This window comes from Setaria viridis, chromosome 4 (assembly GCF_005286985.2).
Source record: "Setaria viridis chromosome 4, Setaria_viridis_v4.0, whole genome shotgun sequence".
Taxonomy (NCBI): Eukaryota; Viridiplantae; Streptophyta; class Magnoliopsida; order Poales; family Poaceae; genus Setaria; species Setaria viridis.
Genome location: NC_048266.2, coordinates 34,624,960 through 34,693,361, shown reverse-complemented (window position 1 = coordinate 34,693,361; position 68,402 = coordinate 34,624,960). Strand labels below are relative to the sequence as shown.

The 68,402-nt window shown below is 49.5% G+C and overlaps 6 protein-coding genes and 2 long non-coding RNA genes across 10 annotated transcripts in view; 5 read left to right on the top strand and 3 right to left on the bottom strand.

Moving 5' to 3' along the window:
- The first annotated feature begins 20,970 nt into the window (after positions 1–20,970).
- LOC117852920 (uncharacterized) lies at positions 20,971–24,790 on the top strand. The gene is made up of 2 exons (XR_004639975.2): positions 20,971–22,807; positions 23,841–24,790. It is a non-coding gene; the product is annotated as an uncharacterized lncRNA (long non-coding RNA).
- Positions 24,373–26,996, bottom strand: LOC117852919 (uncharacterized). Its single transcript, XM_034735223.2, has 3 exons — positions 25,799–26,996; positions 24,775–25,317; positions 24,373–24,670 (listed from the first exon to the last, which is right to left on the bottom strand). The coding sequence occupies exons 1-3, from the start codon at positions 26,939–26,941 to the stop codon at positions 24,557–24,559; spliced, it is 1,800 nt and encodes a 599-aa protein (XP_034591114.1). The 5' UTR covers positions 26,942–26,996; the 3' UTR covers positions 24,373–24,556.
- Positions 26,997–30,134: 3,138 nt separating this feature from the next.
- On the top strand, positions 30,135–33,920 carry LOC117851740 (UDP-glycosyltransferase 90A2). 2 transcript variants are annotated; one of them, XM_034733617.2, is made up of 3 exons: positions 30,137–31,346; positions 31,422–31,662; positions 31,761–33,920. In XM_034733617.2, exon 3 carries the CDS (start codon positions 31,858–31,860, stop codon positions 33,505–33,507), a length of 1,650 nt encoding a protein of 549 aa, XP_034589508.1. In that variant the 5' UTR covers positions 30,137–31,346; positions 31,422–31,662; positions 31,761–31,857; the 3' UTR covers positions 33,508–33,920. The 2 variants fall into 2 exon arrangements, with proteins under 2 accessions (XP_072149380.1, XP_034589508.1); XM_072293279.1 differs by having other exon boundaries at positions 30,135–31,662.
- Positions 33,921–35,037: 1,117 nt separating this feature from the next.
- On the top strand, positions 35,038–36,712 carry LOC117851293 (uncharacterized). Its single transcript, XR_004639515.2, has 2 exons — positions 35,038–35,169; positions 35,496–36,712. It is a non-coding gene; the product is annotated as an uncharacterized lncRNA (long non-coding RNA).
- On the bottom strand, positions 36,401–38,456 carry LOC117851292 (group 2 truncated hemoglobin 3-2). Its single transcript, XM_034733087.2, has 4 exons — positions 38,194–38,456; positions 37,951–38,081; positions 36,801–36,945; positions 36,401–36,709 (listed from the first exon to the last, which is right to left on the bottom strand). The coding sequence occupies exons 1-4, from the start codon at positions 38,334–38,336 to the stop codon at positions 36,613–36,615; spliced, it is 516 nt and encodes a 171-aa protein (XP_034588978.1). The 5' UTR covers positions 38,337–38,456; the 3' UTR covers positions 36,401–36,612.
- A 10,799-nt stretch (positions 38,457–49,255) lies between these two features.
- Positions 49,256–53,186, top strand: LOC117853311 (aldehyde dehydrogenase family 2 member C4). Its single transcript, XM_034735706.2, has 9 exons — positions 49,256–49,492; positions 50,867–51,009; positions 51,132–51,515; positions 51,621–51,710; positions 51,805–51,978; positions 52,097–52,237; positions 52,382–52,519; positions 52,636–52,697; positions 52,782–53,186. The coding sequence occupies exons 1-9, from the start codon at positions 49,354–49,356 to the stop codon at positions 53,053–53,055; spliced, it is 1,545 nt and encodes a 514-aa protein (XP_034591597.1). The 5' UTR covers positions 49,256–49,353; the 3' UTR covers positions 53,056–53,186.
- Positions 53,187–56,651: 3,465 nt separating this feature from the next.
- On the bottom strand, positions 56,652–57,562 carry LOC117852254 (multiprotein-bridging factor 1c). The gene has a single exon (XM_034734267.2). The coding sequence runs from the start codon at positions 57,552–57,554 to the stop codon at positions 56,868–56,870; it is 687 nt and encodes a 228-aa protein (XP_034590158.2). The 5' UTR covers positions 57,555–57,562; the 3' UTR covers positions 56,652–56,867.
- A 2,091-nt stretch (positions 57,563–59,653) lies between these two features.
- Positions 59,654–68,402, top strand: part of LOC117852251 (coatomer subunit beta'-2-like) — a 10,614-nt gene continuing 1,865 nt past the window's right edge. For both annotated transcript variants that reach the window (XM_072293277.1, XM_072293275.1), the window contains exons 1-22: positions 59,654–59,850; positions 60,130–60,150; positions 60,244–60,305; positions 60,397–60,451; positions 61,544–61,580; positions 61,659–61,984; positions 62,089–62,220; positions 62,293–62,441; positions 63,388–63,456; positions 63,531–63,681; positions 63,768–63,833; positions 64,276–64,464; positions 64,960–65,100; positions 65,198–65,272; positions 65,412–65,588; positions 65,676–65,767; positions 65,850–65,966; positions 66,061–66,175; positions 66,279–66,350; positions 66,592–66,788; positions 66,874–66,967; positions 67,721–67,827. In XM_072293277.1, coding sequence (XP_072149378.1) covers positions 59,848–59,850; positions 60,130–60,150; positions 60,244–60,305; positions 60,397–60,451; positions 61,544–61,580; positions 61,659–61,984; positions 62,089–62,220; positions 62,293–62,441; positions 63,388–63,456; positions 63,531–63,681; positions 63,768–63,833; positions 64,276–64,464; positions 64,960–65,100; positions 65,198–65,272; positions 65,412–65,588; positions 65,676–65,767; positions 65,850–65,966; positions 66,061–66,175; positions 66,279–66,350; positions 66,592–66,788; positions 66,874–66,967; positions 67,721–67,827 — 2,447 coding nt within the window. In that variant the 5' untranslated portion in view covers positions 59,654–59,847. The remainder of the gene's footprint in view (positions 59,851–60,129; positions 60,151–60,243; positions 60,306–60,396; positions 60,452–61,543; positions 61,581–61,658; positions 61,985–62,088; positions 62,221–62,292; positions 62,442–63,387; positions 63,457–63,530; positions 63,682–63,767; positions 63,834–64,275; positions 64,465–64,959; positions 65,101–65,197; positions 65,273–65,411; positions 65,589–65,675; positions 65,768–65,849; positions 65,967–66,060; positions 66,176–66,278; positions 66,351–66,591; positions 66,789–66,873; positions 66,968–67,720; positions 67,828–68,402) is intronic.

The window sequence follows — 68,402 nt, the reverse complement described above, 5'->3', positions numbered from 1 at the left end:
GTTGTTGTTGTTGTTGTTGTGGCCGGGGTTGTTGCTGCGGACGGGAACACGGTTGGCTCCTGACACTGCTGCCCTTGGCCCAGTCACTGCATTGGAGAAGGCTGAGGCAGCTGGCTTGTTGGCGTAGGGGCAGTTGGCAATGAAGTGCCCTGGCTCACGGCAGTTGAAGCATGCCCTGCCGTTGTTGGTGACCTGACTGGCGCTGTTCTGTGGGGCCTTGACAGGGTTCTGGCTTCTGAATGGGGCATTGGTCTGATAGGAACCGGAGGCTTGAGACTGGGTCCTGTACTGCATGGGAGCTTGGGACCTGGGCATGGGGTAACCGAAGCTTCTTGGTTTCTGGAACCTGTCCTGCTGGTGGGTCTTGCTGTCCAGGAACCGGCGCTTGTTATCTCTCCTTTCATCTGCCTTGGCTCTCTCAGTCAGAATGGCCATGTTCATCAGGGTGTTGAAGTCGGGGTAAATCTTAGGGGTAAGCAGGGTCCTCAGTTCTGCGTTCAAGCCCTTCTTGAACATGTCTTGCTTCTTCTCATCCTTGTCTACCTCTTCTGGAGCATAGCGGGCCAACTCCATGAACTGATAGGTGTACTCTTCCACAGACTTGTTGCCCTGGCGCAGTTCACGGAATTCATCCGCCTTGCGCTTCATGGTAGCTGCAGGAATGTGATAGCGGCGGAACTCTGTCACAAACTCATCCCAGGTGATAGTGGAGGCATCCTGGGCGGCCGTGCAGTAGTTCTCCCACCAAGCTAAAGCAGTTCCAGTGAGCTGGTGTGCAGCCAGGAGAACCTTGTCCCTGCTCTCACAGCCGAATGGCTCTAGCTTCCTCTTAATGACCCGCAGCCAATCATCAGCGTCCAGGGGGTTGATGGACCCGCCAAAAGTGGGTGGCTTGGTGCGGAGGAAGTCTGTCAGCTTCTCATTCATACCCTGTCCGCGGGGCCTCTGGCGAGTGATGGCATTGGCCAAGGCTTCCAGCAGAAGGGTCTGGTTGTTCATGACTTGTACCAGGTCAATGACCGGTGGGGGCGGTGGCTCCTGTGCTCCCACTTGACTCTCTCCCCTGCCCTCGGGCTGATTCACCTCCTGCTCCTCATGGTGCACTATTGGTGGGGGCCCCTGCCTTTCCCGTTGCCTTTCTGCACTAGGAGTGGCACGTGCTTGACTCGGGGAGGTCCTGGTGGCACGCTTGGGAGGCATCTGCAGATTGAGCGAACTTTCATGAGACTTGGATTTGGATATTAAGATGATGTTTAGTTAATTATTTCGAATTTTCGAAGAGACAGAATCCACCTCCTGTCGACAAACACACAGACTAACAAACAACAAGCACAAATGATTTTATTATTTTGCCGGGGCGGTTACAACACTTGGGGTAGGGTCAAAACACGTGCTACACGACCGGTACAACAACACAACTAGGGGGGTACAACTCTAGACTCGGGACAGCTTCAGGAGTACAACTTGGACCACGGACCATGACGACTCCACTCCCTCGGGCAAACTCTGGGTTGGGCACTCTACTCGCGGGACGAATCTGCACACTGCGCGGAGTGGTCTTCTGGCGGAATCAGGAGGGCCAGCACCTCATCTCTCAGGGTCCCACCCGCGGGAGGGAGCTCATTGGCCACCTCAGAGTCCCTTTCCGAAGGCGGTGGTGCTGGTGTGGCATCGGGGCTCTTCCGCTTCCCGGACCCCTGGGCAACAGGGACTCCATCCAATACTGGGGCCTCATCATCCTCCACGATCCGCATCTTCCTCCGTGTGCGGTCCGAGCGGTGGGCTTCCTTCAGGGCCTGCGCGTGTCGGTCCTCAGCCTCTTTGAGGGCCTCGATGGCGAGGGCCTCATTGCTTTGGGCGGCCGCGGCTCGGGCCTCAGCTGCTGCCAATCTCACCTGGAGCCTCCTCACCATAATCTCGGCGTCCTCGGCTCTGCGGATCTGCTGCTTCAAATGAGCGGCCTGCTCATCGCAGAGTTCATCCAAAGTGAGGAGGTAGGCAGCCATATGGAGCACGGTGGGGTCATCCTCGCGCTGTCCACGTCCTTCCAAAGTCCTTACCCGGGCCAGCCAAACCGGGCGGTTCTTCTTGACAGGCGGGTAGAACCTCATCGGTGTGCGTCCGATGTGCCGCTCATAGATCTGGCACAGGTAGCGCAGGGCTTTCCGAGCTGCCGCCTGGTAAGTGTCTTTCCGCCGGAACCCAGTGGCAGACACATTCCAAGGCTGAATGTCGGGGAAGCGGCTGCTCCTGCCCACAAAGATGGTCATCTCGCACCGGAGAGTCCCACGGTCCTCATACTCCCTGCTGGAGTACTCCGGGCGCTCGTAAATTCCGAGGCGGTCCATGCAGGCGAACAGCAACCTGGGAAAACCGGGCTCCTCCAGGCAGTGGCTGTTGGTCCATCCTTCTTCGGCCATCTGGAAAGAATCGGGGTGTAAATCAGTTTTGCAATTGAGCAGAGGTAGCAAGAAATTTTGTAAATTATTTAATTTGGTCAAAAAGGCTTTTCTGGTCCTAATGGTTACATCCTACGGCCAACGACGGCTCTGATACCACCTGAAGCGTCCCCACATAAGTAGAGACTAAATGTGATCCAAATTATCAGTCCCAGGAGGCTGATAACACATTTATTCAACAGATAGTTCAGAAACCGTACAACTCCCGAAGGAGCGGGCGGGCAAGCCACACCCAAAGCAAGACTAAAGCGATAACCACACAAATCCATGTTGCAGTCCAGTCGGACTCCGGGCTGCAGTCGGAGCTAAGCGTCAGCGGAAGCATCCTGCAAAAGGGCCAACACCACAGGCAGCGTTGGGTGCAGACGCAACCTCCTACTCGAAGTCCTCGGCGACGAAAACCGGATCCTCCTCTGAAGTAACAACACAAGGGTGAGTACAAAAGTACTCAGCAAGTCCAACCCCATCCACGGAGGGGGATATAACAGAGTATGCACAAGAATAATCAAGGAATACGCTATGGTTCATTTGCAGTAAAGCTGGATTTTAGACACATGCAGGGTTCCATTTCAAAGAAGTTTCATAAAAATATTTTAGTAAACAATATATCAAGTGGGGTTGATCCTACACAAAGGATCCAAGTTTTATCGCTACCGGACTCCCCGTCCGCCGTAGCGCACGGCACATCTGCCGGACACTTCCAAAATTCCACGCACCCACACACGCAGTACAAAACCAGTCATCCTCAAAAGCTAGTTGTGTGACCGAGCCGTAACTCGTCCAATGCCGTGGACACGGCTACCCGGATAGGTTTTAACTCTGCAGAGGTTGTACACTTTCCCCACAAGTAGGGTACCGTATCGCGATCACCTTAGTGTCGGTACGGATCCTAACAAAGCCATTACCCACCTTAGCCAACACTGACTAGTCCCCACAAGAGCGCTCAAGGGGTTAGCAACCCATCCACGGGGCCGTAACCGGGACCTAAGTCACCAAGAGCTTAGTCCTTTTCCAAGGCCCCCCCGTTGCTCACCAGCACACCTGAAGCCTAGCAGTTTAGCTAGTGGGGTTTATGCTAAGCCGTTGCCCATACAACGGTCGAGTGGTTGTACGATGATGGAATTAGGCAGGATGACACATCAACTGGGTCCTTAGTCATGACAAGATGGATATCTCCACACTGCTCAACCACTGAGGTACGAGCCTGACAATCCGGAGTTCCACACAAGAAACACCCATCCATCTCATCCACCACCTCATTTAACACCCGAAAACCCAACTCCTCAGTTAAACATACTCACACATTAATTTCCGAGTAAACAGGTGTAGTCAAGTATGAATTTGGATAATGAGTTCCTAAGCATTCTAGCAGTATTTACCATCTAAACAGAGCAACTCATATTTAGAGATAAATATGGGACAACAAGGAATAGTCATAACAATCAAGGGGTGGCTAACCAACCATGTCTTGCGGTAAAATAATTATGCATTTTATAAAGCAGGCCAATAGGTTGTGTCTGAAAAACTGGGTATTAAAATATGCATCAAAGGGTGAGATTGGACTTGCCGTTCTCAAAGCCTTCTGGGAGCTCCTGCTCGCGGTACTGGTCCTCGGGCTCGGGCTCGCGGTCGAACTCCTCCTCGCGCTCCTCCTCGGGTACTCCGCGATCTACGGCACACACAAACGAGCACACAATAAATAAAAGGAAAAAGGGTTTTACCCGATGAGCTCCGAACAGGAAACATGAACGGAAAATAGGTAGGAAGGGTATTTTCGTGGGATTTTGATATGCCTCGGCGGAAATATATGAGAGGAGGCCGTGGTCGAGTTTGGGGTTAATCGGAGGAGGTTTGGCGCATGAAATGACGGGTTAAAGGAGTATTAGGGGCTTTACAACGGGGTTTAGGACTGAACCGTGAGGGTAGGGGCCTATCTGTAATTATTTTTGGAATGGTGGAAGGACTGGTTCGCGAATCAGGGAAATTTGTGGGTTGGGTCGTGAGGAGAGGGATTTACCCCTTCTTCTTCCTGGGGACAATCAGGAGCTTGAGAGGAGAAATGGCCGTCGGAGTTCTGGTGGTGGGAGTGGAGGAAGGCAAGGTGCTCGTGGTGAGGGTGTGGAGGTGAAGGCTCGGCTCCCTCCTTTTATAGGCGGCGCGCGGGCGGGCAAGGGCCGAGGTAATGATGGCGGCCGGACTCTTGGCCGGTGGCGTGCCGGAGTGGTGAAGCTCGTGGACGGCGTGGCGGCGTGGTCGACGAGGCCACAGGGGCGGCGACCGGTGACCGGCGACACGACGCGACGCACCGAGCCAAGCGCTAAACGCCAAGGCGCGAGCGGGCGCGGTACGGGCGACGTGACGCGGTGCGGGCGCGGCGCGGCACGGGCTCGGCGCGGCGCGGGCGCGGCGTGGGCGCGGCGGCGGCGCGGCGGCGCGGCGGGCGCGGGCGCGGGGCGGGGCGGGACGGCGCGGGCGCGGGGCGGGGCGGCGCGGCGCGGCGCGGCGCGGGCGCGCGCGGCGCAGCGGCGGCGGGCGCGCGGGCGCGTGGCCCGAGGCGGCGCGCGGCCCAGCGCGCGCGTGCGCGGCCCGGCGCCTCGGCGCCCGTGCCAGGCAGGGGGGGGGCGGTGCAAGTGGGTGGGGTGCCAGGAAGTAAAAGAGGAGAGAGAAAGGGGAGGAAGAAGGAGAAGGAAAAAGGAGAAGGAAAAGAAGGAGGAAAAAAAAAGAAAGAAGGAAGAGAAAGAGAGGGAAGGGAGGGGAAAAGATGGCGAAATTTTCGGAATTCGTCTGCGCGCGGTGACGGATTGATGGGCACGCGGCGAAAATTACGGGGAGTGGAAAAATGGAGAATTGACGGGCCGGGGCCAGGACGGCGGGTCCGACGGAAGGGAAAAGATTTGACGGAGCTCGGCGGTCGGAAAAATTTTGGAAAGTGTTTTTAACGGGTGATTTAACCGGGTGTATTTTACGGGCGTTACACGCGCCCAGGGTTGGGCGAGGCAGAGTTTTTGCGGTGGGGGTCGGGCACTCCCGACCCCAGCCCTCTTGGTCGGGCGAGGTGGAGTTTAGTTTTTAAGGGGTCGGGAGCGTCCGACCCCGGGACTCCGGGTCGGGCGAGGCGGAGTTTAGTGTTCAAGGGGTCGGGAGCGTCCGACCCCGGGACTTTAGGTCGGACGAGGCGGAACGTGGCCTCTCCCTCTCATATTGGGCAAACGGCAATTTTGCTACCTTAGATGGGCCTAGGCCTTTAAGTTCTGTTGATTTCATGGGCTAGGGGATATCATTGATATTTCCCCCCAACAGTAGCCCCCGAGCCTGTGGTGGAGCTGGAACGCTCCCCCAGAGGCTGCAGTGGTTGCCAGTATGGGATCCTCTTCGTTTGATCCGGGGCAGAGGAGCTGTTCGGATGGTGTTGACCGGAGGGATTGATTGGATGATTCATCCTGTGCGCTACTCGGCGTGGGTGGACTTCTGGTCGTTCCCTTCCGTCCACGAGCCTTAGGTTAAGACCACCCGCGTGGCCTTAGGTTGCGAGGCCAGCCCCCGAGCCCTCGCGTGTCGTAGGGGACCGGTTGGAGGTTGGGTCGACTTTTGTTCGTTCACCCTCAAGCGTCCGTTCGCTAGGACGGAGGGGGCGAGCCGTGCCACGCTATCCTCATCGGACGAACTGTGGTGCTCTTGGAGCTACTAACGGGTTGATTCGAGTGGGATCCCGGTCCCCGTTCGGGGGGTCCGGCTAGGGCCAGGCTGGTGGCGTACCCAGGCTCCAGCGGACTAGTTCATATAGTTCCCGAGTCCGTTCGGTCGGATCCGGGGGCTCGTTGCCTTTCTTCGGGGAAAAACCATGAACTTTGATGCTGGTCTAGACTCGAATGTGAGCTTGAGATGCCCGGGGCCGTCGAACGCCCAGGTTACGGTCGCTAGCGGACTCGTCCCTTCTCACCCCTCGCTCGTGGGCATCCTGAGGCGGCTGTCGAACCCGCAGCGGGCCAGCCTTCGAACCTCTGGATCGTAATGGGCTGTAGGGGCATTTTCAGCCCTGTATCCCTCATTACCTTTCGGTGGGCCTTGGGCTGAATCGTGGCGGGTGTTGCGTCTTGGGCCAAATGTGGGGGACGTCGTGCGCGCGTCTTCCGGGAGACGGAGTTACGGAGGGCGCCGACCCGCGAATCAAGGAGGAGAGGATGTTTCTGCGGCAGATCATGCGCGCGGTTTCCGAAAAGAGAGCGGGCGTGATGGGGGCGTACCTGGCGCCGCATTTATGGCGACAAGGGCGTCAGTTCCGCTTCCTTTGCCCCTTCCCTATAAAACGAAGGCTCCACCTCGCTGGTTCTGCCCACCTTCTGCTTTCGAGTCTTTTCACCTTCCTAGCTCACCCTCAGCTCACTCGCGCCCGCTTCGTCTTCCTTCGCTCAACGCTACGCCCTTTCTCCCCATCCCCGTTGAGTTCCTTCCTCCTCCGGCGATGGGATCCTGGACGATTTCCCACTTCAACTCCTCGCGCGCCGAAGGCCTAGTGAGGAAGGGCCTCCTCTGCGAGAGGATGGAGGTGGGCGAGTGGGAGCTCCCGAGGTCGGAGCAGGTGCCGACGCCGCCCGCCGGCTACATCGTCTCCTTCGCCCACTTCCACAAGCGGGGGTTCGCGACTCCGCCGAGCCGCTTCTTCCGCGGGCTCCTCCATTACTACGGGCTTGAGCTGCAGCACCTCAACCCCGACGGGATTCAGCATATCACGGTGTTCGTCGCGCTGTGCGAGGGGTTCCTGGGCATCGAGCCCAACTTCTCGCTGTGGAAGTACTTTTTTACGGTCAGCCTGTACCAGAAGACGGAGAAGAGGGGGAACCAGCAGCGGTCGCCCCCAGTGCCGATAGGGTGCGCCGGGATCCACCTCTACCATACTCGCTCCAAGGAGTACATGGCGATGAAGACTGCGGCGTCCCACAAGGGGTGGCACAATCAGTGGTTCTACGTGAAGAACTACTCAAACTCCCCCTGCCGGAGTTCACCGACCACACTATCGAGGTGGCGCCGGAGATGTGGGCGTACGAACCGGTCGAAAAGGAGAAGAAGCGATTCCATGGCCTGCTGCAGGCCATCAAGCAGTTGAAGAGGAGGAGGTTGACTGGAGCCGAGGTCATCAGGGCGTACCACGCCCGGCGGGTGGCGCCGCTGATGCTCCGGGTTCATTCGCTCGCCGACATGACTCCGGGCGCATCGACCGAGGGTACCATCCTGGCGATGGGTGCGCTCGCCGCCTCCGAGATCCGACAGCGGATTCGAGAGGCGTTGGAGGACAAGGACGCCGACTACCCAGTGCCCGGGCACCCTCCGATGCGCCCGGACGAGGGCTTCATCGACCTGGTAAGGAATTTGTGCACCGACCTTCTTTTTTCGTGTTTCTTGGTCGTCGCTCTGACGTGGGGCCTTTCTGTGTTTGTAGGGCATGCTGACCCGGGTTGTGGACTCGCACCCGCCGGTGCCGGAGGACGCCGATTGACGGCTGCAAAACCGTCTCCTTGCTAAGGAGCAGAAGCGCCGCAAGGACAAGGAGACGGTGAAAAAGAGGAAGAAGGCCGCCAAGGAGTTCCAACGGCGGCGGCGAGGGCAGGTCGTGTCGGACGACGATGATGATGACGATGACGATGATGAGGAGAAAGATGAGGAGGATGACGAGGAGGAGGAAGAGCTTGTCCTATCTCCTCGGTCGGGCGCGCTCGTTATTCGGGAGGCGCGCCCGCAAACGGCCGCGGAGGACCGTTCGCCCGCCCACCCGGGGCTTGGTTCCGCAAGGCTCCGGGGCCATGCCCCAGGGGTCGGCGCGGAGCACCTCCCAGGGGTCAGCGTGGGGCGTCCCCCAGGAGCCGGTGCGGGGCGCCCCCCAGGAGTTAGCACGGAGCGCTCCTCAGCAGTCGGCGTGGAGCGCTCCCCGGAGGTCTATAGAGCCCGCCCCTGCCGTCGCGCCTGCGGCCCAAGAGCAGAGGAGCGGCGGTAAGCGGCCGCTGTCGGACACCCCGGGGTCGGCGTCCGGCTCGGAGGCGAAGCGCGTGCGCCGTCCTTGCTCTGGAGGAACGTGAGTTGGATTTCCTTGTGAACCTCACTCCTTTCCCCACCTTGCGTTTGTTTCCGCTGACATTTGTTGATTGTTTTGCAGCGCCGCCCCCCGTGGCCTCGTTCTGCAGCTGGCGCCCAAGAAGGTGCTACGGGTGCTGTCCGCCTCCGCGGAGCGGACCGCAGCCCCACCCACAGCGGGCGGCGGGGTTCCCGGTGAGGTCGCGGGTCCCCTCGCGGAAGTGGCCCCCGTGACGGCGACCGGTGGAGTGGTGGTGCCATCGGGCGCGAGAGAAGGCCTGGACCCCGCTCTACCTTCCGCTTCCTCGACCGACCCTTCGGTGCAGAGTGTCATTCCCCGGGGCCCTCAGGCCGGGGAGGTGATCGACCTCGACGCCGACGAGGCGGAGGGAACAGCGGCGACGGGAACAGGGACGGGTGTCCCTGCAGCCGCGACGGGGATGGCGGCGGCGACAGAGGAGGGAGAGCCTGCCTCCGCGGCCACGGCGAGTACGGCGACGGTGGGGGAGGTTAGGACGCCCGCCTCGACGGCTGCGGCGGAGGAGGCAGCGGTGACGAAGGCGGGGACTTCCGCCCGGGAGGTCCCGGCGGAGGTGGCACCGGCGGTGGAGGCGGAGGTGCCCGCTCGAGAGGCTCCGGCAGGGGTGGAAGAGCCTGCCTCAGCGGTTGCGGCGGAGGGTGAGGTGGCCGCGGGGATACTTGTTCCGCCGCCTGCGTCAGAGGCAGTGGCGCCGTCGGGCGGGCCCGCGGCAGCCCCGACGGCGACAGGTGCGCAGGCGCCGGGACCGTCGGCGAGCCCGGCGGCTTCCGGGATGATGGAGCCCGTTTCGACGGCGGCATCAGGATCGGCTCCTGCCTCAGCCTTGGCCGCTTCCGTTCCCAGGGCGTGGAGAGGGTCTGTCCTGCGTTGGACGTCCCGTGAGGACCCGCCGAGGCACCTCTTCACCTTGGATGACGTCGCGGAGTGGCGCAAGTGGCAGGCGGTGTAGGGCAGCCTCGCCAACGCCCGTGCGACTCTATCCTCGGTGTTGGCGGAGCTGAACAGCGTCGTCCTCCCTGGTAGCCAGGTACGATACTTTTTCCATTGGTGGTTGTCTCTTTCCTGTTGCCTTACCTCTGATGGCGTATTGCTTTACAGGCTCTCCAAGAATACAGTCGGGGGAAATCTGATTTCCTCCGGCTGGAGCCGGGGCTGTGGGAGCGCTTCAACTTGGAGAGGGAGCGGACCAGGGAGCTGTCCATGCAGGTTGCTGCCGCCTAGCAGGTCATCATCGATCTGCAAAGGCGCGAGCAAGCGGCGCAGGAGGACGTACGGCGGTCAGAGGACAAATTCCAAGCCGTCGTCGATAAGGCCCACCTCGACCGCGAGGAGCTCCAGGCCGCTGCTGCCGAGAAGGCCCGCCTTGATGCCGAGAAGCTCGCGCAGCTGAGGGGAGATCTTGATGCCCTTCAGAAGACTGTCGAGCGTATCCGGCGCGAGCGGCAAAAGGCCTAGCAGGAGCGGGATTCCGAGGCGGCCCGGAAAGGCGAGGCCGAGAAGATGGCAGCCGAGCTTGGCGCGGAGGTCGGTCAGCTCCGGGCGCAAGTGCAGGGGCTCCAGACCGCTGTGTCCCAGGGGGGCCGACCGGGAGCGTGAGCTGAAGGCCCGGTCCGACGGTGAGACTTCTCTTTGTTTCTGTGTCTCCGTGGTGTTGCGGTGATTTCTAACTTGGTGGGTCTTTCCGGGTGGTTCTTGCAGACGAAATTGCCCGGTTGAGGGAGCTCCTTGACGCGGAGCGCAGTGAGCACGGCACCCTGCGGGATGCGATCCGCGTCATCTGCGACGGACTCGGCATGGTCCAGGGGGAGGGGATGAGCTTGCTGACGGCTCGTGTCCTCGAGATGTACTGCCGGGCCCGGGAGATCGCCGTGGATGCGCTCCACACCGGCGTGCGGCGAGCCTTCAGGGTCTTTGGCTCCCATTACTCCGGCATCAACTTCGCCGGGATGAGCGGAGGATACGCTAGCAGCTACTCCGAGGCTGAGCTGGATGAGATCAACGCGTCGGTGTTCAACCCGGCGGAGGCCTTGGCGAAGCTCCTGGAGGATGAAGCCGTCCCTCTCAAAGATCCCCCGACGAGCTAACTGTATCGGGCTGGCGCCCAAGTTGTAAATACGTTAGTTTCAAGCTTATTTTGTGATGGCCACGGAGGTCGTAAAAAAGTTTCCGATCCTCTTTCTTGTTTCTGGACTTGGAAAGTTTAAAGCGCATCGTCGGGCGTGTCAGTAAGCGTTGATGGGTGAAGGTACCGTAGCCGCTGGGGCATAGGTTTTTCGCAGTCTGATCAGTCTTGCCTGAACACCGTTCGTGCGCTCTCTCCTTTTCGTGTCCGAAAGTTCAGAGGGAGGGTCGGCTCGGAAGGAGAAAACATTTTTGAGATGGTGCCAAGTGGCTTAAGCTGGAGCCCCTGATAGCCCCCGAGGGATATGCGACCCTAGAGCGAAGCCAGGGTCGGATATCCCTGAGCTCGGCGAGAAAACTTGAATGGAACCAGCTCAAAATTCTTTTTTCCGTAAAAATCTTTGGATTTACAGAAAAGTTTATGTACAGAACATGGAAATGAAAACTAGGGATAGAAACGCCTTAGCTGTTCTATGTTCCAAGCATTGCTGAAGATCTGTCCGTCGGGGGTCGCTAGCTTGTAGGTGCCTGGCCGCAGTACCTGCGCGACGATGAAGGGACCTTCCCACGGAGGAGTCAGCTTGTGCCAACCCCTGTTATCCTGGACGAGGCGGAGCACCAGGTCGCCAACGTTGAAGGCTCGGCCTTGCACCTTGCGGCTGTGGTAACGTCGTAGGGCCTGCTGGTACTTGGCCGAGTGCAGCAGGGCCACATCGCGTGCCTCATCGAGCTGATCTTGTGCGTCTTCGAGCGATGCCTGGTTCCCTTGTTCATCGTACGCCTTGACCCTCGGCGATCCGTATTCCAGGTCGGTGGGCAAGATGGCCTCGGACCCGTAGACCATGAAGAACGGGGTGAAGCCGGTCGCCCGACTGGGGGTTGTCCTCAGGCTCCAAAGGACTACGGGAAGCTCGGCGACCCACCGTCCGCCAAACTTTCTGAGGCGGTCGAAGATCCGTGGCTTGAGACCCTGGAGTATCATGCCATTGGCTCGTTCGACCTGCCCGTTCGTGCGGGGGTGTGCCACGCCCGACCAATCTACTCGGATGTGGTGGTCGTCGCAGAACTGGAGAAATTTCTTCCCGGTGAACTGCGTGCCGTTGTCGGTGATGATGGAGTTGGGGATTCCGAAGCGGTGGATGATGTCGGTGAAGAACTGTACCGCCTGCTCGGACTTGATTTGCGTGACCGGTCTTGCTTCAATCCACTTGGAGAACTTGTCGACGGCGACAAGCAGGTGGGTGAAGCCCCCGGGTGCTTTCTTGAAGGGCCCGACGAGATCCAGCCCCCAGACCGCGAAGGGCCACGTGATGGGGATGGTCTGGAACGCCTCCGCGGGCAGATGGGTTTGGCGCACAAAGAACTGGCACCCCTCACAGGTGCGGACTACTTGGGTGGCGTCGGCGACCGCCGTCGGCCAGTAGAAACCTTGCCAGAAGGCGTTGCCAACGAGTGTTCTTGGCGCAGCGTGGTGGCCGCAGGCTCCGGCGTGGATGTCCTGGATCAGTGCTTTTCCCTGTTCGATCGGGATGCAACGCTGGAGGATGCCAGTGTGGCTTCTCCTGTAGAGCTCTTGATCGATAATGGCGAAGGATTTGGCGCGACGCGCAATCCTACGGGCCTCCGTTTTGTTCGCCGGGAGCGTGTCGCGGACGAGGTGGTCGAGGTATGGGACTCTCCAGTCGGTTGGGGGGTCGGCCCCCACCACGGGGTCTGCCGTGATTTCCATGACCATGGGGCTGGAGGGGTCGGCTTCCGGGACCGAGTCAGGCGAAGCGGTGCCGACCCTGTCAGGGCTGGCGCCCGGGCCTGGGACAGGTGGCGCGCTGCCAACCTCCCCTAGGTCGGGGTCCGAGCCTGGAGCTGGTGGCGCTTCACCGACCCTCGCCAGTTCTTGGTAACGGATTGAAGGCTTGAACTGGTCGCTGACGAAGACGCCGTTGGGGATGGGCATTCGGCCGGATGCTGCATTCGCCAGCTCGTCGGCTGCCTTGTTGAAGCGCCTTGCGACGTGGTTGAGCTCCAGCCCGTCGAACTTGTCTTCAAGCTTGCGAACCTCATTGCAGTAGGCTGCCATCTTGGGGTTGTGGCAGCTCCACTCCTTCATGACTTGTTCGACGACTAGTTGGGAGTCACCCCGGATGTCTAGCCGACGAATGCCCAGCTCGATGGCGATGCGAAGCCCGTTGAGGAGGGCCTCGTACTCAGCGACATTGTTGGACGCAGGAAAGTGGAGGCGGATCATGTACCTGATGCGCACACCTAGAGGAGAGACGAAGATGAGGCCCACTCCGGCACGGGCCCTCATCAACGACCCATCGAAGTACATTGTCCAGTACTCCTGCTTCTCCGGCGCCGATGGCGTTTGGATCTCCGTCCACTCTGCTACGAAATCGGCGAGTACCTGGGACTTGATTGCGATGCAGGGGGCGTAGGTGATGCCCTGGTCCATGAGCTCGAGCGCCCACTTCGTGATCCGTCCCGTGGCGTCCTGGTTCCGGATCACTTCGCCTAGTGGGAACGACGAAACAACCTTTACCGGGTGGGAGCTGAAGTAGTGGCGCAGCTTTCTCTTCGTGATGAGGACGGCGTAGATGAACTTCTGGATCTGCGGGTAGCGTGCCTTGGACTCGGACAAGACTTCGCTGATGAAATACACCGGGCGTTGCACCTTGAGAGCGTGTCCCTCCTCTTCTCGTTCCACCACTAGGGTCGCGCTAACCACCTGGGTGGTCGCCGCGATGTAGAGCAGGAGGGGCTCGCCGTCGGTCGGCGGGACCAGGATCGGGGCCTTCATCAGGAGGTCCTTGAGTCGGTCAAGTGCCTCCTGGGCCTCGTCGGTCCATTCGAAGCGGTCAGTCTTCTTTAGGAGTCGATAGAGAGGAAGCCCCCGTTCGCCAAGGCGTGAGATGAAGCGGCTCAGAGCCGCTAAGCATCCCATGACGCGCTGGACTCCCTTTATATTTCGGATTGGCCCCATGTCGCTGATGGCCGCTATCTTCTCCGGATTGGCTTCGATGCCGCGCACGGAGACAATGAAGCCTAGCAGCATGCCCCTCGGAACCTCGAAAACGCATTTTTCGGGATTGAGCTTAATACGCTTATCCCTCAGCCTTTCGAAGGCTAGTTCGAGGTTAGAGAGGAGCTGGTCGCCCTTCTTGGATTTGACTACGATATCGTTAACGTAAGCCTCAACGGTCCGCCCGATGAGGTCCCCGAAACATTTCAGCATGCATCGCTGGAATGTAGCCCCCGCGTTTTTGAGGCCGAATGGCATCTTAACGTAATATTAGGGGCCGAAGGGGGTGATGAAAGAGGTAGTGAGCTGGTCGGATTCTCTCATCACGATCTGATGGTAGCTGGAATACGCATCAAGGAAGCTAAGGGTTTCGCACCCGGCGGTCGAGTCGACTATCTGATCTATGTGTGGCAAAGGAAACGGATCCTTTGGGCACGCCTTGTTGAGACCGGTATAATCACCACACATCCTCCATTTCCCATTCTTTTTTCATACAAGAACAGGATTAGCTAGCCACTCAGGGTGGTACACTTCCTTGATAAATCCGGCCGCCAAAAGCTTCTGGAGCTCCTCGTCGATGGCCTTGCGCCTCTCCTCACCTCTCCTTGCTTCACTGGCTTGGAGCCGGCCTTGATGTTCAAGGAGTGCTCGGCGACTTCTCTCGGAATGCCGGGCATGTCCGAGGGCTTCCACGCGAAGACGTCGTTGTTCGTGCGGAGGAAGTCGACGAGCGCGCTTTCCTATTTGGGAGATAGGGTAGCGCCGATCCGCACAGTCCTGCCGTCGGAGCTGCTGAGGTCAAGGAGGACCTCCTTGACGCCTTCGGTGGCTTCGAAGGAGGTGGCCGACTGCTTGGAGTCGGGCTGGTCCTCGGTGCCCTCCACGAGCTGGACCGCCAAATCCCCTGTGAAGGTGATGGCTGCGGCGTATTCGCAGCATTCCACATCGCACTCGTACGCCTTTTGGAAAGACGTGCCAACAGTGATGACCCCGTTGGGCCCCGGCAGCTTGAGCTTGAGGTAGGTGTAGTTGGAGATGGCCATGAACTTCGCGTAGCACGGTCGCCCTAAGATGGCGTGGTAGGTTCCACGGAACCCTACCACCTCAAAGGTGAGGACCTCCTTCATGTAGTTGGAAGGGGTCCCGAAAGTGACGGGCAAGTCGATTTGCCCGAGAGGCATTGCCTATTTTTCTAGCACGACACCGTGGAACGGTGCCTTGCTGGGGTGGAGGCGGGAGCGGTCAATCCCCATAGCGTCGAGGGTCTCAGCGTAGAGGATGTTGAGGCCGCTGCCTCCATCCATGAGCACCTTGGTGAGGCGCGTCATGCCGACAATGGGGTCGACGACGAGGGAGTAGCGTCTCGGATGCCGGACGTGTCCCGGGTGGTCGGACCGATCGAAGGTGATGGCCGATCCCGACCAGTCGAGGAAGACCGGCGTCGCAAGCTCGGCAGCGTAGACCTCGCAGCACTCCAACTTCTAACGGCGTTTGGAGTCGTACGCCGCCGGGCCGCCGAAGATCATGAAGCAGCCGTCCACCTTGGGGAAGCCGTCTTCCTTCTCTTCGTTGCCCTTCTTCCCCTCATCGGGCTTCCGCTTCCGGTCGCCTTTCACTGGGTTGCCTACAAAGTACCTCTTCATGAGGTTGCAGTCCTTCTAGGCATGTTTCGCAGGGAACTCGTGGTTCGGGCGCGGTCCCTCGAGCAGTTTTTCGAAGAAGCCAGGAGTGTCCTCCGGGGGCGGCTGTCCTCGCTTGCGCTCGACAGCAGCCACGAGGGGAGCCTCGCGCCGCTGCTTGCCTTTCTTCTTCTGCTGGCGGTTGGAGGTGCCCTTGTCAGCATCCTCCTCCCGCTTTGCCTTGCCCTTAGAGCGGTCGAAGATCGCTCCAACGGCCTCTTCGCCCGAGGCGTAGCTAGTGGCAATATTGAGGAGCTCCTCCGTGGTTCACGGGTCTCGACGCCCCAGCTCGTGGATGAGGGGTTGGCAGGAGGTTCCCGCCAAGAAGGTCCCTATCACGTTGGCGTCCACGACGTTGGAGAGCTCAGTGCGCTTCCTGGAGAAGCGTCGGATGTAATCCCGGAGGGACTCGTCCGATCCCTGGCGACAGCTCCGGAGATCCCAGGAGTTGCCGGGGCGCGTGTACGTGCCCTGGAAGTTTCCTATGAATATCTCCTTCAGGTCATTCCAGCAGCGGATCCGTCCTGAAGGGATATGTTCCAGCCAGGCTCACGCTGAGTCGGCCAGAAAGAGTGGTAGGTTGCGGATGATGAACAGGTCATCGTCCGTCCCGCCAGCTTGACCTGCAAGCCAGTAGTCGCTGAGCCATACCCCGGGGTTTGTCTCCCCCGAGTACTTGGCCACATTCGTCGGTTGCCTGAAGCGCGACGGAAACGGCGTGTTCAGGATGCGCGCGGAGAAGGCCCGGGGCCCCGCCGGGTCGGGGCTCGGGCTGCGGTCTTCTTCGCTGTCGTAGCGCCCGCCGCGGTGGACGTGGTAGCCGCGATCTACCCCGTCCTCCCTATCCGTGCGGGAGTGCCTCCACGCGTCCAAGGTGTCGCGGGCGTCGCGGACGGGGCCGACACGTCGATGAACGGATCGAGCCCCTCCTCCTGCGGGCGGTGGTGTCCGCCGGGCGGACGCGGCCTGGTTTGCCCTAGGAGGAGGCTGGTGGACAAACTCCTCCCGTCTCTCTGGGGGCGCGTCGGGCGCCGCTCTGCTGGCGTTCTGCCCGCGTCACCGGGATGCGGAGCTTTCCGCTTGCTGGACGGCGGCACTCGAGCAAGTCGTGCACCTCTCGGTGCGCCCGTCGCTCCTCAGGCGTCGCTGGCTCGGGGAGTCGCCGGAGTAGGGCCGCCGCGGCAGTGATGTTCTGGCTGGCGCGAGCGAAGAGCTGAGGGTGTTTTTCGTCCGCGCAGATGCGCTGCTGGACGTCGCGCGCCCGCTGTCATGCTCTGCCTTCGCGGCGGGGGCGCTCGACCTCTTGGCGGGATGCCGCGCGCGCCTCCGGCTGCAGAGGGCGCTCCGGGGCCATGCCAAGGGCCCCGGTCGTAGCCGCGGCGCGCGGAGGGGGAGTCCTCTGTCTCCCTCCAGCGCCGTCATCGTTGGATCCCTCGGAGTGCACGTCGGCCATGAAACACTCACGCGAGGGGTGGTGGCTCCTGTTGTCGGAGCCGGCGTCGGAGATCGTCCTCGCCACACCGGCGAGCTTGTTGCTCGCGGGCGACACGGTCATGGACCGCGTCAGGAGGCGGTCGTAAGTCACCGCGGCATTGCGCAGCCCGAAGAGCCGACTCCCTGGGAAGGACCCTCCGGTGCGCTCCTGGCCGCTCGCCGCTGTCCCGGCGGCGGAGCCGGGATGGTGGGACGAGCGGGCAAGACGTGGAGAGGGATCAACTCGATCCCCTCCCCGTTGGCGAGAAAGTCGAGACTCCCGAAGCGGATCAGGGAGCTCGGAGCGAAGCTGGCGTCATGGCTGGCCATCTGAAGTCGGAGATGTACGCGCAAAGGTCCCCTACCTGGCGCGCCAACTCTCGTTGTTGCGATTTGCGGATCAAGACTTTAGACTAGTAAATTTCTTTTATGCGCGTAAGGCTTCGGATGGTGGCGTGGGAGACACGGGGTTAGACTGGTTCGGACGAAAGAAGGCCCTACGTCCAGTATCGAGGCTGCTCGTGTTACCCACGCGGGGTTCTGTAGTAGGGGTTACAGGTGGGTGAGAGAGGGAACTGATTCCAGGTCTCTTGAGTGTGCTCATGCTCTAAGTCAGTGTGGGAGTATTCTATTTGCTTGAGAGAGAGTCCCCCCGTCTCAGGACCCCCGGTCCTCCTTTTATAGCGCAAGAGGGAGCTCGGGGTTACAGTTGAGCCAGGCCTCAGGAGAAGAAGTAGAAAGGATAAGCCAAGTACAAAATAACATAAGGAGAGGGTCCCAGGGCCGCCGCTCTCGCTCCGGCCTCCAGTCCCTGTCAGTGCGTCTGTCGAGGGAGGGCGATCTCTTTCCAATCTTTTCGATGATCTCCCTGGTCGCCGTCGCCATCGAGCATGATGATGAGCCTCAGCCTCGGCATTTGTGCCCGTCGGGGAGGAGGGCCGATTCTGTTGCCCTGCTGATTACCGTAAGACCCGGACGTCGCATCCCTATCATTGGGAGCGCGGGGCGCGAGAGCAAGCGATGAGCCCTCCTGTGCCGTTCGGCGCGGGTCATGAGTACTCTGCGGCAAATCAGAGGGAGCCGCGGCCACTGCAGCTTGCGCTGCACGGCCGCGCATAGGTATTCAAGTCCGGTTACGTTGGGGACGTCGCTCCCTTTCGGCTTGACAGGGCCGCGGCGCATTTATGGCGATGTCAATAGGGGGACCCACGAGATCGGCGCCCTGATCCTCCAGTCCGCGCCCGAGGCGGATATTCGTCTGGTGGACCCGAGCGAGTCCGACCCCCGCGCCCAAGGTCGGGCGAGGCAGAGTTTTTGCGGTGGGGGTCGGGCACTCCCGACCCAGGCCCTCTGGGTTGGGCGAGGCGGAGTTTAGTCTTCAAGGGGTCGGGAGCGTCCAACCCCGGGACTCCGGGTCGGGCGAGGCGGAACGTGGCCTCTCCCTCTCATATTGGGCTGACGGCAATTTTGCTACCTTAGATGGGCTTGGGCCTTTAAGTTCTGTTGATTTCGTGGGCTAGGGGATATCGTTGATATTCCCCCCCAACACTTCTCCTTAATGTTAACTACTTTGTTTAAGACCATAAACATTTTTAGTTACGATCTGAAGGAAGCAACAAGAACACCCTTTAAAGTTAAGATCTGCTGAATAAAGGTCTGGACTCTGGAGAGCAAGTCTTTTATCTAATTACCATTTTTACATGAAGAGCACAGTGAACACAATGAGCACGATGCAGTGTCAAATTGCCTGTACCATAGAAATTCCATGCACCATAGCAAGGTAAAGGAAACTGTAAACCATCTAAGCAACCAATAAGCACAGACACAGCTACTATTTTGCCACTGCAGTACCTAGGCTCAAACAAGCATATCATGATCCATTCAGATAATCCATATCAAGCTCAAACAAGGAAATCGCTTTCCTTGGATCATATGTTCTTACCTTAGATCGATGAGGTCGACATCCACAGATGCAGGAGCAGGAGCTGTCCTAGCCGCCGGTGGTGGCCTAGGTGCGCGAGTACCTCGCCGACGAGTTGAGGAGCCCTGAACCAGACCAAAGCTAGCTCGAATCGGCAACCGCTCGTCACCCCGTTCGTTGCCTCCAACCTCCTGTGAAGCTGTCTCGTTGGTGGTTGGCGCCAGTGATCCACTAACGACACCGGAAGGGCTAGGAGGCACAGAACCAATCCGGTCCTAGAGCCGTCGCCGCTGCTCCAGCCCACCACTCCGGCCATCCTCCAGGCATGCCTATGCCTGTGGCCATGGCGGCATTGGGCCATGCGCTAGAGGCTAGGCCCGTCGCCGCTGGGCCCATGCTGCCGGAGGCTAGCGACGTTGATGCGCTCGCGCCGGGGACACCGGGCCACGTGTCGGTGACCAGGACCACCGCAACTGGAACGCCACCCCATGACACGGCAGTATGGCCGGTCTGGGCGGCACCATCCACCCCCGCAGTTTCTACGCCTCCAGGCGCACCGGGGAGTCCGGGCCATGCGCCCGCCACCACACCGGGAGGCACTCCTGCGGTAGCCAGGAGGACGCCTAAGAGACCCGTCGGTGGGCCTCCCAGTCACACAAATAGGGCGCCGCCAGCCCCTCCACCAGACACGAACGACGCGCCACTAGCCCCTCCGCTGGCCGCATCCTGGAGCCCACCACCGCATCTGCCCCTCTCAACCGCCGGAGCCCATTTTCTAGCACGCGCAGCCGCATCCCCCTCATCCATTCTAGCCGCCACCACCAGACCGTGAGACCATGAGAACGAGAGAGGAGTTGAGTAGTTCGGGAAGGAGTCGGTGGCAATTTAGCTATAATTTTCGCGAAGTCCAGGGGTAGTTTCGTAACATAGGGGCGTGGATGGAGGGGAAGCCGCGGGGAGTTGATTTTTTCGGCTTCTCCTCCCCAGTACAAATTGGAAAATAGCTTCACAGGTGCTTCACGAGAGAAGCCAATTTTTGGAAGGGTGTTTGGTACGGCTTCTCCGGAAGCCCTACCAAAGAACCCTAAGGGCTCGTTCGTTTCAGCCGGATTGGATTCCGGCTAGGATTACTTCCAGGTCTGGTTTGAGTGATTCCACTTGTGTCACTCAATCCGATCGGATTTAATCCTGCCAATCCACTCAAAACGAACATGTCATAACAAACTGGTCATGAAAGATTTGATATCAAGTCAATTCTCAGGAGGGTTAATACTGAGGCGTCACTGCTGGCGACATGGTTCCTTGGGGGGAAATTGGAGCCCAAGTCGGATCCACGAGGCGCAGCTGCCCACAGGACACTGCTGCAAACGTTTTCGAGTCGCTCACCACCACCTACCACCCAACTAGCCACTGCCAAAACACAAGCGAAGAAGAACATGAGCTCTCATTAGCATCAGATATGAAAAATTGCATGTTGGGAAGCAGCCATTGTATCTGTACCCGATTGTATCTAACTGGGACAAGAGTATCATACAATTTTATACTTTGTCTTCTTGGTTTGGTCCTCGCTGCCCAGCACTTGCTACCCCATCTCGTGCTTCTCAAAGATGCCTGCATGATCAACAGGCACAAGCAGTAAGTAAATAGCCAATAGCACTCTGACTCTGAAATCAGACTCACGCATCACTCCAGATGTACTGATCCTACTGTTTCTCTAGTTACTTGTAGCATAGATTAATCTGACCACCAACAAGAATATCAGAACCAATAGGAACGCCATGTGTGTCCAATACAGAAACCAAGAATTTGCACGAACGAAAGAAATGAAGCAACAGAGAAAGAAACGGCACGGACCTTGGAGCAAGAAGGGGGACTAGCTACCGGGCAAGGGGCGGCACTGGTCAGAGCGGCGGAGCACCTCGTGGTCGTGTATGGATAGCACGAAGCACGATAGCGCCTCGAGGTAGAGCGTCGCCTGGTAACCCCCGGCGGCGGCGACGAGCTCCGAAAGAACGCCCCGACGGAGGCGGTTGGCCTCGAGCGCGACGTCCTTGAGCTCATCCAAGAACGCCTCCATGTCAGCGGTGCCGGCCACCTCGGCGGCCACGAGGGCCTCTCGGGCCCGGCGGAAGCGGTCGGAGACGGCGGGAACGGCGACGCGGATCCGGCGGGGACGGGAGGCTGAACGAGAGAGAGGATCGAGAGTAGACCGAGTCGAGCGAGTGGTCAGGATCCGTTCTGGAGGGGAGGAGGTGCGGAACGATTCCGGATCGTGAGTAGAGGGGGAAAACCGAACCGGGCCTGTTTCCATTCCGGACCAAATCTAACCGAACAGCGAATGCAAACCATGCCTGACTCCATTCCGGGCCGTTTCAATCCACCCGGATTGGGCCTCATTCTGGACCAATCCGGTGAAAACGAACGGGCCCTAAGTGGGCACAGAAATAAGCTAAACATGACCGGCCCAAGAACATGGTGCGGCCCACTGGCCCAGCTCGCTAACGCGAGGCTATCAGCCGCTCGCTTGTAATTGAACGCCCAGGATTGATCCAGGAGCAACCCTACCGACCCCATCTCTCCCGCTCCGCCGAGGTCTTGCCGCGCCTTCCCGGCGGCGCCCCACCTTTCCGACCGACGGCATGCCCACCGCCACCCTCCTCCGCCCGCAGTCCCTAACCATGTGAGGTTTCGTCGAGGCAACGGTGGATCCAGCTATGGGGAGCCGCCGAGCGCCGCGCCAAGGGCCGAGTTGTGTGGATTTTCGTGGCGGTGACCTCGTTCTGGCTCGATTGTTTGAGAGCCACAAGCCCACCAAAAATCCAAGAACCGCTGATCTGGTGAGATAGTCTCCTTCTCGCTTACCTATATTCTCCTTTAAATATGGAAAATGGCTGCTGCTACTTATCTGCTTAGATGTATGCAGCTACTAGTCACATGTTAAAAAGGACGCAAATTTGTACTACGTGATGCGATGGTTTGCTCTACTGAATGGTATCCACGTTATATTCTAATGCTAGAGCTTTTCTCTTGCCATTCACTGATTTCCCATCATGTCTTACTATGTGTGTGCCTTTTCTTTTTTCTTTGACACGGCTTAAGTCACTCATGTAGCTTTAACATAAGAAGCCTTCTTCTCGTTGTCGATGTTAATTAGATTACTTTTTGAAGGACCAAATCCGCAGGTGTCACTTTGCAGATGTTGTTTCCAGTTGTTCCACGAACACCCCCTCCCCTCCCTCATGCCCGTTCATCCACGCGCAAACGGCCATTTGACAGTACAACACTGTAACAATTAGCATGGTTTACTTGCCTGGCAATGTGTTAAAGAACCAGCCGGATTGAGTATTTGAGTGTGCTGCGGTAAAAAGTGCATAGTTATTTGTTCAAGGGTAATGTCTCTATCAATACCAAGGATTACCGCATATATTTGGGGTGGGCATATTTCAATCCTGTGCCATCCATGACGGCTTTGTTTGGTTTTGCTTCTGGTAGAATCCATATATTGTTATGCTTGTTTTAGTGAATATAGTTCGAGTGTAGTGAATCCTATCTGTCTTACTATATTTCGTTTTGCTTTATCGCTTTCGCATTGGGATTAAATTGGTGCAAAGTCGGAAACCTTTGAACTAGCCCCATGTAGCTTTGTTTATTTTGCTTCCGTTTAGTCTAGTTGTTTGCTCAGTCGGAAACCTTTGAACTAGCCCCATGTAGCTTTGTTTATTTTGCTTCCGTTTAGTCTAGATGTTTGCTCCTTTCCATGTAAGTTTGCTTCAGTTCATCTCTATTTTTTTTTCTATATATTGTTCGTGCAGATTAATGCCAATTGGGACTAGATTCGAATACTTTATCCATTTAGACTGTCCAGTGGTAGCTTTATCCACACTAAGATAAGAGATTCTGTTTTCCATTCTTTCATTATTCCTTTTGTACTGATTTGCTTTCTGCCATCTGCATTTGGAGATGAAACTTGCTGTAATCCGTATAAGGAGATGAAGCCTACTGTAATCTGAATATGGAGGATAAAAAGAGGTCATTCTTTTTCTTTGAATGTTGTATGTTATCCCCAGAATCCAGATGTTGCCCGTGATGTTTGTCACAGCTAAAGAGAGCTCTTATTTTCACTCTTACTCAAATCATGTTGTACAGATACTTACTGCAGTTATTCATGGTCACACACACTTTTTGCATATACATGAGCATCTTTGTCTGATTTTTGGATGGTAGGTGTTGGATGATTTTCTTATCTTGCAGAGCCTTGCAAAAATAATACTTCAAATGATGGGCATGCTTAACATGGTGTAGAATCTTTTATATCGTGCACTATGCATTTCTTTAGGATGGCTAAATTCATGATAAATTGCTAATTGAACTAGTGTAGCTTGTAGTTGGGATTTTTGAAGCTTCAGTTTTGATGCATTCTTTGATTTTTCTTAGTGATAAATATGAAGCTGGGAAAAGAGACTTAGTGCAACATGAGGCCTCAGTTCAAGATATGCTTGAGACCTTTGGTGTGTCAATGATCAAAGTGTCTAATTAAATAACTAAATGAATAGGATGAAGAGCAATAGCTATTCTGAGAAGTTTAGTATGATGCAACTTAAGATGTTAAGATAGTTTATCTTTGCACATTTCTAAAATAGGATAGCATATGAATATGAAATTTTCTGGTAGAAAACAAATAGATTGAAACACACACAACTTGAGAACAAATTGACAGTATTTAAAGAGCATTTTAGCCTAAAAACCATGTCATAGCTAAATATTAGTCAAATGTGCACAGCATCTGTTTTTTTTATCTTGGTTACTTGGTTGGTCTATATATTTTTTACCAGATTCAGATAATGTGAATCATAATACTTTGAACGTACAATTATATTTCAGTCTACGGTCATTACCATTGTTCTATGCTTATTATATGTGTTGTCATACTATATAATGTTACTCATACAGCCTTTTTCTTTATGTGTAGTTATAACATACTAAACAAAGTAAGGCAAGGATGATTGTGTAGCCTTTGCGTGTCCTGAGTTTTATTGTTTACTACTTTTGTTTTTTTGAACAGACTGAACGATGGCACAGACGGATGACGGATGTGCAAGGAAGTATTCCCTTTCTTGCTTGAAGTTTTTAGGTAGACTATTACATATTGTTTAGGGTCTCCCCTCTGCTTTGTGTCAAATAAGACCAAAAAATTTGATGTGTCCTCCAGTAATATCGAATTACGTAAGCAAATTGTAAGGATCCAAATGGTTGACTTTGTATAGAGTAGGTGGTAGATGGTATTTGTTAACATTTACTATTTTGTTCGTGCTTTCATGTGATGTTTGACAAGTGGTTACCCTCTGCAAAGAATGCAGATTTGACCTGGTGAATATTTTTGCATAGCCACACTAATGGAGGGAAATCACAGGCCAATGCAACACGTTTTAATATCTGGAAATCGACAAGGTATGTACCATGTACTGATGAAATTACTTATGTTAGTTCATGGAGCTTTCTAAGTGAAATATATCTTGAGGCTTATCTGCCAGATGGTTGGTTAACAGTTAAAAAGGTTCTTGAGTTAGTCCTGACATTATGGAAAGATATCTGGCTGAGGAACAAATGGAAAGATATCTGACATTATGGAAAGATACAGGTCCCTTTGGCCTTTGCTACAAACATGTCTACCTTCTGCAATTGTCATAGCTGCCTACCTCACTTTTCTTTCATATCAATGTCTACAATTTTATTTTCAGGAGATGGGAAAAGCACGCAAAGATGAGTTCAGACTGGACCTCACACCATTTCATGCACCATAAGAGGCTCACTCAAAGAATTCTCCCCTTGGTGGTTATTCTCTTGAGGTCGACTTGGCCATCTACACCATGTCTTCATTTTGTTGACCATGTCCTGTAGATGGTAGCAAAGAAAGTTACACAAATTGTACTGTTTAGTAAAATACACTATTGTTAAGAATATTCTAATAGCTAAGAATATGAGTTTGATTACATTACCTGAAATTTTGGTAAACTTGGGAGCTGCCATGTTGTTTCCTTAACAAACACTCTCCAAACTTGAGTAATACAGTAGGCCATGATAGTGAAATGCAACCCGAAGAGCACTTTATAGAGCATGTCCTGTGGCATGGTCTTGGAGAGCATGTAGTCCATGAAGGCTATGATAGAGATCATAGTCATGTATGTGAGAATTCCGACTAATTTCACGCAGTTCTTGCCCCTTCCAAGACTTGCTAGGACGTATGCCATAATCCATATGCTTAGAAATATCACAAAGAGTGACATCACTACCCTCTTCTCAATGCTAGGATCTTCAGGGTTCAGCATTTCAAGCAAACTTAGATGAGGCTTGAGTTGCTGCTTGTAACCTTTGGCTTGTTCATTTCCTTCAGCCTTTCTGGGGAAGAACAGAAGAACACTAGGAACAGCAAACCATACGAAGTCGCCGAGCAGACTCCTAAATTTCACCAAGTTTTTGCTACAGATCTTCCCCAGTCTTCCTTTCTTAATCCACCTTTTCTTTCCAACTGAATTCCTAATCTGAAATTATCAATAATGAATCAATTCATAATCTGAAATTACCAAAAATGGAATCAATTCCTAATCCTAAATTGCCAATAATGAAATCAAATCCTAATATGAAATTGCCAAAAATGAATCAGTTCCCAATTGAAATTACCAATAATGAATCAATTCATAACCTGAAATTACCAATAATGAAATTAATTCATGATATGAAATAACCAACAGTGAAATCAATTCCTAATCTGAAATTTGCCAGTACTGAAATCAAACCCTAATATTTAATTCCCAAAATGAATCAACTACTAATTGAAATTACCAATAATGAAATCAATTCTGAATCTTAAATTACCAATAACGAATCAATTCCTATTCTGAAATTATCTGAGTTCAAGCTTCACAATTGCAACTTCTCTATTAGCTTTCTTAATCTAACTTATGCACTAACAGTAACACCAAAGAAACAAAGAGCTGCAAACTCGACTGACAGCGAACTAACCTTGAGAACAAATTTTCTGGTAGCACCCCGTGCTACCGAAGAAGGCGGCGGAGCGACTACAGCTCGCCGCAAGGAGGTAGATGGCGTCGCCGTCGACGATGCCAGGCCGTCGCCGGGGCCGCGTGCATTGCGGGGGAACGTGAGGAGGCCACGGCCCGACACGTGTTCGAAGCGGTGGTCTCCAGCGGCGGCGGTGTAGAGGCCGCGGCGGAGTACCTCCACTTGGAACACGACTTGCGCACTGCGGTCGCCGCTGGCACCGCTTGAGACCGCAAACGCGGCAAGCAGGGAGCGCCCAAAGCACTGGTCTCCTGTAGCGGAGATGAAGGGGCCATGGGAGCCGTCATCGGCGGTGATGAAGACCCGTACGACCACAGAGTCGGCGAGGAGCTCATCGTGGCGGCCTCGGTCAGTGGCGGTGGAGCGGCCGCAGCGGAGCTTCTCCACTTCGAAGACGACAACCGGAGTGTTCTGGTCGCCGCGGGCACCAATTGATACCACAAGGGCGGCCAGCAAGGGGCGCCCGAGGCCCTGGTCCTCCGTGGCGGCGATTTGGGGGCCATGGCTGCGATCGTTGTCGGCGGCGAAGACGCGCACCACCACCCAGTCCTCGGCTTCAGGAGTTGGGAGTAGGGCGGCGGTGGCGCCTGGCTCCGTGACGAGCCCGTCGAGGAAGAGGGTCGAGGCGGGGAGGAGGCCGCGGCCGTGATGTCCGCCGGGCCCGCTCGCCGCAGGGAGGAGGGCGAAGCCGACTTGGTGGACCCCTCGTGTCGCGAGACTCCCGACGATGAGGAGGCCGTCGCGGGCGAGGAGCGCGCCGCGGAGTTGATCGTCGGTGATGAGGAAGCCGCGAGGCGCCCCGGCTCCCGTGTCGAAGAGGAGCGCGCCGCGGAGTTGATCGTCGGTGATGAGGAAGCCGCGAGGCGCCCCGGCTCCCGTGTCGAAGAGGAGCGCACGGTGGACGTGCTCGGCGTCCGCCGCGAGCAGGGCGGCGTCTCCGCCGTGGCGCCCGGCGTGCTCTGCGAGGGGGTCGAAGAGGCGAGCGGCGATGAGCTCGCCGGTGGCCCCGTCGACGCGGAGCATGAGAACGGCGCCGCCCCCGGCCGGGCCGGCGACCGCGAGGACAACGTCCCCGTCGGCCATGGCGGTGGGATTTGGGTGGGTTTGGTGTTGCGGGGATTTGGTGCTTCTCCAAGTTTTTTCGTGAGGATTCGGAATGGAAGCGGTTCGGTGGGGAATGCGGCGTTTATAAATACCCTTGCTCCCCTTTCTGAAACAGGAATTTTCTCTTCCGGGTCCTTTTCTCGGCGTGGAAACTTGTTTGAGCAAACTTCAGCCTGACAGCCTGAATCTCCCTTATCAGTTATTCTCTGAACGCTAGCGTTGTTCGGTCGTTTGGTTCCTTCGAGCTGAGGTTCAGTCTGTGTCACATCAAATATTCAGAGGTTAATTAGAAGGATTAAATATAAGTTAATTATAAAACTAATTGTACAGATGGAGGCTAAACGGCAACACGAATCTATTAAACCTAATTAATCCATCATTAGCAAATGTTTACTATAGCAGCACATTATCAAATCATGGACTAATTAAGCTAATAGATTCTTCTCACCATTTAGCCTACATCTATGTAATGGGTTTTCTAAATAGTCTACGTTTAATACTTCTAATTAGTATCTAAACATTCGATGTGACAGGTGCTAAAAATAAGCAGCTGGAACCAAACACCCTGCATTGTTGTAACTCATGAACCTAACTCAGGCTCATAGAGACATACGTCGATACGAGGTTCCCCCTCCACTCGATCAATCCAAACAGCAGTCTGCCCCGTTTTCCCAACATGGCAGCCCCACTGGATATTATCACTTTCTCCTTCCATTTCTTCATTTTCATTCTCTCTCATACTCCTTATCCCCAACATGGCTGGAGGCCGCGACATCGTTCTCCGGCTGTGGGAGTAGATTGGAGCGCGGCGGCACGGAGATGCACTAAGGGCCGAACTCCAGCTACCTTGGGCGGCACGGAGATGCATTCAAGTCTTTGTTTCCAAAATTTGTCTCCAATTCTTTTTCCTCAAAGATCCTCCCTTTTTTGCCCAATTTTTCGTTTCAAATATTCCAAGGAATTTTTTTGTACAATTTTTTCTTTCAGTTTTTGTCACATATTGTTTTTTCGTGCTCTCTTTTTCATATTTTTGTTTGTTTAATGTTTGCTCATATAATTCACGTTCATATCTTTTCCTGCACATATTTTTTTTATATTATATAGTTATATTCATAAAATTTATTCATATAACCTCTTTGTCTATAACTTTGTTCATATAAAATTTGTGTAATATGAACTTTTTTATAGATTTTTTAAATATCAATTTGACATATATAAATTCACATATACACTCTAATCTTATATAACTATGAGTAACAGTGGCTTTATTCTATCCTCCCACCCATTTTCCCATTTTTCGCAGCCCGAAAATGCAATCATGTCTTTATGCACGGAGCAAGTGGTGTTGTGGATTGTGGGAGATGCGAGGAATAATTTCTAACTTCTAGTTAGAGGTGCAAGTGCGTAGGGAAGATAGGACTCGCAACATTCCACCTTTCTTTATGCATTTAAAATTTACTAAAATTTGGTCATTTTTAAATTTTTCTACAAATCTATTTTATTCTCTTTAATTTATTAGCTAGTGAATATTTAGAACTATTTTATAATTAAACCCTGCTTAAAATTATATCACATGTTGCATTTGCTTGTTCCCTCTTCTTTAAATCCTAAGGTCTATAAAATATCTCTCAATTTTAATTTGAATCTTTGTTCAAAATAATACTCAAACCTAAGCTTCCAAAAATCTTTCAAAACTCTTTTCCCAAATTCCAATTACACCCTAATATCCAAATTCATTCAAATTTAAAAATATTTAAATTTGAATATATCCAAATCCCTATCCTCTATTCAGCCCAGCCCATCTCCGAGTCCCTTTTCTTTTTCCTCTTTTATGTTCCTTAGTTGGGCCTTTTTCCCTACCCAGCCCTTCCATCTTCTCTCTCACCTTATCGAGCCCAACACTGCTTGGCCCATCAGCACCCTCCCCCTTGCGCGGTTCCCTCACCGAGCCCCATCTCTAATAAAAAGTTTAAATGTTTGCAAACTCGTAGGTATAAATTATAATGAATACTTAATATACATATACCATAGTGGCAACTATACTACACTAATTAAGATGTCATGATGGTATACATTCCATTCACGCTATCCTAAAATGTACACAAACATTTATGAATTATACTATTGATGAGGATGGACATGCTGCTGCCAAACTCAAAATTTGAAAGGTAAAAGGGATAAGTTAATGTATATTATGAATAGACAACGGATTTTTTAGAAATTCATCTTAAATGGCAATATTTCTGATGGGATTTTTTGAAACCTGACTACAGTGACTAGAAACATTTCAAATGGTTTTTATAGGTGAAATTGTCTGTGATGTATAACATACGATATTTAAAAACACCAACTATAATATTGGGTTACCACTTACGGTTTTTTTTCAAATACTGTCCTTAATACCAAGATACATTTCATATTTTTTGCTGTATAACAAACTGCTTTTTAAAAGAATACCGTCTAAAATATTGAGTTAGCGGGGGTATATTTCTTACCATGGAGTTTAGTTTAGACGACGTCAGCGATATGTATATTCAAGATAGATTTTTGAGAACCATTTGCAACATCTTATTAGTGTCGACCCCTTTCTATTGTAGTGGTGATCGAGGCTTCCTAGCGTGCAATGGTCCTTCCTCCTGACTTTACAACTTTTCTCCCCCGGAACTTTTTTCATTGGAAACTTTTTATTAACGCTTAATGACATTAGTTTTTTCTTATAAGGGGAACTTCTTTACATAAGTTTTTGAGATATTTTTTCCCATAAGTATCATGAAAATTTCTTCAAATAATTTAGAGAAAATACTGAAATAAGTTCTCTATAAAATTCCATCAGATTAACTTTCTCAATCATATATCCCACCATGTTAAAAAGGAAACCAGGAGCTTAACAAAAATTTCCTTGCACAAAGCAAACCCCGGAGTCTTTCAGAAGTCTAGGGGCTTCGTGGCCCAATTCTGTAGCGCGGAAATGCGCCATCGGTGGGTTCACATTTTCCGCAAAGACGAAGACCTGATTTCGTCGCTCAGTTGACTCTGTTTCCTTTGCCGGTCTCGCAGGGTTCGTCTACAGCCGACCATCAGACTAACGGGAGACCAATCGACCTACGGTACGCATGAACGTGATTACGTGAGTCAGGGGCTCAGGTGTGGTCACCTCTTGGGAAGAAAAATGCTCTCCAACGCACTAGCCGAGACTGGTTGCCAACTTGCTGCTATAGTCACGACGTCTTCATCAGTTCATCTATGAGTCTACGCCGCACTGTGCCCACTGGAACTACTTAGTGCCCATAATCCCCATTGTTTTCAAGATAAAATTTGGTAAAACAGAGAGACAATAGTGCGTCCCCATTTTACTCCTCCTGTAATGCCTATAAATACGGCATCCAAGATCACAAAGTTTCAGCAAGCACCAAGCAGCTAGCAGCAAGCACAACTCGAACTCACAGGGACCGAGAGGGAGAATTAGCAGCTCGCTTCCAGCCAAGGCGCGATGGCGTCCGCCACCAAGACCGCCCGGCCCGTCTCCTCCTGCCTCGACCACGTTCTCGTAAGGTATGGCCGTATAGGTAAAGAAAACGTTGGCAGCAACGAACAGCGCAACGTAAATGGGGACACCGTCTCGTGTACTCTAGTGTTTAGTATGAATAAAACTGAAGTCGCTCAGGTGGCCGACAGTGCTGCGGCTAGGCAGCATAAATGTTGGTTTGAGTTTTGTGAATGTACTACTACTTCTGTTCAGAATAAAATCGACAGACGACAGCGATCACTATGAAGCATGCATGTCCTGCCGTCATCAGCTTGTAAATTGCTCTCCTTATCTATTGTGATAGCTGCCTTCTTCTTCTCTCTCTCTCTCTCTCTCTCTCTCTCTCTCTTACATTGCTAAGAGCACCACCAAACAGACTAGATTCTGCATAAAGGAATTGATGATTCTTCCCAAATACGTGCTATCATTTCAGCTAGCCCAAAATCCATTGCTTGACACGACAAAATAATTGGCCTGCATTGCTGAACTGGTCACTTCCTTGCGATCTTCGATTTAACTAGGATGTCTCTGGTAAGAACCACTCCTTTATCAAGATAGCATATGAAATCTGAATTGAATGTTCGAACTGACGTATTATATAATGAAATAACATTATTTTGTAATGTGTATGACTCTTTGAAATGCCAATGACAAATATATGGAAGCAGTTTTACATGCCAATGACATTGCCATCTGATGCTAAATTTGATTGAGTTCTGACCGTATTGTTCCGTCTAACTTAAAACTTAATGTTGCAAGAGTCTTCCTTTTTTTGAAATGAAATTCTACAAGTCCACGGCTGAAGTCACTCAAAATCCATAGAACAAATATGATAACCTTACCACCGATTGGAACAAGGTAACCATCTTTCCCCCTTTTTTTTCTTTCCTTTAATTTCTTGAAGCAGGGTAACCATATCCTTCCTTCAAACAGAGTCAACCAGGCACAGTCACACCACACAATCTGGCAAACCAAACAAACTGGACCTGCATGCACTGATCGATCCTCCTGGTTGGGGGATCCGCACCAGGCCCATGGCTTACAGTCAAACCCGTCGGCAGCTTGGGGCGGCGCATGAGCCGCGTGCATCCCAGATAAGCGGCGGGTCTGCTACACCTGGTTGTTCACGCAGAAGATAGATGACGCAGGAAATAGGGAGATTCGATCAAAGCCGGTAAGTTCGCAACCCAGCCAAGAATACAGATGATGACACGATGTGATCTAACAGACACAACAGATCCATATGACCCTCTCAAAACAAAAACAAAACAGATACGAAGATGAAGAGCCAGACTTGATAAATACTCTCCGTACGATATCTATCCAACTACCTTAAGTCAGAGTCATCTAGTACTACGCAAACGGCGACATGGACAACGCCGCCGCCGCCAACGGCGTCCCTACCGTGGCCGACGCCGCGACTTCCACCAACGGCGCCCCTGTCATGGCCAACGCCACTACCGCCACCAATGGCGTCCCTGCCATGGCCAATGGCACCGCCACCACCGCGGCCAGCCATGGCACAAACAACGGCGGCAACGACGTGGCCGTGTCAGGTTCAGGCCGCGACCACGTCGTCATCTTCCCCTTCATGGCGAAGGGCCACATGCTCCCGCTGCTTCACTTCGCCACGGCCCTCTCGGCGCACCACGCCGGCCTCCGCGTGACCCTGGTCACCACGCCGGGCAACGTGTCCTTCGCCCGGAGCCGCCTGCCGGCGTCGGTGGCGCTCGTCGCGCTCCCGTTCCCGTCGCTCCCGCCGCTGCCGCCGGGCGTCGAGTCCACCGACGCCCTCCCGAGCCCGTCGCTGCACCTGGCGTTCCTACACGCCACGGCGCTCCTCCGGGCGCCCTTCGCCGAGTACCTGGCGTCGCTCCCGTCCCCGCCGCTCGCCGTCGTCTCCGACTTCTTCCTCGGGTTCACGCGCCGCGCCGCGGCGGTCGCCGGCGCCCGCCGCGTCGTGTTCAACGGCATGTCCTGCTTCGCCTCCGCGATCTGCAAGGCGCTCGCCGCGACCCCGCCGGCCAGCTTCGAGCCCGGCGCCCGGCTCCGCGTGCCCGCCATGCCGGAGCACGTGGTGGTCAGCGCGGAGGAGGTCCCGGAAGGGGTGACGAAGAGGGCCGATCCCGACGACCCGTTCGCGCGGTTCTTCGCGCAGGAGATCGGCGACTCGGACGTGCACAGCTGGGGCGTCCTCGTCAACAGCTTCGCCGCGCTGGACGAGGACTACGTGCCGGGCTTGGAGTCGTTCTACGAGCCAGGATCCCGCGCCTGGCTTGTGGGCCCGCTGTTCCTCGCCGCCGGCGACGACATGCCGCCGGAGGGCGAGAAGGAGCAAGACCCCGAGGGCTGCCTCTCGTGGCTCGACGAGAGGGCAGCGCAGCCGGGGTCCGTGGTCTACGTTTCGTTCGGCACGCAGGCACACGTCACGGACGCACAGCTCGACGAGCTGGCGCACGGGCTGGCGCAGTCCGGCCACCCCTTCCTCTGGGCCGTCCGATCCGACGCATGGTCGCCGCCGATGGACGTGGGGCCCAACGGCCGGATCGTCCGCGGGTGGGTCCCGCAAAGAGGCGTTCTGGCTCACGAGGCGGTCGGTGGGTTTGTGAGCCACTGCGGGTGGAACTCCGTGATGGAGAGCCTCGCCGCCGGGAAACCGCTGCTGGCGTGGCCGATGATCGCCGAGCAGCACCTCAACGCGAGGCACGTCGCGAACATCTTGGGCGTCGGCGTCAGGATAGCCGTGAAGGCTGGCGCGGACGTCGTCGGGCGGGCGCACGTGGAGGAGAAGGTGCGGGAGCTGATGGACGCCAACAGCAAGGCGGCGAGGGGAATGCGCGAGAGGGCTGCGTGGGCGCAGCAAGCGGCGAAGTCGGCGGTGAGCCTCGGTGGAACTTCAGCCATGTCGTTGCGGAATCTGGTGGAAGAGCTACAACGGACCTACGGTGATGACGTCGTAGGCAAAGGTGAAAATGGTATTCAGAAGATCAGAGAACACGGGGTGAGGGGGACAAAATAATCTTGGTCTCTAAACTTTCTCCAGGTTAAGGTTCATGCAGGTGGGTTTTAGATCGGGTCAAAAAACTTGATCCATACTCAACCCATGTTTTAGATCGGGTCGTAAATATTGGCCCGCTCGCCGAACACATTAACCGGGTCAGGTTAGGTTAGATTTTTTGATGAGTCAGGTCGGGTTTGTCAGGTTGGGTGGGCTCATGATCTGCTATAAGCAAGGCTAGGTTCATTCATGAGTTTGGCATGGTTATTCATAGGTGCTACTTCCAAGAAATAAAAAGGTGGCTGGAAAGTCTTCTATACGATTCTTTTGTATTTTGGTCTTCTGATTTTTTTTCTTATTGGATATTAAATTCTTTTGTAACATATTCTTCTTTCTTAATATACATTATTAGAAGGGTCCACCTCTTCTGTTCAGTTGGTTTGGTTTCTTTGTGGTTTTATCTTTACGAAATTGATGTACGATTTATGGTGTGCTTGTTCCTAGCAATGTCGCGCCACGCCTCACATGCGGCGATGCAAAAAAACAGAGGTTGTGCTTGGTTGGTGTCTAACCTACGGCTGCCACAGCTTTTCCAGTTGATTTTGCTGTTGGCGCCGATTTTTGCTACCGAACCTTTGGCGCCGCCACAAATGAGTGTGGCCAATTATGGCTGGCTACCAAACACGCTCTTACTCCCTCCGTTCGAAAATGTAGATCATTTTAACTTTTCTAAATATATAGATTTTGCTATGTATTTAGCGTCTAAATACATAACAAAAATCTATGAGCTCCTTTGGCAAGGCTCCAGCTCCGGCTTCTCCTACGATTTATGCTGGAGCCCTACCAAATAGGATGCCAAAAACGGCTCCACGCCGAAACACTAGAGGAGCCGGAACAAAAAAAAAAGTAGCTCCTCCAGCTCCTTCCTATTTTTCTATTTTAGAAGGAGCTGGAGCCTTCACAAAAGAACCTATATATTTAGAAAAGTCAAAATGACCTATATTTTGAAATGGGGGAGTAAGCTTCCTTTTTCTTATACGAGACAACTTGTAAGGTAAAGGTAAAGTGGCAATGGGACTGGGACAGTGGTGAGTGTGACGATGCCGATGCACGGTGGTGAGTGTGACGATGCCGATGCAGCGTGCGCCGATTTTTTCCAATGGGGGCAATGGGAGGGAGACCTGACTTGTGTAGTCGTCGCTGGACACTGACTAGCTGGATGCATCCGTTTCTTGTATCTTTTTTTGTCCTTTTGTTTTTAAGGCAAGGAGTTGCCACTATGGTCTACCCTAACCGGAGAAAATGAGCAGCCATATACACACTGCTCATGAACACTATCGAGGCGTGGTCAGGTTGAGGAGGAAAGGGGCAACTGGCTGCCAACGCAAACCGGCTACTAGTCATCACGCCTAAAAGTAGGGGAAAATCCATATTGAAAATATATAAAAATTCAGATGAACCAAGGGACCAGCCCGAACTCTAATTTGCCCTTTTATGTGAGGGTAAGGCCTATAAATACGGTCTTCAAGATACAGAGTTCCACCAAGCAGAGCGGCTTCGTCTATCGACAGATGGCTTCCTCCGCTGGAGCCGCTCGCCTCCTGATGCTGCTGCAGGTGGCGCTGCTCGTCGTCTCCGCGGTGCTGTTGAGCGGCTCCGCCTGCCACGGAGCCCGGGACGTCGGTGAGTTCTCTTCCATCTCCCAAGAGACCCAGACTGCTCCTTTGATCCTCTTACTTCTCCCTCCGCCATATGAAAAATGCAATCTTAAGGTTTTAAAAAAAAATCTCCTAAAATAAGGCGATCCTACAAACTGGACCCCAACTATCTTCCCAATTAAATAGTAAATCTGCATGCCAAAGTTAACTCCAGGTAGCAAATAAATGAGGGTACGAAAATCTTTTCGCACCCCCGCTAATTCGTCTGGAAAAAAAATACTATGATTACATTGTTCATGTAGCGACGAAAGTACCAATTGAGTAGTTGACTACCCGACTATGCGTTTGCAGGATTAAGCAGCCCCATGTTGACCGCCTTCCAGCCCATGGACAGGAGTCCCCATGGACAGGATGGCCCACCGGTGGTGGACTTAGGGGCTGTTTGGCTCCGACCACAGCCAGCCACGCGCTGGTATGGCGTGCCACAGAAAATCCGACTGCTGTTTGGTTCCCGAGTAAACAGTCCCCGCCACAATGAATCGCATGCAAGATAGCAGGAAACTTGCCACACTCCGTGGCGTAGATTTTCCACACCACCACTTGAGGCGCCGCTGCACATGGCGTGGCGGTTGGTGGCCTGCAACCAAGCAACACTCCGTGACGTCAATTTTCCACGCCACCACCTGTGGCTCCGCCGCACATGGCGTGGCGGTTGGTGGCATGCAAGCAAGCAAGCTCTTAAGCCTAGCGTGGTGTTCCGGAGCCTCCACCAGCACCGGGTGGGGAGACCCCTCCGCCCTGATGGTTGCCTTCGTCACATTCTCAGGTCCGAGGTGCACTAGCACAACTCCAGTACCAATATAAAATATAAAACGGATAACACCATCCCATGTACTTGTGTTTAGCGCGAACCGTGAACAAAAATCCTGGTGATGCCAGTGTCAATGGCCGACGACACCGTGGGTGCCCACGACATCTATACCTTTCGGTTCAGGATAAAGATCATCAGGGAGCAATAAGTCTCTCATTCAGCTTACTCTGCAAGTGCCCCTTGCGGATTGCGCTATCTCGAGCTCGCTCTGCAAGTTTCCCTTGTGGATTGTGAATTTGTGATAGCTCTTTCCTTTTTTATGCAACGCTAGTAACACTGGAGTGATGAAATATGCTGCCGTTTAAGCGAAATAGAATTTGCAAAAGAGACATCCTCACATGTAGCATTATGAAGATAACTCTCAAGCACAAGAGACAAAGCAGAGTAAACACATACTGGAATGAGCTAAAATTATCAATTCTGAGTGCTCTCTGATCAAGAGTGGCTATAAAGCCTACAAAGAGTCAGCGCAACTGTTTCTTTGAATGTGGAAGTGGTTCGAACTCTGTTGCGTATGGGATTCTATAATGGCGCGGTGGGCAAAGGCTTGCATCATTCGTTATTCAGATGGTTACTAGCTCCATGGCTAGAATAGAGTTACTCAGCTGGTTTGCTTGCTGCATGTTTGCAGGCTACTCCTTGGCTATGTTGCCTTGTCATCTCATTGCCAGCGACGAGGAAGTAAGCGGTGTGCCTGGAGGAAGAAAAACAAATGATTGGGTCTCAGGGAAATCACTGTTTAATTATGAGATAAACGTCAGCGATAATGTAGTCGTTACGCAGACCTGAAAAAGTTCATCATTTTGGTTTTTGAGTCAGCATCTATGCTTTCAGTTGTATCCAAAGCTTGCTGCATGTGGTGCAGCCACCGCTCTGCAGCTCGGTGGGTTACCAGGAATGGCCGGTGTCGTCCTATAAGGGCAGGATGTCCTGCAAGAGAAATCAGACAGAGAGGTCTTAACAAGTCTAAATTCCCTCCAGGAGACTGAGTACAAAAAACAAGTACAAGAGCATTGACACTAGATCACTAAAGAATGTTAGTGACACCAAATAGGAACCGAAACAAGGACACAGCATGGAGGCATTCATTTGTTCGGTCATTTCGTGCAGGGACTGTAGAATACAAAATCAATCGGGATGGGGAATTAAACTCATGCGGTATTAATGAAATAGGTCCGTCTGGTCAAGGTCACTTGGATCAAATGATGAACGGACAGGTCAGCAGACCAACAGTTTACGAATGAGAACAAAGATCATTCTTGGGTGCTAGCAGGCTGCCTGACATGAAGCACTCAAACAAATATTGCTGATAAATATATGGTAAAAGAATTGAATCACTTGAAGGAATACATATTATACTACTGTAACAGTGGTATGCTGCTGGTTAAATGAAAGAAGTATCGACAGAACACAGAAGGTTCCTCTCAAAAAAAAGAAATATCGGCAGAAGGTCAGACTGAAAACGCTAATGAGAATGTAAATAGGGCTGAATTACAGGCACTCATTTCTCACAAAAAAAGTGAGGATTTTTAAGTAATTGTTCCCCATCAAGTTGGTTGTTTTCATATGCTGACCAAATTCATCTTATTTCATACTATAAAGCATTGAGTGATTCCACAATTTCATAAGACTCATAAACATCATCGTCGATGGGAAGTGCATAATCTGCAGAAAGAATAGCATATCCGACCATGTACTTTGCAAGTTTCAGAAACACGATTGGCTGCACAAGGAGACCAAAGCAACGATTACTCCACACTAAGGCGAAACTAAACAGCTCGCCCCCTAAATCCAACAAAATTCAGAAAAGACGAATCATCCCTGACTTCCTCCTTGACCAAATTCAGTAAGTGGCTGATGAGCTCAATCGTCACATTCACCTCCTCACCAGTCTTCAGACGAGGAGTGGCAAGCTAGTAGGAAATAGTTAGTTACCTCTCCTCTGGGAGAACAGTGGCGGGCCGCCCATGCGCTGGATCAGGAACTCGTACTGGTTCTGGATGGCGTCCTCCTTCTTGGACCCCGCGAAAATCTCCCGGAACCACTCCTCCTCATCCTCGTAAACCCTATTCGGCCACGAAATCATCAGGGGCAGAAGTGAAGAGAAAAATCTAGATTGGATTTGGACCAAAGCAGAGGGGGCGGCGGAGCCGAGGAGCAGGGGGGCCGAGGGCGGACCTGGTGTAGAAGTTGGTGGAGAGGTCGACGAAGGGCTGCGGGGTGCCGCCGAGGGACTCGAAGATGTTGCCGTCGTCGATGGCGAATGCGTCGGCGGCGGCCACGCCGCTCCACTCCGACGCCTTGTCCTGCAGCGACTGCATCCTGTCCGGTCTGACCCGTGTGTCCCGCGAGGCCTGACCCCGCAGCGGCGCTTGTTGGCTGAGTTGACTTGACTTGCTGCCAGAGGCCGGAGGAAGAGGAATGTGTGCGCGTGTAGCTCACGCGACGCGCCTCCCCGCTTTATACCGGCGACGATCCGCCGGCCAATCGGGTGGCGAGCACGCGCGGCGTGGGTTTGGCGGGGGCCCAGGTGTCGGTGAGCGAGGCGAGGCCTGCGTGGTGGACGGGCATGTGTCGACATATGTTGTCACGGAACACGGATGGTGGTATTTAGCGGCGGTATCATGCGATGGCTGCACACGGGATTACAAAGACAACAGTTACGATTTTTTTAACAGCTGGTTTTCTCCCATTGTTTAGATTGCTTTCAATTAGATGGTGGACTAGCTCGACCTATCAAGAAAATCCTTACACGTGCAGGCGAGCCAAATCACCTCTCATGTGAATGGTGAATGGTAAGGCTCTTCTTGCTTGCACCGTTCCCTTGTCATGAAGCAATGGATTTTAAGTGCTGGAACAATGAAGTAAAAATTTGTTAACACCCAAATATAGGAAATACATAAAAAACCATAAAAATATATGAAAAAAAAGAGAATGAGAAATGGTTTAAGGGGGTCACATGGGGATTTTCCTTGTAGATAAATACGTAAAATGGTAATGCTGCAGAATGCAGAATGGACGTCTGGAATCTTAAAAAAAAATCGGACGCTCGAAATATGTTGCAATAGTTAAGCATCAATGTTGCAACTATTGTTTCTACATGTTTCACAATGAATATTGCATGAAACATAGTATTCATATTACGGCGGAATTTTCTATCTCAGAGTCGAACGACGTAGTTATTTTTAATTAGGTAGTTTTTAATGTTTTGTCGAAGTGTTCGATGAAAATTTTTCATTAAACATCCGAGCGCCAGTCGCGCCGTACATAAAAACATAAAGTTAAATAAGAAAGTTAAATAAGAAACCCTAAGATATGGGCCGCAAACCCGCCCTCGTAAACCTTCCGCAAACAAACCTTTGCTCAGTAAGAAAGGCCCAATTAAGTTTCCACGATGGGCGACAACCAATCCAGCCCAATTAACAGTAGATGCTAGCCAGTTTTTTTAACGTGCAACAGCATGCACGGTGCACAAGAGGTTCCGCTTTCTTTCTATTTTTTACTCCCTTCGTTTTTTTACTCCCTTCATTTCAAATTGTAACAATGCATGTCAAAAATTATGTACCTGAAAAAATTAAAACAGCAATTCAGATAGCCAATAATATATGAAGATGGGCGCTGCACTTTAAAAAAAATTAGTATTAAATGCTAGTGACGGACTAGCCGCTGAGGCAGGACGGTATGGAATCAACGACATTATTATTGGAGATTTGCTAGATAAATACTAATTTTCCTTGTAGATAAATACATAAAACGGTAATGCTGTAGAATAGACGTCCGGAGTCTTAAAAAAATCGGACGCTCGAAATATGTTGCAATAGTTAAGCATCAATGTTGCAACTATTGTTTCTGTATGTTTTACAGTGAATGTTGCATGAAACATAGTGTTCATATTGCGACGGAAATTTTCTATCTTAGAGTCGAACGACATAGTTATTTTTATATATTATTTGTATTAGATAATTTTTAATGTTTCGTCAGAGCATTCGATGAAAATTTTCCATCGGACGTCAAGCACTAAGATAAATGGGCCCCAAACCCACCTTTGTAGACCTTCCGCAAACAAACCTCCTTACTTAGTAAGAAAGGCCCAATTAAGTTTCCACGATGGGCGACAACTAATCCAGCCCAATTAACAGTAGATGCTAGCCAGTTTTTTTAACGTGCAACAGCATGCACGGTGCACAGGAGGTTCCGTTTTCTTTCTATTTTTTACTCCCTCCATTTCAGCACGTCAAAAACTATATACCTAGAAAAATTAAAATAACAATTTAGATAGCCAATAATATATGAAGATGGGCGCTGCACTTTAAACAAAATTAGTATTAAATGCTAGTGACGGACTAGTCACTGAGGCAAGACGGTATGGAATCAACAACATTATTATTGGAGAATTGCTAGACCTCAAAAGCTTAATTTTTGAGTTTGTCTCAATCACTTTTGAGAATTGAGGATGGGATTCGGGGTTAGGGTTTTGGGATTTCGGGGTTGGGTGGTTACCTCCATGTCCAGCAGTAGAGGAAGCTCCGAGGCGGCTTGCTGGTCGGCGATGGAGGCGGAAGAGACGGCGGTGGTGCGGAGGTGGTGAGGGCGCCACCGGAGCCGGGTGGTGGGGGACCCCTGGTGGGTGGTGGAGATGGCGGGGGCGTCGAGCTCCAAGAGATTAGCATCAATGGCGGTTCGTCGACGGTGGCGGAGGCGACAAAGGCCGCCGGAGCCGGCGGGAGGTGGGAATGGCGGGGGAGCTTGGCAAAGGGAGGAAGAAAACGTACGTTGAGCCGAAGGCCACCGGAACGGGGAGATGGGAGCGGTTCGTGGGTGGCGGCGGAGCGCGGCGGTGCCGGAAGGGAGGCAGGGGGTGGCGGGGGAGCTCGAGGGAGACGGAGGAAAGAGGCGGCGTCGTGGGGAGACGGAGGATATAGCAGTTAGGGAAGAAGATAGGGGGGAGAAACGGATCTGAGCCATTGATTTACAATCGGACGGAAAAAAAAGGTGATTAAGAGGTAGCTCAATCTCAAACGTTTGAGATTCGCTAGACCTCAAATGGCTGCAGCAGCATCGGTCCCATTTGGCCGTACGTGCCGCACGGTTTTGAAATTAGGCTAGTCTCAGTGCATAGTTTTATCGTACTGTTACCATGACATGTCATTTTTTCAATGAGATGAAACTATCAGTCTTAGTACATAGTTTCATGGCACAGATTCATAGACAGCTTATGTCATTTAATTTTTGCGTGGAGTTATGGTCAAATGTGTCTTGCGATAAAACTATAAGGGCACGTACAACAGTTTAGACAGCTGCCGTGATAAAAGACAGCTTGGACAGTGAGTCGTCTATGTCCGCAAGCTATTTAATCCATTCATAGAGTTGATAATCAAGTATACATTTGATCTTTGTAGCCATTTTGGTGCTTGAATGAGAGAATGCATGGTATATTCAAATAAGTTGCATGAGTCTTTTAGAGAAGCATAAATATATTATATATTTATATCAATAGATACTCCGAATACTTAAAATCCATCCTTGCCTTCCTTTGCATTTGTACAATGAAAAGGACAGAAAACCACAACTCCACAACCTAGCAGGTCACACTTGAGCAATCATATATTGAAATGGACTGATATCAAACTGCATGATTTCAATTTCTGACTTCATAATAGTCCAATACAACAAAGAATTCATCAGTATGACATCTAAACCTATCAGCTGATCAGAACAACAAGATAAAATTAGAATTGCCAGGGCCAAGACATTTTGTTTTTGTTTGAAACAGACACATGTGCAATTGAGAATGAGTGGAGAATGTCATCAGCATCGCCCTCCTCAGCCTTTCCACCTGGCAATGCAACTTCCCCTGAAAATTCCCAGATGGAGAAAATAAAAATCATGAATCAATGGAAAAAAGTGGTCATCTATAATATTCATATCCTGTCTGCACTGAATGTGCTTGCAAATTTGTCTGCAGCAGCCCTGAACAGTTCCAGGTCCCCCACCTTGACAGCCTAGAGGCAACAATAGAACTTGCTGAAGAAAGAACTCATATTAAATCACCTGCAATTGAGAACAAAATACATACAATCAGATAAATTAGCAAAACTCGACAGCATAACAACAGGTTAGCAGGGACCAGAAAATCAGAATTACCTGGCCAAGCTCGTCACGGTGCAAAGTTGCCATCCTGTGTAATGCGAGCAGATTCCTGAAAGAATAAGTAAAAAGCAAATGTAAGAGAGATAGTGTTAGGTTAAGTGGAAACTGAAGAAACCAGGAACTACTAAGGTTGGTACTGACAGGGAACAATAAGCATGAGTGAAACATTTGACTTACCCACGGATTTCAGGGAGACCATGCTTGATTGAAATCTGTGTTGCTGGAGCCGCAGCATCAACATCCATCTCAGTATCATCTACCCGAAGGACATTACATATGCACATTAGGAGTCTTGAACATGACAAAAGAAAGAAAAGAGCTCTTTTACGATGCACAATACTACTCTATACTACTGTTTGAAAAGGACTCGTATGCAAGAATCCGACGGTTGAGATTAATTGTATACTACTAAAACCTTAAGTAGTATGCATGAGTAGTATGGGTAGTATAGGGGTATGATTGGAAAGATGTAAAATGGCATTGTTAAAATAGATCAAATCTTTCTTAATTATAATCTTATTTCTTTTTTTTATTCCTCTTCTCATTTCCAATCGGTCGCAGGTTGCACTGGGGCTCCTCATTTCCAATCGGCAGCTAGGGTTGCAATGGGGCGGCGGCGACTCCGGCGGTCGGCGACGACTACGCGGCGGGTGGGGGCGACTCCGCGGTGGAGGAGATGCACGCAAAGCAGCAGCGCAGGCTTCAGCGCCCGGAGGTCGGACGGCGCTGTGGCGAAGCACGCGGCTCGGCCCGAGGAGGCCGCCAGCGCGGAGGCGCGCACTGTGTGCCTCACTGGTGGCACGTCCTTCATCGGGTTCACCGTCGTCGACCCGCTGCTCCACCACGGGTACAACGTCCGCCTCGTGCTCGAGATGCAAGGTTAGTCAGCTGTCATGGTTACTCGAGAAATTGGGGGGCTTCAGGGATGGGCGTCGGGTGCGTTGCGTTTCTCCTCGCATTTCGCGGTGGGACGTCTGCGGAGTTGGTTGCCCGCCCTCTGTTTCTGGAAATCGTTTTCACTGATTGGGATTGGGAATGTGAACTGCTCCTTCCTGCCTGCAATGTTGTCGTTTTACTTTCTCGTACTCTCTCCATCCCAAATTGTAAGTCATTCCAAAAATCTTGGAGAGTCAAACTATCTCAAGTTTGACCAAATTTATATGATAATATAATAATATTTATGATGTCAACTAAGTATCATTAGATTCTTCATCAATTATATTTTCATAGTATACCTATTTGATATCATAAATCTTTATAATTTTCTCTATAATTTTGGTCAAACTTGAGATGCTTTGACTCTCCAAGATTCTTGGAATGACTTACAATTTGGGATGGAGGAAGTATCGTTTTGTAGATACGCCAAATTTTACTAGGAGTCCCTTCCCCGCCACGAGATGTTCATTGATTCAGTTAAATTTCTTAATGCGGAAGTTTTTGTCTTGTGTCGCGGTAAGAAAAATTAGGTTCAAGAGTAAAGGTTAGTAGTTTAGAATGTGGTCGTGTTTGACTTCCGTTTGTCCCGTCCTAATCCTAGGTTTACAAAAAAAATGGCTCTTATATTTGTTGTGGCTGGGCGACCGTCGTCTGTGTTATTCAATTCCTATTTTCTATCCGTGTGCTTCGGTGTATGCTGTGCGTTGCCTGGTGGGTTGGTGGAAAATCCCCCATTCGAGGTGTCTGTCTACATGCTTGAGAGACCTTTCAGTGATTCCATTCCCATAATTTTCTACCTGGTAATAAAGAGGGTTTGCACTTTGCACGAATGGAACTTAGTGCCTCCAACGTTTGGTGATAGGAAACCATATCTTCACACAACATATGCTCATTTTCGTTCCAATTAGGTCACCAGCAGTGATGTGTCTAAATGCTGACCTCTACGCATATGGTTTTCTGCTGCAAACCTGCAATTATGCAGTTTTAGTTGAACGTTGCATCATGGTTGGTCCACGCGATATGACCACATCACTTGTAGTAGTTGATAACTTGATATTTCACCAACGAAGCTTTCCTGGACCACAGGAAATCTGCATAGCCCTTACGAAGTTACGATCAAACTAAACCTGTCACTCTTTTTGCACGTCAGGAGCTATTGGTGTTAGTTCCGTAGGGCGCAGCCAATGGAGGAAATTATTCAGGGAAAACAAAAGTTCAACTAGCCATCAGGAATATGATATTGCCACTGAGTTCCTATTAACATCTAAATAAGTGATCTCGACATAGAAATGAAAAGAACATGATTGGATTGGAATATTCGATCATCATAGATAATGAAGTAAACACGGAAAAAATGAAATGTAATCTATTTTTTATTGTCTTCAGGGTGTAGGTCTCCTCGGCATCTTTAGCCTTGTATCCCAGACTTTCTTTCACTTTGTTCCACGCATAGTTAACCGATGTGACAGCTAGCTTGAGCCTGAAATTAGTCATATCCTTCTGCGCATAACAAATACAAATGCTTGTTAGCTGTAATATAAGATGGGGCATAGATTGGGTTGCTAAATTTGTATTGTTCAACTTACCGGTGTGAATAAGAAAGATAATTTGTTTCCAGTCCAAAGCTCCATGAATTTCACCGTAAATAGTCCACACGATGCACTCTATATCCTTTCTTATTGCTGTGTAAATTCCAATATCAACCAAAACTTTATCGTGTGACGTTGAATTGATGTAATGGACAGGGGACATCTCATCTGCATTGACCAAATACTCTGCAGATAATAATTAGATGACTAATGTTATATATGGAATGGTAAAGAAACTTGCGGAGTAGTACCATTTGACGTGCAATCAGTTGATAGTGGTTCATAAGGCATCGCAACATCTGGGATCTCTTCTTTTTCCTTGTTCTTGTTGGGTCGATGACATTTTGTGCCAATATTGTACTCATATTCGACGTTTGTTTGTTGGGTGGGTTTTTTTTGTCGTTTCGATGGATTCCTCGCCGTAGCTTGCTGCTTTGGTTGTGCCTTATCCTCCTTTTTGTTGATTTCAGGCTTGCCTATATGTGTGTTCGTCGTCTCGAGCACGACATTTGTAGGTTGTACCACTCCCCTTGATTCCTGCAAGGTTGGAAGGGCTGCAAATGATGGTAAGCATGGAAATGAATGAACAGACTTACACGTTGTTCTTGTATTACATCATCGAACCACTTGTTAAGTGCATTGAACCTGTCATCAATTTGATTTGATAGTAACCTGTATTGATTGGTAATGAACACTTGAAGTTCCTGCATAATTTTGGAATTGCTATCGCTTGTCCCTTGTCCGATTGTTCTGTTATTTTGTGGCATTAGGGGATAGATGAATGGGTCCTCAGTAAAGCTAATGATAGGGTCCTCAAAATCTGATTCGTCATCAGTGTTACCCTCCAAGGGACCATTAAAGTTGCATGTCATGTTGTATTGATAAACTGATCAGAAACTCTATTGTATGTCATGTTGTATTGATAAACTGATCAGAAACTCTATTGTTGCAGGCAAGATTGAACTTACTGGATAGAATGGCGTAGGTGTAATTGGATCAATTTCCGCAGGTGGTGCATGCACCTTCTGTTGCGCAGGTGGTGTATGGTCCTTCTGCTGCACTCAAGAATTAGCTCCGTCCACGTCCATGTCGAGGAGAGGGAGGCGTGAGAATAGGGAGATTGATTAGCTCCGTCCACGTCCTTCTGTTGCACCGAAGAGGGAGGAGGCGTGGTGTATGGTCGTTCCGTTGGATGGGGACTATTTATTTATATAGGGATGTGGTTGGACTCTTGGACTGGTTGGATTCCTTTCATGTTCACGTTGGAGATATTGTTCTGTTCAGAGTTTTGATTCACGTTGGAGATAATGTTCTGTTCAGACTTTTGATTCACGTTACGTTGGAGATATTGTTCTGTTCAGACTTTTAACTCATGTTGGAGATATTCCTTTTCCAGTTCTGTTTTCTCCCTATCTGAAGTCCGATCCTTTCCACGCCTTCGCATGATCTGCCGCTGCTAGCAACAGCGCCGTTGTCTCCAAAAATTTGCAGAGCGCGCATACGTAGAAAGCCGCGCCTTTCAAGATAGAAGCAGGAAACCTTTCATGTGGCAGCTTTGCTCAGCATGACTTCTGCTATCTTATTTTGCTACCTTATTTTGCTAACCTATCACTCCCTTATTTTGCTACCTCATGCTTCGTCACAGAATGCACTTCAGATGTGCAGGATTCAGATAACCATAGCATACAGGATTAAGCATCTCCAGGATTCAGAGATGAGGACAACAAAGTGCGTTGATTCAAGTGGCTTTCAAGCAAAAATCTCCACTGGAACGTACCCAGACATCAGCATTAAGACTATTGTACGAGGAAACAGATTGTACCGATTACACTCCATGCGGTGGCAATGCAAAAACCCTGTCTAACTTAAATACGGAAAAAAGAAAGAGAACAACAATGTCTAAGAGCATGGATCTCACTGATAAATTAGTAGGACTGCTCTTCCATCAGTTCCATCTCGTGGGGTTTCACCGAAGAGAACAACAATGTCCTCCGCTGCAAATGCATTGTCAAGAAGTATTGATCTTGCTGATAAAATTGACCGCTTGGTCTCTTCGTCAGTGTCATCACGAGGGGGTTCACCAAGAAGATCACCTGCTTCTAGTGGTGCAAATGATGTGCCTAAAAGCATCGGTGTTGGTAAAGATCTCAAACCTGCATCCCTTGGGAATTTCATTAAGAAGGGCATCACCAATAAGAAAAGCTGCATCAGATGGCACTAGGAACCTATCAGAGAGCATGGATCTTACTGAAAATGATAACAGTACACTCTCCTCATCAGTTTCATCACCCAGCATTTCACCAAGTGCATCGGTGTCAAGTGTGTCTAATGCTGCATCACAGACTACCACAAAATCATCTGAGAGACTAATGGACCCGTTTCCAACCTGTCTTCATCAAGAGGACTTTCACCTAGAAGAACTACTTCTGGTGGCATTGGTACTTTATCAAAAAGTGTTGATTTCCCTGAAAAAGATAGGAGGCCAGCTTCATCAAGAGGGGTTTCACCAAGAAGGCGACTCCCCTCTGATGGTGTTAATGATATTGCGAGAAATATGGATTTTGCTGAAAAGGACAACAGAGTAGTCAGCTCGTCAATTCCATCTTGAGGGGTTTCTCCAAGGAGAAGACTTGCTTCTGATGGTGCCGAGTGCTGGCTGTGGCGGCGCGACGGGCGAGGCGGCGTGCGGGCGGTGCCAACGAGGCGGCGGTGGCGGCGCAACAGGTGGGGCGGTGCGAGGGCGTGGCGGCGCGACCGGCGGGGCTGCGTGCGGGCGGTGGAGGCGCGGCACGACGGGCGCGCGGCGTGCGGGTGGGGGCGGGGCGGCCGTGCGCAGGGGATCGGCGGCGCGCGGGGAAAATGGATCGCGTGGGGAAAATGGCTCGCGAAAAAAAATTCCCCAAATAATATATGTCGTGCTAATTACAATTGTACCTATGCCAAAAAAGAACCTATACTCTATACTACCACCTGGTAGTATTGTGCACCGTAAAAGAGCTCAAGAAAAAAACCTCAGTCTCTTTCTTCTTTTACTCTATTATCATATAAAACGGAGCAGGCTCTAACTATAAACTATAAAACAAGCAGCAGACACAGCAGAATCTATTACAGGATATGAAGAGCTTTCAGTTATGCACATACAGGTATGAAGAGCTGCTAATATTACATGAATGATTTTTAACTCGTCCTAAACTAAGTGTGAGCATCTAGGTATTGATATACAATGAACATAATTGCAAACACATGATACTGAGAACATGGCACTTTTGAAGTTCGAAGCACAAGATGAGAAAAATCCAAATGATTTGTAACAGATACATTCTGCTTGGCCACAGCGAGCCTAAGAACCTACCAGTCCAACATAATTAGCTTGTTCAGGAGAAAAACTAATAGCATGAAGAAAATATTTATGCCTTCCATGAGCTGTAGAGTAGAATAGCCAATTGTGCGGTGAAAATCTAATATCCGCAGAGAGCATCATTGATACTACAGATGACTATGGAGCATCACTCGAGCTTGCAAAATTGTGGCGGAGCAATATCTTAGCAGCTACATCAACTCGTTTCATGACGGCAATGGCAGCGCTACTCGTGAGCTCCAAAGTCCAGTTTGGTCTAGTTTACGCAGCAGTGATGCTAGAGACGACAGATAGCAGGAGCAGGGGAAAAAATCGGTTCTTTTACCTTGGGCACCAGGGCGGTGAGGCGAGCGTAGGCTTCAGAGGACGCGGGGAGCGCGAAGGCGAGGAAGGCGGAGACGTTCGTACGGGGAGGGGGCCGCGCGGTGGAGCCTCAGGCGGCGGACGAGCGCCTCCATGTCCGCGCCGGGGTCCTCCTCCCCCTCCATGGCTTCGGGAGCCCCGGGATCGGAGGACCGGGAGCTGTTGCCTGGGTGGGGGTGGTGTCGGCGGTGTCGGCGTAGAGTTCCGCATCGGCGCCGCCGCAGCTCCCCCGGTGGAGGCATCGGGGATTCGGGGCGCCGCTGGGAGATTTTGCAGGAGGATCCGGGTGGCCGGAGGGAGATTCTGCTGGCGGATGGCGGTGGGCTGGGGAACGCGCGAATCCTTGGCGGGACGACTAGCGCGCGGCAGCGGGAAGCCAAAAATCGTGCGCGCGCATCCGATCCGCGCTCGCCGTCGACGACCGGAAGCTGGTCCTGCAGCGCGCTTCGGAGCCGTCGCCTCGCGTCGGAGCACCCGCTCGTGCCGTAGATGAACGAGGCCACGGGCAAGCCCCCTTTTCCTTCATTTAATGATTAATGATGTACACGTAGACCTCCTCAACTGAGCGCCGTTTGCGAGCCGTACGTACCCTAACATCCTCATTGCAAGTTTCATCCGACTTCATAAAATTTGGTACATGTACCAGGTAAGTTTCATCCCTCTCTCTTCTCTCTCCTTATAATTAAATTGCAAGTCAGTAAAATTGCTGATGTGGTATAGGATTTATACCTATGAAATCTTCCATAATACTTCACTGAGACTGGCCTTACACCACGTGTGCCGCGTGTGTGATCTCAGCATAAATGAACAAGATTGACAGCCGGGCCGCAGGGCTCCTCCTCTTTAAATCACAGGAGCCCAGCCCCTTCCCTTCAAACAAGAGCCTCGTGCGACCCAGAGCAAGCGCATAGGGAGAAGCAGAGAGCGCGCGGCGCGGCGGCGATGGGGAGCGAGGGGAATGGCGGCGTTACGGACCGGCCGGCGGCGGAGGAGAAGAATGTCGGGGCGCCGCCGTTCGAGATGCCGGAGATCAGGTTCACCAAGCTCTTCATCAACGGCTGCTTCGTCGACGCCGGCTCAGGTACCCGCACCCAACACCCATCTCGCTTGTGTTCCTCTGTTGTGCTTGTGCAGTCTAATCTCCGGAGTGGTTCCTTACCTGCAAAGTGGAGATCGATCTTAGTAGTATCTGAGCCAATACTATTTCCTTTTTTTTGCCTGAAATATCCAACAGCTATGCAAGTCGGTTACCATTCCCCAGGGGCCAGGGCCCAGGCCAGCTAGAGATTGATAACAGCCTCTTTGTGACACACTACCAAACCACGTCCGGTTTACTGTTAACTAATAAGACATCTTAAGATCTTAACACCTCTAAGCTAGCGAATTATTGGCCGGATACACGAGGTTACGAGATGCGAGGTCACGCTCACTGGGTTTCAGCGGCATGGATGTTCACGTGGTGCGGTTGCTCGGGGACATGACATGTTCGCCGGCCAGAGCTAGCTAACGTCCCTAGCTAGCCAAATCATCATGTCGATTTCCTGCACAAAACACGCGGTCCTCGCCGTCGTCCTCCAGTGTCCACAAGCCAACCCTCGTTGATACGCTGGACGAAATTCAGGGGATCTGCCACGTTCGAAAATGGCAAAGAGATAACGGGGGAACAAGGGGGAATCTCCTTACCGAGCATGGCAGGGGAAACCTGCAGGAGAGGAGACCTGTGCCGGCCGGGCTCGACGTCCTTGCTTTGCTCGCCCTGTTGCCCACGGCACGTCCTGGCCACCACAGCCGTGCTGTCCCACGCCATGGCCGACACACACGTCCACCATCGCGCACTCCATGAGGCGGCCGTGTTGTTCTCTCGCCCGGCGCCGGCTGCTCCACCACTCCCGCGGTTGTGTCCCCGCATCAGCTCACAGGTGCTGCAAAAAAGCCTTCCTCCTTTCGTTCTAGCTAGCGCCACTACCAGAAGGAGCGTTGTGAAGTTGACAAGTGGGGCCCACTGTGAAGGTAGAAGAAGACGCGCTCAATCATACATGCCAAGGGCACAAAATTATTTTATTCATCGTAGTGTGCTACAGAGCAAAATTGGCGAGTTCAATGTGCGGGGACCAAACCACACATTTTGAGCGCCAAACCAACCGTCGAGATTTCATTTTCCTAAATTTTAATTTAAACCATGCTATGCCATAGCTTTTTGGCAAAGATCTTATTTTCTGTCCGTAAGTTAGACAAGAACCGACATAATTTAATTGTGAGTATGACAGGTACGTACCTCCCACGACCTACAATTGATAGCGGAGGGAGTAATTTGCTGCGCCAAGCCGTAACGATAATTACGCGTGTGACGAAAACAATTTAAATTGTCTATTGGCCCACGTTTCTATTCTTGCATTAATTTACCGAACATCAATGCAAGATCATCGAGCCACAAGTTTCTTCTCTTGTTCATCAGGCCGGACATTTGAGACCAGGGATCCGCGCACAGGGGACGTCATTGCGAGCGTCGCTGAAGGTGACAAGGAGGACGTCGACCTGGCAGTGAAGGCGGCAAGGGACGCCTTCGATCACGGCGAATGGCCACGCATGTCCGGATCCGTACGTACCGGTTCTTGAATTCACACCGTGACACTTTCGTTCATCACCCTCGTGTAGACGTGTACAGATCGAAGAATCAAGATTGAGTGAAAAGATTTACAGATCTTGTGAACACATGGCAGGAACGCGGACGGATCATGATGAGGTTCGCCGACCTGGTGGAGCAGCATGCGGGCGAGCTGGCGGCGCTGGAGAGCCTGGACGCCGGCAAGCACCCGGCAGTCACCATGGCGGTGGACATCGGCAACGCCGCCGGCAGCCTGCGATACTTCGCCGGCGCGGCCGACAAGATCCACGGCGAGACGCTCAAGATGCGGGGCCAGTTCCAGGGGTACACCCTGCGTGAGCCGCTCGGCGTCGCCGGGCTCATCATCCCCTGGAACTTCCCGACCACCATGTTCGGCATCAAGGTGGCCCCGGCGCTGGCCGCCGGCTGCACCGTCGTCGTCAAGCCCGCCGAACAGACGCCGCTTAGCGCCCTGTACCTCGCCGACCTAGCAAAACAGGTACCACGCCATGCTAGTTGATGGGATTATTATTGTTTCCACCATTTTCTTGTCACTTGCAGCAGTGCGTTTGCGTTTCTGAATGATAGGAGCTGTTTTCTGCAGGCAGGAATCCCGGACGGGGTGATCAATGTCGTGCCAGGCTTCGGTCCAACAGCAGGAGCTGCGATAGCGTCCCACATGAACGTTGACATTGTACTCAAACTGAAATCAACACAGCCAGCCATCTCGTTCCCTGTTGCACTACTACAGAGCAGGAGTTTGATGGCGCTCCTATGCATGTTTTCAGGTCAGTTTCACTGGATCCACGGAGGTGGGGCGCCTCATAATGGAGGCCTCGGCGAAGAGCAACCTGAAACCCGTGTCCCTGGAGCTCGGCGGCAAGTCCCCGCTCATCATCTTCGACGACGCCGACCTCGACATGGCCGTCGAGCTCGCCATCAGCGCAAACTTCTTCAACAAGGTGAATATCCATGCATTTCATTTCTAGTAGTGCTCCAGTACAGCCATACATGGCCTGTGATGAGCTCGAGCAACTGATCAGACGCGCTCACATCATCCACGCTGCCGAGAGTTGGCAGGGAGAAGCCTGCGTTGCCGCGAGCCGCGTCTACGTGCAGGACAGCATCTACGACCGCTTCGAGAAGAAACTGGCGGAGAGGATGAAGAGCTGGGTCGTGGGAGACCCTCTGAATGACCCTCGGGTCGACCAGGGACCTCAGGTTAATGACCCTATAATCGCAACACTCAGACATCATCAGACCTTGCCTGATTGCCAAGCGCCATTGTTGCTGTTTTCCAGGCCAAAATTTATGCAGTGTACATGTTTTGTAAGTCAGAGACAAGGTTGTTCTTCGTGTGTGCAGGTGGACAAGGCTCAGTATGAGAGGGTGCTCAGCTTCATTGACCGTGGCAAGAGAGAAGGGGCCACACTTCTGACAGGAGGAAAACCCTGTGGCAAGAAAGGGTACTACATCGAGCCCACAATTTTCACCAACATCAAGGTGCAAACTAAACTACAAGTCTACAACAATTTCACATCAGAAAATACAGAAATGCCATGTTTCACCGTCTGAGTGTCTGACATGGGAGGGATCTTGTTCTTTTTTCCCACCCACAGGAGGACATGGTCATAGCAAAGGAGGAGATCTTCGGACCCGTCATGTGCCTAATGAAGTTCAAGTGCGTAATAAACTCTCCCAAAAAAAAATGCATTGTGTGATGACGGGAAACTTGCGGTGTTCATACATGGTACATTTCTTGCAGGACGGTGGAGGAGGCGATCGCGAGGGCGAACGGGACTCCGTACGGGCTGGGCGCCGGGGTGGTGACGCGGGACCTGGACGTGGCGAACCGGGTGGTGCGGTCGGTGCGCGCGGGGTTGGTGTGGGTGAACTGCTACTTCGCCGTCAGCAGCGACTGCCCCTTCGGGGGCCGCAAGATGAGCGGGTTCGGCAAGGACGAGGGCATGCACGCGCTCGACAAGTTCCTCGCCGTCAAGTCCGTCGTCACCCCGCTCCGCGGCTCGCCCTGGCTGTGATGTGCGAATGTGATCGATCAGGCCTCTGCCCCATGGTGTGCCTCGCGTCGTGCTGTGTTGTGTTGTAACAAAATGATAATAACTTGCGTGATGCACTGCCGGAGGAATCCGGCTTTAGTACCGGTCCCAAACCTGCTTTTAGTATCGGTTGGTAACTGGCGTCGTAAGGCATAAGCGTAATACGCGTGTGCGTGGTTCATAAGATTCGAACCTACAACCTCCAACCTTACGCAAGTCTTGCTTGCTACCTCACCACCACAACATATGTGATGAAGTTAAATATGATTTCTTTTTGAAGTAATCCGTGGAAAGATTCTCAGTACCGAGTCGTAACACCACCCGGTACTAAGATCCTTATGCTGACCCTCAAATTTGGCACCGCAAAGCTGAATTTGCAATCGCCCGAAACCTTAGACTGCTCTTTCAACGCCCGCCCTTTCAGCTTTGGTTACCTTCTACACTGCTCGCAGAGTAGCAGTCGCAGCCTCTCCGCACTCGGCTCATCCATTCCCCACGGTTGAGCGGAGGCAGCAGACGAAGGCTCTGTGCGAAGGCTCTGTGCAGCGGTGCGGAGCCCGCATGTTGCAACAGCCGACCGCACACGCCACTCACTTGGCCGTCGGCCTAACGGAGTAATGGCCTATGTGGCTATGCCCCAGCAGGAACGGAAGAGCACAACAGCAGCCACCGATGATCGTCGGCGCCGCTTGGATCTTGGCATAGAGAGAGAAAGAGAAGAGTTGTGCGGTCAAGGAACCTGGACAACTATAATCGAATGGGGCCACCGGTGTCGGTTCTACCGTCCTGAGCCCACGCTGCCCTTTGAAGCAGCTGGTAGTCGTGGCTCCATGCCCCATAGCATAACGGTGGTCTTCTGGTTACTCCCTCCGTTCCAAATTATAAGTCATTTCAACTTTTTTGGAGGATCAAAGAATCTTAAGCTTGATCAAATTTATACAATAAAGTACTAACATTCATAATATCAAATAAGTACCATTAGTTTCTTCATTAAATATATTTTTATAAATATGTGCCATAAACTTTTATGATCATTTCTATAATTTTGATCAAACATAAAATGATTTGACTCTCAAGAAAGTTGGAATGACTTATAATTTGGAACGGAGGGAGTACTTATCTCACACACACAGCGGTCCACATGAGTTGCCAAGTCACTCTCCAATTCTTTATAGCTTTGGCTAAGAGAAGAGAGAGAACAATGTGAGAGGTACGGCATGGCGATGATCGGATGAGAAAATGAAGAGATAAGCGTGGTACTTGCTAAACAGGTAAAAGGACAATAAAGTGTAGAAGAGAGATTTTTTATAACGAATGTTGAAGTTTCAATCATTCTTCTAGCTATCAATTTATATAATTTTAATTTTACATATTTTCCATTAACATTTGAGACGGGTGCTGCGTAGGGAGCCGATTCCAATAAGTGTACTACTTATATTAAAGCTATATAAGAATCGGCGACCTCTCAAAGTCCGCTGCAACATTCTTCATACAGGTATCTTGATAGGTATTTGATTTTTCCGGTTCTATTTTCATTTTTAATTCTATTTTAAGATATCAATGTAATACTATCTTTAGTGACTATGTAATTTACATTATTATTTTGAATTAATATTTTTATAAGCGCGCATCGCGTCAATCTAGCTAGTTACTAGACTAATGATGTTGTTTTTAGCAAAAACAATCTTCTCAAGCTTTTATTTGGACTTATCAAATATAAAAAGATTAAGATAAAGTGTCTATATAGACTTGAACGTGAGGTTGGGCCACGTGCCCCCTATCCTCCTAGATTAAAAAGTAACAAAAATGATGAACGCTACGTTCATGACCAAATAAAAAACCTTACCTCATTTTTAGTTTGTGCCCATCCAGCCTTATCAAATTTTGGTCATGACCAAATTATGAGTATTGCCAAATTATTGGCACTGCTGCATTTGGATTGTATCCTTATTAAATTTTGCCAACCCAATTTAACTTCTTAATATGACATGTGGGACCTATGTGTTCTTATTTTTTTATACTCAAAATCTAGTCAAGTAACATCTTGTCTCGTAGATTTAATTGTTAGGAATATTAATACTCAAACTGATTCAAGATTGAATGAGTTATTTTGAAGATATTAGCACATGAACCTAACTCATCTAGCATCCTTAGGGGGTGTTTGTTTCTTTAGTCCCTCCTAAAATTTCTGTCACATCGAATATTTAGATACTAATTAGGAGTATTAAATATAGACTAATTACAAAACTAATTGCACAAATGGAGACTAATTTGCGAGACGAATCTATTAAGCCTAATTAGTTCATGATTTGACAATGTGATGCTACAGTAAACATGTGCTAATGATGGATTAATTAGGCTTAATAGTTTCATCTCGTGAATTAGCCTCCATCTATGTAATTAGTTTTATAATTAGCTCATATTTAGTCCTCCTAATTAGCCTCCAAATATACGATGTGACATAAATTTTAGGAGGCCCTAAAAATCCAAACATCCTCTTAGTTGCCGTGCAACCTCTAGTCACATACCACGTATCTCTTCCTTCTAGCCGTCGGCCGCCAATTCAAGGGACGACGGCTGCCAATTCAAAGGGTGAACGTTTTGCCCGTCCAAAATCCACCCGTGATAATCAATTTCGATTGTCATGTAATAGTCAGTTTCATTTCTTCTCTTTTAGGATATCTTTCTTTCTGGACGGTTACTGGTGTGGCTCATCTGTTATTACTTATTAACGTTCAAAACTCTGTAATTTTGTTACTTTTATCTGTAATTTTGTTGCTTTTATAGTAATGAAATTCGAGCATGGTCGTTCGTGGAAAAAGAATCCGCCCGTGTTGCAGATGGACTAAACTTTATCTTAGAAATATATGCAGAAGAATAATCTGATCGCCCAATATTGCCTAGTGTCACCAAGAATCTCGCCGCTCAAAAGAGCTAAAATAGAAATCCACCCATAAAATTTATGACGGACCATGTTATTGGATCTTGCTATTTAGTGAATAATACTAAAAAAATTATATTTTGTTTCCTAATTATAAACTTAAGTAGTTGATTTTTTTATACTCAAATAGTTGATTCACCAAATCTATAAACAAATTGAGCCAGCAAACCAACAAGTCTTAGATATAAAGGTCAATAATAAAAAAAAATGGGTGGGCAAGGAGAAAATGTTGAATCATGAAATTTGAAAGAGAAGTATAGGACGTGTGAAGGAACATTGGAAAACACGTCAACAATAGCAATATAGCCTCAAAAGAAATGAGGTGGGAGAAAATTAACCAAGGTTAAAAATTGGCCTCTACTTGACTAAAAATTTAGCATGCCAGAACTTGTTGAAAGTTTCTGGGTATGTCGCCCCTTGAACTCACTCGTTCCTTACGGTGAGGTAACAGTCTGCAAGATAGCAGCCCTCACTGTTATCTGTTACAGAAACAACTGATCTACAGTAAGCAATTCAATTTATCAGATCTCAACTGCTCTGACCACGGAAATCACTTGTCCTCGTTCAGCTGAAGCAGCGAAACAGAGGGAACAGAGTAATTCATCAGATTTCCACACATAATTGAAAAAACCAAGGGTACCAAACTGAATCCACCAGCCAATTGTCATTTAGCATCAATCAAGCATTGCTACAACGTCACCCGAAATTTCTTGCGAATGCGTTACTACTGATTTACATCCCCCAATCTTCCAAGCCGATCAACACGAACACAAAACTACACAACCGATTCACATCCTCCACGAGCCAACAGAGATTGAGCTACCAACGTTTCCATCTGCACCGGACCGTCACATCACTTGCCGCCGCCGGCCGCCAGGGGCGCGCCGACGCCCTTGCCGCGGAGCTTGACCTCGAGCGCGCGCTCCATCTTGGCGAGCACGGCCTGCGCGGGCGCTGCCTTGCCGCTCTCGTACTCCTGCACCACCTGCGCTCGCTCGCTGATGCGCTTCGCCAGCTCCGCCTGGCTCCACCCCTTGGCGACGCGCGCCTTCTGGATCGCGGCGCGCACCTCCGCGGCCACCCGCTCCACGGCCGCCGGCTCCGTCGTCTCGTCCAGCTTCCGCGCGGGCGCCGCCGGCGCCGAGTGCTTGTTCGTCCCCGCCGCCGACTTGCGCACCGTCTCCACGGCGGCGCCCGACCGCAGCGCCTGGTTCACCGCCTTCGCAGACTTGAGGTCGGCCGCCTTCGGCTTCGTCCGGCGCAGCACCACCGGCTCCCAGTCCTGGGTGATGTTGCCGCTCAGCCTACCCGTCGGCATTGTTGCTTCGCTCCCTCTCCTCTCTCTTCCTCTCTCCTTGCGCTCACGATTCTCGAACACGGATGACGAATGAATAGATGATGGGAGTGGACGGAGACGTGGAGGAATATATAGAGGGGCAGATGGTGGCAATGGCGGTCCGGAAGGTTCCTGAAGGCTGAAGCAGCCAAGCAGGGGAACCTCGTGTGTTCTGGAAAGTTCAGGGAGAGAATTTGGTTGCATCTGAACCGTTGATCTGAACGGATAGCGAACCAGACGGCTGTAGATAGGTTACAGAGACTTGGCTGCCAAGGAAAGCGGGAAGTCAAAGAATTGGCGCCCACAGAAAGTCCCGGCCCACGGAAAGTCTTTTGGGCCCCGGCCAAGAATACTCGAAAGACGACTACTTCAACAATCGGCCTAGGATACTCGCCCTCCTGGATTTTACTGTGACCAGAAATGCTCGTAATCTCTCCATTCTAAATCGCTTTACTATTTCTAGATGCATAATAGGTTGATTTTAATTTTAAAAGTTAAAATAACCTATAATTTGGAACGGAGGGAGTAGGAAGAAAATACATGATAATAGGTTTTAAAGGAACGAAAATCAGAACTAAAATCCTGTTTTGAGACGCGTTCCCCCCAAAGCCGATTAATTTCTAGGAAATTGGTGTTTTAAAAATGGCTCACGGGAGAAAGGTTCAGTTGGTACCATGCTATTAACATGCGGTAGCACCTGTCAGCGTGTAAAAGAAATTCATCGAAAGATATAAATAGATAGAGCACACAGGCATTTATATTCAAATAAGTTTAGTATTTAACAAAAAAATGTTAAGTCGAAAAAATACAACAAATTAGTGTGTGCATAGTTGTGGGTGCATCTACTCATGTTTGAAGCCGTAACACACGACAATTGACAGGTTGATTTCCCTTTTCTATTCCTCTTTAAACATATTTTTTCAATCTCAAATTTTCCATATACGTACATGTGCTTGCATGCTCTATCTATCTCAAATTTTCCATATACGTACATGATTGGTAACTTGGTAGAATCCTAGGGAGGTGGGGTAGCACCTGAACCTTCCTCGGATTTTTATGATTTATTTTTGTTCCTTCGAAAATTGTGGAGCACGCAGAAACTCTAAAAAGTTGCATTGGAATAAAATGGCAAAAATATAATAAGTTCATAAGCCATGAGCATAATTGGAATATTATAAAATGTATGATAATGGCAAGAATGCAAAAATAGTACGTTACTAACAATATCACTCACCATTGTCCCTCAAAAGAAAGCACTATCATAGACATATTAAATTCTAATTTATATATCCATTCCCTCCAATAAACAAAAATGGAGGGAGCAACACGGTAGACAAACAACACATTTACTCCATTCGTTCCAATCCAAATTATAAGTCATTCCAACTTTCTTGGAGAGTCAAAACATCTCTTGACCAAATTTATACAATAAAGTACTAATATTCATGATTCAAATAAGTACCATTAGCTTGTTCATTAAATATATTTTCATAGTATATCTATTCGGTGCTATAAACCTTTATGACCCTCTTTATAATTTTGGTCAAATATAAAATAGTTTAACTTTCCGAGAAAGTTGGAATGACTTATAATTTGAAATGGGAGGGAGTATGCAAGATTAAACAGACAACACTTTTACTAGTATTCATGCAAGATTATGGCATTTTGAATACTCTCCTCAAATAAGGTCCAAGTCCGCGAACCCTATCGACTATGTTTTGGGTTTAATTACTTCCATGACTATGCCATTTGGTCTAACTACCACTTTACAATAGTTAAAAAGATCTTATAAATTTTAACATAAGTTATGCTATCATCATGCACAATTTAAATTAAAACTCCACTTCTTCATGAAAAAACATCTTTATTTAAAGCTAAACTGTACTAAGTATCAATTGATATAGTCACGGGAGTAAATTGAAAAAATCTATTAGTTGGCAATATTCAACGTGAGTAATTTGGATCTTTTCTTAATTAACTAATTGCTAAGCTGTCAAGTCCAACCACAACTATTTGGGAGTTTTGTTACAAGTTTTTTTTGGTGCAAGTACGGTTATTCGAGTAATTTATATATTTCAGTTTAGTGTGAATGTAACTTCATTTCCCAAAAAAAATTTACCGTACTTTCAGTTCGCCATTTCTACACGGTACGGTAGCTTAGCTACCAGGTCATTGAAAGTCAAACGTGGACCCTCGACCTCGACCGAACTCGCGCCCCCTCCTCGGCTCCTCCTTCCCGAATCCCGAGACCCGTTTACCGCTCTTAAACAAAACAGACCCGCTTACCCGCAAGTTCGTTCGTTACCTTCCGCACTCGCACTGTCTTCTCCTTCCCCCGCCTCCTCCCTCCCATCCCGCTCGCGATCTCGCGTCCTCCTACCGTCCCGCCCTCCGCCTCTCCGACGAGCGAGAGGCCGGACGGCCGCGCGTCCAGGCCCGCTCCTCGTCCCCACTCCCGAGCCGTTGCCACCGGCCTCGCGGCAGCCCCGACGTCGCAATGGTAAGACTCCTCGCCCTCGCCCTCGCCGCCACCAGCCACCGCGCTCTCCTGCTCTGCTGCTCGCTTCGGCGCAAAATGCTAGATCCCGATGCGATTCTGTCCCCTTGCAGCTCCACTGGATCGCAGTGACGCTCGCCGAGCCGAGATCCGCGTCCGAACCATTGGGTTCGTTCGTGGATCTGGGGCTCGGGCGTGTTACGTGCTTGTGCTTATACTGATTCGTCTCGTCCCGTGTGTGTTTGTTTTTGTCGGTTGTTGGTGGCGGGGATGATGTGGCAGCCGCTCCGGTTAGAGATTAAGGTAATTTCGGGATTGCCCTGCTGGATCCGGTTAATTTTGCAGTGCCTTTTGTTGTTGTTTCTCTGATGGTGGTTTCGTGTTTGGCTGGATCAGAGGAAGCTCGCGCAGAGGTCGGAGAGGGTCAAGTCCGTGGACTTGCATCCCACCGAACCATGGTAAGTGTGCTACTGTTTGTTGTCTTAGCTGTATGCTGCTAGGTTAATGTATCGTGCAATCTTCTGAATAGTGGATTTCTGTGCAATGCAGGATCATGTCAAGCCTTTATTCTGGGAGTGTCTGCATCTGGAACTACCAGACGCAGGTAGGTCACTTTTAATTTTAACTTAATTCTTATGAGCAATAATCAGTTGTTCATCTGATCTGGGTAGTTTGATAAATCTCTAAGCTCTTGACCACGTAGTTAATGTGATACTCTGTAACGTGTCTATAATAATGATTTGTCAGATTGGGAATTCTAGATGGCATAAAACTGGACTTATTCTTTTTTTTAAAAAAAACTTTTTACTTGCCGCAAACTGTGCAATTAGGAAGGCTACCCTTGTATCTGTTGGCCTAGAGACTCTAGTAATTCTAGCTTCAAGATGATAACTACTTCCATGCAAGGAATTTTTGAGAAAGTTATAGAGAAGGAAAGGTCTAAGAATTCATGGACAGAAACATAAGCATAGAGTCCATTGCATATTTGGTTCTTTAGCAACTTATCAGCTATCATGGAATGGGCAAATGCATGCAAAACAAACTCAGCTGGATTAGGTGAATCCAGTTAAGTTGTTTGGTTTGGGTGTATGTATTAGTACTTTAATGGGTGCTAAATGAACTGATAGTGTTTACCTAGTGTTGCCATTGGATACAACTTGGCACGTCCACAATAAGATTAGGGGAATTTTGAGAAGGTTCATCTGGCAAAGCTGGCAAACTTGGTGATGTCCACTGGTCTCTATCAGTGAGTGATAATATTTACCGGTGACTAAAAAAAACTCGACTGGTGGGGCCGTGGGGGAAAGACCGCCCCTGTGGTACTACAACTGAGTGGAAGCCTTGCTTGGCTGAGAAAACCCCTGAACCCTAGCTTTGCCTACATGGCCACACCCCTGGGCCGACCATGATCCAGTGGGTGACGACCACATCAACTACTTCCCCCTGGTAGGGCTCAAACCAACCACTGGTGCCACATGCTGCTATGTTTTGGGTTGCCAGCGAGGGGATTTTTCTGGTGCCACCAGGATTTGAACCTTAGCAGCCCCCGGAACGATGGATCGGAAACCACTGGTGCCACATGCTGCTATGGTGTAATTTGAGTGTTTTCTCACAGCTGTCAAGCTGCAAGATTTATATAGTTTTGTACAGATGATGTAAAATTTGAACTGATTAAGCTTTGTTATTTTATTACCAGACAATGGTGAAATCTTTTGAAGTCAGCGAGTTACCAGGTTGCTTTCTCACTTTACTGTTTACATTTCCATGTATGCTGTTGTGCCATTATGCTCATCTAACCATGTCCATTGCAGTTCGTTCGGCTAAATTTATTCCACGGAAGCAATGGGTTGTGGCTGGTGCCGACGACATGTTCATCCGTGTGTATAACTATAATACTATGGATAAGGTCAAGATGTTTGAAGCTCACACTGATTACATTAGGTGTGTGGCTGTTCACCCGACCCTGCCTTATGTGTTGTCATCGTCAGATGACATGCTCATAAAGCTTTGGGACTGGGATAAGGGCTGGGTGTGTACTCAAATCTTTGAGGGCCACTCTCATTATGTCATGCAAGTCACATTTAACCCCAAGGACACAAATACTTTCGCCAGTGCTTCCCTTGATCGCACTGTAAAGGTATATGCATTTCTGTTTGATTTTGGTAAGAGAAAAATGTGCTAACGTCTGACTTTCATCTTTCCTAGCCTTAACAAGCAGTTTTCTGCACTTGAATTTTTCAGATCTGGAGTCTTGGTTCTCCTGATCCTAACTTCACATTGGATGGCCATTCGAAAGGTGTAAACTGTGTTGATTACTTCACTGGTGGTGACCGGCCATATCTAATTACAGGCTCTGATGACCAAACTGCAAAGGTATGGCATGTTCATTTAGCGATGCACATGAGCCTTTTTTACATTGTTATTGATGAGTTAATTTCAAATTAGGTTTGGGATTATCAAACAAAGAGTTGTGTTCAAACACTTGAAGGACATGCCCATAATGTCTCTGCTGTATGTTTCCATCCCGAGGTTCCAATAATAATGACAGGTTCAGAGGATGGAACTGTTCGCCTATGGCACTCGACTACCTACAGGTTCTTCTTCCATTTCTGTTCTAGTTTGTGGCCTTGTGACACTCTGTCTTTGCGTTTACTTCTTGACATGCATGGTGCTCTTTCATACATACTTCTATGCAGAAGTTGTGCTAAATTGATTATAGCAATCAAAATTTCTCATGATCAGACCCAGGGTAGTGCTATCATTAAATAAACTGGCCAGCACAATGGTACATGTGATTTGGGGGAAAACCATACTTTCACTTGACAAGGGTGGGATGCAGTTAAAATTTCTCCGCTGAATTGAAAGCTGCTACTGATTGGTTGAAAATGGAGTGGACTTCTGTATTTAAAATGAAATGTTGACCTGTAGTTATAGGCTACATGTTTTGGGTTTGCAAATTCCCAGATATTCACAGGTTATATTAAGTGGTATATCGATGACTGGCCATTTATGCGTTATTCTTTTGTCTAAATTGTACCTCAGACAGCTTACCTCGCCAGCACACTTCCCGGACCACAAATAGCAAAAAAAAAAAAAAAACTCGGTACATATTTATGACATTTGAAGGAGGGGGGGGGGGGGGGGGGTGTTCTTATCTGGATATCTGGACGGGAGTTTCCAGTCCGTATCAGTTTTCTTTCCCTGGTTGCAAGTCTACTCGGCATTTCATGATTTCCTATGTACTTTAAGGATGCTTTTGTTGTCACATGAATAATCATAGTTTATGGTGACATTTTGTGATCTTTGAGCTCCTGTTATGATTTTCTATGCTATTTGACGTTAGACTCAATATTAGCAAATTATTATTGGTTGATTGTTTTGCTTAGCCTATAAGGTTCCATCACAAAAAGTGTTTTACTCATTAATAGCATAATCTTCTATTTGTGACAGACCTTGAAGCTTTTACCCTTTCTAGGTTATAAATTTAACTTTTCTGTTAATGGAAACTTGGTAGTAACATTGTTGCTGTTGTTCTTGCAGGCTTGAGAATACACTTAACTACGGTCTTGAACGAGTTTGGGCATTAGGATGCATGAAGGGCTCTCGAAGGTATTGAAGAAACATACTTTTCTTGTTTTCTCCAAATTTGCAAACCTTTTCTTGAATATATTCAATTCACGCAGAGTTGTGATTGGATATGACGAAGGAACAATAATGATAAAGATTGGCCGTGAAGAACCTGTTGCTAGCATGGATAACAGTGGTAAAATCATATGGGCCAAGCATAATGAAATTCAAACTGTTAATATCAAGACAGTTGGTGCGGACGCTGAGGTTGTCCTTGAAATCTGTGCCATCCTGTTGATAATGGTTGATTCCAGATTCTGATTCTAATGCTTTTAATTTGTTTCATTTGTCAGATCGCAGATGGAGAACGTCTACCATTGGCTGTAAAGGAGCTAGGAAGTTGTGATCTTTACCCACAAGTAGGTTTCTGTCTGATATTACGTGAATGCTTTTGTTTAATAGCTTTCTTTTGCTCCATGTCACAGTAGACAAATAAAGAAGCTTCGTATATTTCCATTGCACTATGTGTGCTAATAATGCAGTAAAGTGTGTAAATGTCTCAGTGACATCGAACAGTATCTTACTATTTTCTCTGTCTAGGGGGTACCTGTTGCTTACTGCTGTTTTTTTAACTATCTCAATTAATTAATGATGGAAGCCAGAGCCCATTGGCTACTTTTGAAATTTGGTTGATGGAGCTAAGAATTGTTTGCATGACATGCTTCTAAAAAATATTGGATATCCATGCCCATTGACACTTTCTCTTTTGTGGAAGCAAGAAAGCACCAACTTTCCACAGCTTCGTTCTTACTTTTGTTAAGAAAGTTAAAAAAATATTAATTAATCTATCCTGTTCTTCAGAGTTTACGGCACAATCCAAATGGGAGGTTTGTTGTTGTATGTGGAGATGGAGAGTACATTATCTACACAGCGCTAGCATGGAGAAATAGATCTTTTGGGTCTGCTCTTGAAATTGTCTGGTCAACTGAGGGAGAGTATGCTGTAAGGGAAAGCCCATCAAAAATAAAGATCTACAGTAAAAACTTTCAGGTTTGCTCTCTATGTAACATAATTTGTGACTGGTGATTTTCATTCTTTATGTTGCTAGTCAATATTCATCCGTACTTGAAATTTATAATGCTTAATCTCACTTCAGATACAACGAGAGTTCTTGCTATTACAGTGTCTTGGGACCATTGAGCCTTATATGCTTTCATTTTTATTATGCCTCAAGGGACTAGATACCATAGTCTGTATTGCCACATGCTTGAAGAACAACAATTTAGGTGCTGTTATTTTTATACTAATGTCCAAAGTTTAAATTAGGAAAGTTTGTCAGTAAAACTGAATGAAGAAGCCAGTTGCTTGCTTTTTTTTTTATGAAAACTATGCAAGCAAAGAAGAGGCTACAGCTATTTTAATTGACTGCAGCAATAGTTGACTTTCAGTTTGGAATATCTTATGGTGCTTATTAATGTCATATGTGTAAACATGCTTCATTATTATTTCTCAAACATATGCTGATAAGAGCAGCTGTAATTTCAGGAGAGAAAAAGTATAAGACCAGCATTCTCTGCAGAACGTATATATGGCGGAGTATTGCTTGCTATGTGTACGAATGACTTCATTTGTTTCTATGACTGGGCAGAGTGCAGGTTGATACGTCGAATTGATGTGAATGTAAAAGTGAGTTGTTACTTTGCTTCGAAAATGGATATCCATAATGTGCTTTTATCCTTTTTTGGTCTTACACTACTGGAATTTATTACTTGTCCTGCTGCAGAATGTATATTGGGCTGACAGTGGTGATTTGGTAACAATAGCAAGCGATTCGTCATTCTACATTTTGAAGTACAACGTGAGTTAATTTCATAGCATGCAGTAGATACTATATACAGCACTATTTTGTGGTGGTCAAGCACATCTTGTATTCTCTGACTGACAATGATATCCTTATTTATAATTTACTAACACAACTGTGACTTGATAACATATAGAGGGATCTAGTTTCTTCTCATATAGATGGAGGGGCTTCAGTTGACGAGGAAGGTGTGGAAGATGCCTTTGAATTGCTTCATGAGATAAATGAGCGTGTCCGTACTGGGTTATGGGTCGGAGATTGTTTTATATACAATAATTCTTCATGGCGGCTAAATTACTGCGTTGGAGGAGAGGTAGTATCTTGTATGCATATCCTTTTTTTTTTTGAGAGAGAGTGTTTGGTTTTGGATGCTGTCTATTTACCATTTCATGTGTTACAGGTTACCACAATGTTTCACTTGGATCGGCCTATGTATTTATTAGGATATCTCGCTAACCAAAGCCGTGTATATCTAATCGACAAGGAGTTCAAGTAAGCAACAATGCGACGTACTTATTTACTTTTAATCCTTCTTCATGATACACTTTTGTGTTAACAAGTTTGGTTATCGCAGTGTGGTGGGTTATACTTTACTACTCAGTTTGATTGAGTACAAAACACTTGTGATGCGTGGGGATTTGGAACGTGCAAATTCCGTTTTACCATCCATACCAAAGGAACAACACAACAGGTGCCATCCTGTTCAAAAAATTATTGTAGTGGGTGTTACTTTAAACTTTAGTTTACGTGGCCCATTGTTTATATGATTTAATCTTGGCTTGCAGTGTGGCACATTTCCTTGAATCACGTGGCATGTTGGAGGAAGCCCTTGATATAGCAACTGACCCTAATTACAGATTTGACCTGGCTGTACAGCTTGGCAGCCTGGAAGTTGCAAAGGCATGGTGCAATTATCCTGTCAATCTTGTAACTGTTTAGGGTACATCGGTCCAAGAAATTCTCTTTCCCTTGAAGTGCACCCTAATATCTAGTCGCTTTGCAGGAAATTGCTGTTGAGGCACGAAGTGAATCAAAGTGGAAGCAGCTTGGGGAACTTGCTATGTCCACTGGAAAGGTATTTATGTCAATTTTCTTCCGTGCGTTTCAGTAGTTGTTGTGTACATAGCATGGTGATCGTTGGCTTGCAGCCTTAATAATGTTTCTCAATTATATAAATCTTCACTCTTGTACCATAATTTATCATTAGATTGAGCTTGTTGCTTCCTCCTTGCCATATATATTTTTTAATGCCTTTTCTCTATAGTGCAAACATTTGGATTTAAACAGCTTTTACATTGCATGTACAATAACTGCAGCTCGAGATGGCAGAAGATTGTCTCCTTCAAGCTACAGACCTTAGTGGGTTATTGCTTCTATATTCATCACTTGGAGATGCTGAAGGGATAACAAAACTGGCATCCAAGGCTAAAGAGCTAGGAAAGAACAATGTTGCTTTCCTTTGCTTGTTTATGCTAGGCAAATTGGAAGATTGCCTTCAATTGTTGGTTGATAGGTAGACTTCTGCAATGCACATTGCCCATTCAGTAAAATCTTTTTCTGGACAATATATGTTGACAATTCGGTCATTGGATGTACAGCAACCGTATTCCAGAAGCAGCATTGATGGCACGATCATATCTTCCAAGCAAAGTTTCCGATATTGTTTCAATATGGAAAAATGATCTTCAAAAGGTATCTTTCTAATAAATTCTTTTTTGCGCTCCTTCCAATCAGATTTCACATTTTCCCATAAAAGTGAAGACTTAATATGCTCTGCTTCCAATTCTCTTAAGAATAAAATGTTAAATCAGTTTGCAAGAACGTACCTCTGCATGTTACTTGCTGTTATGCATTAGCTTGGTTTAGTTTGTTCTATGGGCTTCTGACTGCTGCTATAGTCATTTCCTTTCTTCTGTTTACAACTGTAAAACTGTCAGAAATAGGAGTATCTGCTAATTAAACCCACGGGTGGAATGTCTTAACTGTCAATGGATGATTTCTGACTAATGTTTACCTTATTTAAGATGGTAACTTGTTGCATTGGGATTGTCGAGAATGTAAACTTGATTGTTAAGATAAATCTATACTGTTAAGTTGTAAAAGAATAAATGTTGCACTTTATATACTCATATGCATGATATCACCAATTACCAATATTATAGATATCAAAGGAAAATCAAGTTTGAGCTCAAGAACTGGATTGCATTGTTATGGAATGCTCAGAATGCATGATTCTAACTAATCCGACCAGTATCAGGTCATCAAATCTGATAATTGAAACCCACAAAATTCATTATGGTTGATGAATTGTCTGTACCATCTGTGATCACACAAAATTGCGATGTTTTTCCATAGTTTATTTATTGTGTGCATGTGTACACTCTGTTGTTATTCAAGGTATTAGCAAGTGCTGATTCATTGGTTTTTTTATCTGTGCCTTTTAAGGTGAACTCCAAAGCTGCAGAATCTCTGGCAGATCCTGCTGAGTACCCGAACTTGTTTGAGGACTGGCAGATTGCTCTCAATGTAGAAGCTACCGTTGCTTCCAAGAGGTACTTGTTTGCCATCATGTGTTATAGAGCTTAAATCAATGTATCGAACTTTTGTTATCCTTCCATGATGTAACTAGACAATCCATTAATAATGTGCAGTATCAACAGAAACTTAGTATCCTGGCAATCTATGAGCAATGCTTTCCTATACTATTCTGATATTTGTTTTCATATGGATCTGTGCTTTCTTTGCTGGAGAAGTTAGGTAATTTATTAGCGTAAAAATCTTCCTTTAGTGATTATTCTAATGCGGAATTGCAGTTTTTGAAATAAAGATTTACACTGTTAACAAACCAATCTTAGTAGGACCATCTGAATCTTTCTGTAAAAAATGTTACATTGGAGAAATAAATTCAATGTACTATCTTCTATGTTGGAAGAGTGCATTGAATTCATTGCATCACATTGCATCAAACCGTTACACTAGATGGGGAAGGCCGGAAGGGTACTCCCACCTGACCTGTGACCTCTATCCCATCTTCCTCCATGCTTGTACCCGGTGGCTTCAGTGTGGCCGCATCATCTTAGCCACTTACCCAGGGGCCAGGCCGCCAGGGTGGTTGTCAGGGTGACGT

Excerpts from the sequence above, each read along its gene's own strand:
- LOC117851740 (XM_072293279.1), top strand. The coding sequence starts at position 31,858 with ATGGACAACGCCGCCGCCGCCAACGGCGTCCCTACCGTGGCCGACGCC.
- LOC117851292 (XM_034733087.2), bottom strand. The coding sequence starts at position 38,336 with ATGCAGTCGCTGCAGGACAAGGCGTCGGAGTGGAGCGGCGTGGCCGCC. Across the intron at positions 38,082-38,193 it reads TCCACCAACTTCTACACCAG|GGTTTACGAGGATGAGGAGG; the intron begins GTCCGCCCTCGG and ends GTGGCCGAATAG. Across the intron at positions 36,710-36,800 it reads AAAATGATGAACTTTTTCAG|GCACACCGCTTACTTCCTCG; the intron begins GTCTGCGTAACG and ends TTCTTCCTCCAG.
- LOC117852919 (XM_034735223.2), bottom strand. The coding sequence starts at position 26,941 with ATGGCCGACGGGGACGTTGTCCTCGCGGTCGCCGGCCCGGCCGGGGGC. Across the intron at positions 25,318-25,798 it reads CCAGAAAATTTGTTCTCAAG|ATTAGGAATTCAGTTGGAAA; the intron begins GTTAGTTCGCTG and ends TGATAATTTCAG. Across the intron at positions 24,671-24,774 it reads CAAGTTTACCAAAATTTCAG|GACATGGTCAACAAAATGAA; the intron begins GTAATGTAATCA and ends TACCATCTACAG.
- LOC117853311 (XM_034735706.2), top strand. The coding sequence starts at position 49,354 with ATGGGGAGCGAGGGGAATGGCGGCGTTACGGACCGGCCGGCGGCGGAG. Across the intron at positions 51,010-51,131 it reads GGCCACGCATGTCCGGATCC|GAACGCGGACGGATCATGAT; the intron begins GTACGTACCGGT and ends AACACATGGCAG. Across the intron at positions 52,238-52,381 it reads GGGTCGACCAGGGACCTCAG|GTGGACAAGGCTCAGTATGA; the intron begins GTTAATGACCCT and ends TCGTGTGTGCAG.
- LOC117852254 (XM_034734267.2), bottom strand. The coding sequence starts at position 57,554 with ATGCAACCAAATTCTCTCCCTGAACTTTCCAGAACACACGAGGTTCCC.